Source organism: Plecotus auritus (genome assembly GCF_963455305.1).
Source record: "Plecotus auritus genome assembly, chromosome: 6".
Taxonomy (NCBI): domain Eukaryota; kingdom Metazoa; phylum Chordata; class Mammalia; order Chiroptera; family Vespertilionidae; genus Plecotus; species Plecotus auritus.
Genome location: NC_137773.1, coordinates 62,469,401 through 62,541,489, shown reverse-complemented (window position 1 = coordinate 62,541,489; position 72,089 = coordinate 62,469,401). Strand labels below are relative to the sequence as shown.

At 39.3% G+C, this 72,089-nt stretch overlaps 1 protein-coding gene across 2 annotated transcripts; it reads right to left on the bottom strand.

The window, feature by feature from the left end:
* Window positions 1-44,390: 44,390 nt before the first annotated feature.
* Window positions 44,391-70,347, bottom strand: RBM46 (RNA binding motif protein 46; the record flags this gene model as incomplete). 2 transcript variants are annotated; one of them, XM_080674384.1, is made up of 4 exons in its annotated part: window positions 70,192-70,347; window positions 66,697-67,164; window positions 65,435-66,217; window positions 44,391-44,590 (listed from the first exon to the last, which is right to left on the bottom strand). In XM_080674384.1, exons 1-4 carry the CDS (start codon window positions 70,340-70,342, stop codon window positions 44,391-44,393), a joined length of 1,602 nt encoding a protein of 533 aa, XP_080530510.1. In that variant the 5' UTR covers window positions 70,343-70,347. The 2 variants fall into 2 exon arrangements, with proteins under 2 accessions (XP_080530510.1, XP_080530511.1); XM_080674385.1 differs by lacking the exon at window positions 44,391-44,590 and adding an exon at window positions 50,345-50,400.
* Between the last annotated feature and the right edge of the window lie 1,742 nt (window positions 70,348-72,089).

Sequence of the window (72,089 nt, the reverse complement as noted above, 5' to 3'; positions counted from 1 at the left end):
GAGCATGCACCATATTCAGAGCATGACAGACACGGTCTAATGTTCACTTGACCTTTTTTGTCGTTGATTTTACTACTCATACCTCCTTTCCAGAAAGCAGTCCAATTTGATGAATTGCCTCTGCAGTCCACAGTCTCAGTGGTATGGTCCATCACCTCTGGCAATCTTTCCCTAGACAGAAAAGGACCAAAGGTAAAGATACAAGTACAAGAAAAATAGGTGGCAGCCTTGTTCATAGGGAAAAACCTGAAAACAAATGGAATATTCATCAGTGAGAGGATAAATAGATTGTGGTTTACCCATGACATGAAATAGCATGCAACCTTTTAAAAGAGCAAGTTCAATACCAGTTAACTTAAAGGAATTTCTACAACTTATTGTTGACTGACAAGAGCAATGTGGAGAGATGCATACATAATGAATTCCACTTTTGTACAACACTGACTTAAAAGGGGACCCTGGCCCTAACCGGTTTGGCTCAGTGGATAGAGGACTGAAGGGTCCCAGGTTTGATTCCAGTCAAGGGCAAGTACCTTGGTTGCGGGCACATCCCCAGTGGGGGGTGTGCAGGAGGCAGCTGATTGATATTCCTCTGTCATCGATGTTTCTAACTCTCTATTCCTCTCCCTTCTCTGTAAAAAATCAATAAAATATTTTTTTAAAAAGGGGGGGCCCTGTAATGTGTGTTTATATATCACTAGAGGCCCAGTGCATGAAATTCGTGCATGGGGGAGGGGGGTGTCCCTCAGCCCAGCCTGCACCCTCTCCAATCTGGGACCCCTTGAGGGATGTCCGACTGCCCGTTTAAGCCTGATCCTGGTGGGATTGGGCCTAAACGGGCAGTCGGATATCCCTCTCACAATACAGGACTGCTGGCTCCCAACTGCTCACCTGCCTGCCTTCCTGATTGCCCCTAACTGCTTCTGCCTGCCAGCATGATCACCCCATAACCACTCCCCTGCCAGCCTGATTGATGCCTAACTGCTCCCCTGCCAGCCTGTTTTCCCCTAACTGCCCTCCCCTGTAGGCCTGGTCACCACTAACTGCCCTCCCTTGCAGGCCTGGTCACCCATAATTGCCCTCCCCTGCAGGCCTGGGTCCCCCCCTACTGCCCTCCCCTACAGGCCTGGTCCACCCCTAACTGCCCTCCCTTGCAGGGCTGGTCACCACCAACTGCCCTCCCCTGCAGGCCTGGGTCCCTCCCAACTGCTCTTCCCTGCAGGCCTGGTTGCCCCCAACTTCCCTCCTCTGCCGTCTTGGTCACCCCTAACTGCCCTCTCCTGCAGGCTTGATTGCCCCCAACTGCCCTCCCCTGCTGGCCATCTTGTGGTGGCCATCTTGTGTCCACATGGGGGCAGGATCTTTGACCACATGGGGGCAGCCATCTTGTGTGTTGGAGTGATGGTCAATTTGTATATTACTCTTTTATTAGATAGGATAGAGGCCTGGTACATGGGTGGGGACTAGCTGGTTTGCCCTAAAGGGTGTCCAGGATCAGGGTGGGGGGTCCCTTGGGGCATGGGGCGGCCTGGGCAAGGGGCCTGTGGTGGTTTCCAGTCTGGCCACACCCCCTGGAGACCCAAGCAGAGGCCCTGGTATCTGGGGTTTATTTATCTTCTACAATTGAAACTTTGTAGCCTGGAGTGGAGCCAAGCCTTCTGCTTGCTCCATGGCAGCAGCCATTTCTTTTGGGATTTATGTATCTTCTATAATTGAAACTTTGTAGCCTTAAGCGGAGGCCTGAGCAAGCAAGGGTGTGCGGAAAGCTTGGCTTCCTCCATCACCGTGGGCAACCCTAGCCTCCTGCTCTTTCCAGCTCCGTGGCTGCCGCCATTTCTGTTTGGGTTTATGTATCTTCTATCATTGAAACTTTGTAGCCTTGAGTGGAGGCCTAGGCCGGCAAGGGCAGGCGGAAAGCTTGGCTTCCTCCTTTGCTGGGAAAACCCAAGTCTCCCTCCTGCTCTCTGTGGCCATAGCCATCTTGGTTGGGTTTATTTGCATATTCGCTCCTGATTGGCTGGTGGGCATGGCTGGTGGGCGTGGCTTGTGGGTGTAGTGGAGTGATGGTTAATTTGCATATTACTCTTTTATTAGATGGGATTACATGCATTGAGAAAGATATGAGGAGAAGTATACCTGGCATTTAAAAATGACAAGGGGAAGGAGGACATAAAAACAAGGTTTAAGATGTCATATTTTTAAAAAACAGTATCTGTCATTTACCATTTAAGTAAAATTTAAGGTATGTGGTGTGTAGGCATAAACTGTTAACAGTAGTTATCACAGGGTGGTGGAGCTTTAGATGGCTGTCATTTTCTTCCTTATACTTTTAAGTATTCTTAAAACTTTCCAGTCTTTTAAAAACTTTTAATATTATAAATTTTAAAACACTTTTACAATAAGTCACAAGGTCACAGAGTCCTCATTCTAGAGTCCTTAAAAAAGTCCTGAACACTGAGTGCTTTCCATATATCCCTCCCACAGGAAGATGTGGGCTGATGCCACTGATGTTGATGCAGATTTTGGTACTGGACATGTGGCTGCAATATTATGCTCTCCAAGCTTCATTTTATTCATTGTTTGGACTTAATTTCACTATGGAAACCAATGTCTTAATTAGATCTTATGTGAATCTCTCTCTCTCTGGCTCTCTGGCTCTCTCTCTCTTCCTCCCAACCTCCCTCCCTTCCACTCTTTCTTAAAAAAAAGCAGTGGACAGGCAGAGAAAGATAAATATCACATGATCTCACTCATTTGTGGAATATAATGAACAACATAAACTGATGAACAAAAATAGATCCAGAGACAGAGAAACATCATTCAGAACGTCAAACCTCAGGGAAGGTAGGGGAATGTGGGGGTAAGGGGGAGAGATCAACCAAAGGACTTATATGCATGCATGTAAGCCTAATCAATGGACACAGACACCAGGGGGTTGGGGGCATGAATGGGAGGTGGGGGGAAATGGGGGAATAAGGACACATATGTAATACCTTAATCAATAAAGAAATTTTTTTTAAAAAAAAGCAATGGAAAAAATATCCTCAGGTAAGGATTAACAACAACAACAAAAATAGGCCCAATATCTATCTTCCTCAACCCCTACCCAGAACCTCATAGGACAATGTGATGATGATCTCCCTGTTATCATCCTGATCTCAATGACCTCAGATAAGCATGCACATTCCAATGGTCATAAATTAACCAGGACTTGATTAGCTTTGCACAGCAAACTGGTAGAAAGTTCCATTTATTTTGTTCTAACAGAAAGATCCTATCTAATAAAAGAGTAATATGCAAATTAACCATCACTCCACTACACCCACAAGCCACGCCCACCAGCCATGCCCACCAGCCAATCAGGAGCGAATATGCAAATAAACCCAACCAAGATGGCTACAGCCACAGAGAGCAGAAGGGAGGCTTGGGTTTCCCTGGCAATGCAGGAAGCCAAGCTTTCTGCCTGCCCTTGCCGGCCTAGGCCTCCACTCAAGGCTACAAAGTTTCAATGATAGAAGATACATAAACCCAAACAGAAATGGCGGCAGCCACGGAGCTGGAAAGAGCAGGAGGCTAGGGTTGCCCGCGGCGATGGAGGAAGCCAAGCTTTCCGCACACCCTGGCCGGCCCAGGCCTCCGCTTAAGGCTACAAAGTTTCAATTATAGAAGATACATAAATCCCAATAGAAATGGCTGCTGCCAAGGAGCAAGCAGAAGGCTTGGCTCCACTCCAGGCTACAAAGTTTCAATTGTAGAAGATAAATAAACCCCAGATACCAGGGCCTCCGCTTGGGTCTCCAGGGGGCGTGGCCAGACTGGAAACCACCACAGGCCCCTTGCCCAGGATGCCCCATGCCCCAAGGGAACCCCCACCCTGATCCGGGACACCCTTCAGGGCAAACCAGCTGGCCCCCACCCTTGCACCAGGCCTCTATCCTATCTAATAAAAGAGTAATATGCAGATTGACCACCACTCCAACACACAAGATGGCTGCCCCCATGTGGCCAAAGATCCTGCCCCCATGTGGACACAAGATGGCCATCACAAGATGGCCAGCAGGGGAGGGCAGTTGGGAGGGACCAGGTTTCCAAGGGAGGGCAGTTGTGGGCGATTAGGCCAGCAGGGGAGGGCAGTTAGGGGTGACCAAGCTGGCAGAGGAGGGAAGTTGGGGCGACCAGGCCTGCAGTGAAAGGCAGTTGGGAGGGACCCAGGCCTGTAGGGGAGAACAGTTGGGGGGGACCAGGCCTGCAGGCGAGGGCAGTTAGGGGCAAACATGCTGGCAGGGGAGCAGTTAGGCATCAATCAGGCTGGCAGGGGAGTGGTTAAGGGGTGATCAGGCTGGCAGGCAGAAGCAGTTAGGGGCAATCAGCAAGGCAGACAGGCTAGCAGTTGGGAGCCAGCAGTCCCAGATTGTGAGAGGGATGTCCAACTGCCCGTTTAGGTCAGATCCCAGATTGGGCTTAAACGGGCAGTCCGACATCCCTCGAGGGGTCCCAGATTGGAGAGGGTTCAGGCTGGGCTGAGGGACACCCACCCCCGTGCACGAATTTCATGCACCAGGCCTCTAGTTGAAACATAATAACAAAAGCTTTTTGTAAAATTAAAAGGGAATTTTAGCTTTTTATAAATATGATATAGGACAGAGTGAAGAATTTAAAAGTTTACTCAGACTTATAAATCCCCACTGGGTAAGGTGATACAAATAAATTCCCACTGGGTAAGGCCCCAGGAGGGGGTTTCTGATGCCCATGGATACCCACCAGTGCACCAGAAATAGGATGATGTTTAGCAGTCAGACATGAATGTCCCTCTTCAAAGAGAAAACAGCATAAAAGCACAGGCCAAATGGCCTCCAAAGTGGTCCAACCCATGAAAATTTACAAATTATCTATGTTGCTTTTTAGTTTTCATAGCATTTTTGCATACATCATTCCCTGACTTCAACACATGTGTTGAGTATTTAACTGCGTTCTAAGTATTTGATCTTTATAGCAGCCCTATTTAATAGATGAGGAAACCGAGGCAGACAGATTTAAAAACGTATCTAAGTGATACAGCTAATACGGTACATCAACATTTGTTGTCTGTGTGTCCTTGGCAAAATATCCAGAATGCAAGCACCCTGAGGGCAGGGACAATTTTTATTGGGTTCATTGCTTCAACACTCACCAGCACCTGTGGCTTTCAGTGCATATCTGCTTGATAGATGAATGGCTCACCACTGAATGACTCGATCCTCAGTATTGTTCTTTATATTCTATTCAAAAATTGAAGATAGACTATCAATATGGGCTGTCCAGAGCTTGCAGGAAGAAACACAGAATAGATTAAATCAGGTATTTTAAAAAATATGCTTTTTATTTATTTCAGAGAGGAAGAGAGAGAGACAGAATCATCAATGATAAGAGAGAACATTAATCAGCTGCCTCCTGCAAAGCCTTCACTAGGGATTGAGCCCAAAATCCAGGCATCTGCCCTGACCAGGAATTGAATTGTGACCTCTGGTTCAGTTCAGACCTGCCTACCGATTTATTAACTCTATGAATTCATCCTCCTGGAAAAACATCGGTAATTCACAGAGATAATGAGTTTCCTTGTCTTCTTCTGTTTTCTTTTTTACCTTTTGGACTAAATGTTTAATTCCAAATGCTTAAGATGCAAACATTTCCCACTGATTAAAAGACAGAATTGTAAACAAATTGTAAGTACACATTCATTTTGATGACACCTTTTATTTGACCTCCTTGTGCACATATTTTTATAATTCTCATCATGGAAAACTGCAGGAGTCTCATGGCTACAGGACGAAAGCTTTGTCAAGAAGAGATACAGGTTCCATTATTTGGTGATTCAATTTGCCCGTGAAGCAGAGAAAAGGAACTACAGGAGAAGACAAGGAAACTCACTATCTCTGTGAATTACCGATGTCTTCCAGGTGGATGCATTCATAGAGTTAATAAATTGGTAGGCAGGTCTGATGTATCACCTGCTCTCCCAGTGCCTCCGACAGTTTAATCACTGTCCTCCCTTTTCTCTCTGTAGAAACACTGAATCACTCCCCCCACCTCTGGCAACTCCCAGTGCTGCCCACAACAATGCCTCACTGAGCAATCACAGTGTTCTTTGACTTCTCTCTAAGCTTCCCAGTTCCCTTCTTGTTTTTTCTTGTGTTTCTTTTTTTTTTTTTTTAATTTATTATTGATTTTCAGAGAGAGGGGAGGGGAGAGAGAGACAGAGAGACAGAGAGAAAGAGAAATATGAATGTGAGTGTGAACTATTTATAGGCTGCCTCCTGCAGGACCCCCACCGGGGTGGAGCCCACAACCCAGGCATGTACCCTGACTGAGAACTGAACCAGCAACCTTTGGGTGCACAGGATGATGCTCCAAGCCACACTGGCCAGGACCCTTTCCTATCTTGTGATCATTGCTCCCCTGCCCAACTGTCTCCCTGTCATCTAAATGCCATCATCCTCCAAGAAGCCACCACACCTCTATGTATCTGCACCCTGGCACCCTGCCCAGAAATCTTACCCCTTGCCATAGCAGCAACACTTCTTTTCCAAATCTGGATCTCCAGCCCACCTCTCTTAAGGGCCCAAGGCCTGCATTTTCACCTTTGTGCATGGCATCTGCCAAGAGGGAAGGTAAATCACAGGCCAAATGCTGCAGAAAAGTGGACAAAGGAAGAACTCAGGTAACGCCACTGGTTTGGGGATCTAGGAAGTCACTGATGTGTAGAAAAGCATTTTTGTAATGTGGTAAGAGAAGCCATATTAGGAAGGTATGCACTGTCCACCCAGCCAAAAAGAAACCATTTGTCTAACTTCTTTATTTTTTCAATTTTATTAAATTTATTGGGATGACATCCTATATAATAAAAGCCTAATATGCTAAGTGTCTTGTTGTCCAGTCGGCCGTTCAACCAATCAAAGCATGATATGCTAATGACATGTTAAAGCCACTCAACTGCTCGCTATGACGTGCACTGACCACCAGGGGACAACCACTCTGACTGGTAGGTTAGCTTGTTGCTGGGGTCCAGCCAATCAGGACTGAGCAAGATGGGCCGGACATGCCCTGGAGTCCTCCTGTGGTCCCTCCCCAGCTGGCCAACTTCCTGCATCCCTGGCTTGCGCCCTCTCACAATCCAGGACCCCTCAGGGCATATTGGAGAGCCAGATTCAGCCCAATCCTCCAGGCCAGGCCAAGAGACCCCACTGGTGCATGAATTCGTGCACCAGGCCTCTAGTTGGTTCATAAGATTATATAGGTTTCAAGTGTACAATTCTATATCATCAGTATATTGTGCTGTGTGTTCACCACCCAAAGTTGTCTCCTTCCATCACCATATATTTGACCTTCTTTACCCTTTTCTATTTCCCCATCTCCCTTTCTCTCAGGTAACCTCTATACCAGGGGTGGGCAAACTTTTTGACTCGAGGGCCACAATGGGTTCTTAAACTGGACCAGAGGGCCGGAACAAAAGCATGGATGGAGTGTTTGTGTGAACTAATATAAATTCAAAGTAAAGGAGCGGAGGGGAGAGCAAGAGAACCCTCCACTCTTTCGGCTCCGCGGGCCGGATAGAACAGCCGAACGGGCCGGATCTGGCCCGCGGGTCATAGTTTGCCCACGGCTGCTCTATACTGTTGTCTGTGACTATGAGTTTTTGTTTGTTTTTCTTGTTTGCTCATTTGTTGCTTTCAGTTTTATATCCAACACATGAGTGAATTCATGTGGTTCTTGACTTTTTCCATCTGATTTTTTTCACTTAGTCTCAGACCAAATTCTGTTACATAAATATATGTATTACTCTAATATTCATTAGCAAGTAGGTGCACAAATGTTCATACATTCTGTTTGCAAGCTTCATGAATTCCAATTCTTTAGTGTTTAAATTATTGTTACAGAGAATCGGAATAAATCAAGCAATGCTCGGAGAGTTTGGAGTCACACTTTATTCACTGGTGGGCTTAGAGAAAATGAATTCAAATTCTAAGCAAAGCTACAAGCAGAACTTACCTTTTTATTAAAGAGCCAGCCCTATGTGTGCTTAGTGGTTATCTCACTGCTGGTCTTGAAAACAACACAGTTCTATCCAATTAAAAAATACACCTGGCATGGCATTGAGATTATGGGCATATCTAGTCTTTGTCCTACAAGGTCAGACAGCTAGGTTTATCTTCCTCATTATTCAAGCAGGCTAAAGTAGGCTAGAAAGCAAAGTTATTTTTTTAGAATAAGAGGCCATCTAAAAAAACAGCAGAGAATTCCAAACAGTAGTTTTACAAAATAGGGGTTAGCCTTCTCATTACCACCTTATTTTAAATGTTTAATCAAGACAAAATGATAATATTCCAGAGGCAGGCTTCTATTTCCCTTACAGTTTGCATCAGGAAACCAGAATCTTCTGACTCAATTGTTGGACCCAGGATAATAAAGTTTCAGATCTTGGCTGTCAACCATACTGGCCTTGTTAGACTCACATCCTGTTAATTCAAGGGTCAAAGGAGAGAGTGTCTCTAGGTTATGTTAACCAATCTGCACATTTGAATACCTTTTTAATTTCACCAGTGGGAATGCATTTCTGACATTAATATGTCATTCAGCAAAGCAACTTATTTCAATTGTTTATTTCTTTAACACAATTAGCACTTACTATGTGGCAGATACTACTCTAAACATTATTTCACACATTAACTCATTTAATCCTCTTAGCAGCCTATGAGGAGGTCACTAATATTATCCCCATTTTACAGTTGCAGAAACTGAAGTGCAGATAGGTTCAATTCCCAGACTGTTATAACTAGTATATAATAGAGCCAGGATTCAAACTGAGGCAGTCTGTTCCATAGTTCATGATCTTCACGAAGTCCTCTGCCTTTTGGGGTAATAGAAGTTGCCTCTAGAGTACAGGCTTCCTGATTAGAGTACTAGCTGAATCAATTAGAATACTTAATCAGTTATGACTACTTGGGTTGTAGCTTAACCTGACTAATAATGACAGTCATAATGTCCGACTCTGTACATGAAATATTTTTAAGTAAATGACCAACACAACATTAGTTATCTTTATGCTTTATTAGTACATCAGTGGAGATTGCTGGTTTTTACAAGAGATTATTCAGATTATTTAGGCTTGTAGATCATGCTTCTCCAACTCCACAGTGTATCCCTTGGGCTGGTAGCCATTTTGGAGTACTTCTTAGTATGCATAGTGCCGGAAACAGATCATTGTCCCACTAATAGAAAGATGTGGACAGGAAACCGGGAAGGCTGGTCAACAACCTTAATTATTTTAATCACTCACTGTTTAGTTGAAACATTGTTAGCTGAAGCAGCCTCCACCTCTGTTTCTCCTATGTAAATTTCTGTTACTGGAATTTCCTGCCTAAAGGTTATGGGCCTATCCCATAGTCTCAATAAAAGGGATAGCAAGGCCAGAGCAGGTGGTAGTCCTCCCAACTAGAGGTGGGCTCCCGCCTGGCCCCCAATATTCCCAAATTAATACTTTTCTAGTCTTTTTTTCATTTGTGTGCGGCCTTCTCCAGAACCCGAACCCTGGACCACGCGGGACGTGAAAGGGGTTCCCACACATAGAATTATAGGACCTATACATAAAGGGACTTGGAGCTCAACTAGTCTAACTGCCCTTCTGAACTTTTCGATTTTTTGTCCACATCATCACTGTCAGATAACTGTGTAGCTTTTGCTTGAACAAAAGCCACTTGGAGGATAATCACTCTCTTGGGGCAGCCATCTAGTTTCTACCTGTAGAGTCTTCTTTATGTTTAGCAGGAATTGTTCTGCCCAAAACTTCCATCAAATTTTTCATCATTCTATGTGGTCATTGAGAGGTAGAAATCCGAGAAACAAGACATGCCCCCACAATACTGTTATATAACAAAAATATAATGTTTCCCAGAGTTGCACACTACCCTCATGAGGGATGGGGGTCACTGGAGAAGAGTTCATTGTGATGGGGGTGACAGCTCAGCAAGCCCACAAATGCAAACTCGGAGAAGACAGATCAGTGAAGACTGGTGTAGTCAGGGAGGATTCTGACAGAGGTGCTACCAGAATGTCCACGTTCATAGTAAGCAAATGGTGAATTCTGTTGATGGATGAACTGAGCTGATATTAGGCAACTTGGTATCTGAGCAGGGTTTCTTTATCATTATTTCTGACTTCAGCTTTGATTGATTTTAACTCAAGACCCAACTGTGAAATGCCCTAAAGGTGGCTAATTACTAATTTCTTGCCCTTTGAGGCAGAAACAGAAATCAGCAAGCCTTGGGTGATTGTTTCATGCCTCTGGGTCTGTTCCCAGCCAGCTGCTGATTTGGAATTGTAAGTTGTTGATTGTTAAGTGGTTCACGTGAAGCCAGGCTGCTATACATTCCTGAGCAAGGTGTGAATAACAAATTACAGATTTGTCCACGTTAGAAAACCCCAGTCTTCATACTGATAATCAGAATAATGAAAAAAAAATATTACTAACAAGAATGCTGTTTTTGTAAACACTCCGTACTTTTAACTCAGATTCACACAGCATCCTGTATGAATAGAGAGAATCACAGATGTTGTAATGCTTCTAAAATCAAACATTTAGTAAATATCAGATCTGATACCAAAGTCAGATATTCAAAGATCCAATTCAAATAGTAAATCTAGAACCAACAATGAAAAAAGGCAGATCTGTTCACTTAAGGCTTATGCATTTTACAGAGTAGAAATTGCAACTCAATAAAAATATAAAAATATGAGAGCCAGAAAGAGGTGACTGAGCCTGGAATGAAGGCAAATAGTAAATGGAGAAAAAAATTAATCTATGGAGCATCTCCTCTGGGATCTACTCGTTGGTCATTGGGTTGTGAGCATCATGTTAGTATCCCCAGTTGGAAATCAGGGATCTGCCTTTTATAGATAAAGAACTAAGTCTCAGAGAGGCAATGTGCCCTTCTGGAAAATCTAACAATCCCAAACCAAATGTAGGGAACTGCAAAGCCATGTTCTTTTTATATTATTAGTTTTTCCCAAAGTGTGCCTGGGATGCCACTAGCAGACATAAGATGATGTTTGGTGTAGGTGTACATTTTCTATATGTTCATTTGATGTGAACTTGAGAGGATAAAACAGTTTTATATTTAAGGTCATGATTCAAAATGTCTTTAAAAGTAAATTTGTGAAAACAGATCCAGAGACAGAAAGGCATCGATCACACCGTCAAACCTCAGAGGGAAGGTAGGGGAGGGTGGGGGTGAGGGGGAGAGATCAACCAAAGGATTTGTATGCATGCATATAAGCCTAACCAGTGGTCACGGACAACAGGGGGGTGGGGGCATGCGTGGGGAGGGGTTTGGGATGGGAATGGGGGGATGAGGACAAATATGTGATACCTTAATCAATAAAGAAATTAATTTAAAAAAAATGTCTTTAAAAGTAAATTTGTGAAAACAGATCCAGAGACAGAAAAGCATCGATCACACCGTCAAACCTCAGAGGGAAGGTAGGGGAGGGTGAGGGTAAGGGGGAGAGATCAACCAAAGGACTTGTATCCATGCATATAAGCCTAACCAAAGGGCACAGACACCAGGGGCGTGAGGGCACGAGTCGGGGGAGGGGTGATGGGGGCATAAGGACACATATGTAATACCTTAATCAATAAAGAAAAAAAGTAAATTTGTGTTTTTAAAAGTTGCTTAATTTAAAGACAAATATTAAATATTATCACAAATAATCATACAATTGGTTTGCAGATGTGTTACCACATGGTGACATAGCAAAAATCACAGTGGTAGCATGGGATGTCCACCAGTAAAATGTGAAAAACCTAGAGCTGCATCAGCTGCCTCCCCACAGGCAGTAATTAACAACTTTGTCAGCAGCTTAAACTGAGCTCCGCACTGGTCACAATATATTCTACACATGCTAAAGGAAGTAATTCCAGAAAAGCTTGAATAAGATTTTTGGCACAAATAGAACTTTAAGTGATTTCCATTCATAAGTATAAGCCACATAAATTTTTATATATTCTCTCTACTTCCTGGCAGGTCCCGTTTGTCTGATTCTGGGTCATTTGATTTGCCCTAATAAGAATGGTGGCCTCTGAAGAACCAGAAAGGTTGGGAGATAAAAGAGAAGAATATTGTCCCATAGACTATCCATAAAAGTAACAATAATAAATATAAACATTAATATTTTTATTGCTGCAACCCACTCAAAAAATAGTAAAAGGGCCAATGCCCCCCCTTGTGAAATACCAATGAGAGTTCAATGATAAAGAACAAAAAGCCATACCAAGGGGGTTGGCGAGCCCAGGGCACTGAATTATTCACTCATTCAACAAATATTAATGGCTATTATGTGGCCACGAACTTTCCTATTTGGGAAATGTTCAGTGGTGGAGACAAAAACACCTAGTCCTCCAAGTAGTATGCTCGTAAATGTTTTAAATAACCAGCAATCCAGAAAGGGGGTGGGGAGGGATTAGCCAGTTACCATGGTGTAATACTCCCACCCTGGCTAACTCCAACAATCCATGTGCTGTCTCTAATTGTGAAGTTGGAAAAAGAGCCCACGATAATTTCTTACAGCTAACTCCAGCACACCATTGAGTCCTTCTCTGTTGACACTTGTAGAAAGAAAGAGACACTAGTCAAAAATCAGAAGAAAGTGCATTTTATCATTTATTCTTCATCCATGTACAAGGCATTGCGTTCAGTGCCCACCCACATCAGGGAGGGCAATCTGTTTTACGAAGTCTGCTGATTTAAATGTTAATCCCATCCAAAAATACCCTTACAGACACACCCGAAATAATATTTGATCAGATATGTGGGCAACCTGTGGCCTGGTCAAGCTGACACATAAAATTAACCATCACAGTATTCAATCAGGAGAGGTCATGATAAAGAAATTGTAGCTGGTGAAATGCGGTGTACAGAAGACCCACTCCCCGGCACTGCTCGTGTGGGGCCCAAGTCCTGATCAAGGCGGGAAATGTGGCCTATGGGAGAAATTGTAGCCGGCAATCAACATTTAAGTCATTCCTGGTTTAATGAACTAATTCATTTTTTTTCCTCAATCCCTTATCTTTTTTAAAATTTTTTAAAATATATTTTATTGATTTTTTCACAGAGAGGAAGGGAGAGGGACAGAGGGTTAGAAACATCGATGAGAGAGAAACATCAACCAGCCGCCTCCTGGTCGATGAGAGAGAAACATCGACCAGCTGCCTCCTGCACACCTCTCACTGGGGATGTGCCCACAACCAAGGCACACGCCCTCGACTGGAATCGAACCCGGGACCTTTCAGTCCGCAGGCCGACGCTCTATCCACTGAGCCAAACAGGCTAGGGCTCAATCCCTTATCTTATGGTGAACAACATGCTTGAGTCACTTTCACATATTAAGACTTATATTCATGTCCATCATAAAACACTTAATTTGTTTTAATACAGAAGAACTGAGTGCCATTGAAATGAATTTCAAAGAAATGAATGTCTCTTATAAGAAATAAAAGCGCATATGTCCCTTTTAGAAATAATGTATCTGCAACCAACTTTTAGTTACTTACAAACCCAATTACACTAAAGACGACCTAATACCATTAAAAAGCAATTCAATCCTAGGTGGAGAATTAAAAACACATGTCCACAAAAACTTGTACATGATATTTATAGCAACATTATTTTTAACAGCTGACAAATGGATAAGCCAAATGATCATATTTATGTATCCTATCCATAGAATGGAATATTATGCTGTTATAAAAAGAAAAGAAGTTCTTACACATGCTACATCGATAAACCTTGAAAACATATGCTAAGTGAAAGAAGCCACACACAGACGGTCACATATGCTATGGTTCCATTTATATAAAATGTCCAGAACAGGCAAAAATATAAAGACAGAAAGTAGATTAGCAGTTGCCAGGGGCTGGAGAGAGGAAGGAATGGGGAGTGACTGGTAATAGGTACAGGATTTCTTTTCAGTGGATGAGAATATGAGAATGTTCTTGAATTAGATGGTGATGATGGATGTGCAACTTTGTGAATATTCTAAAACCTCTGAATTGCACACTCAAAAAATGACTTTTATTTCAACAAAACTGTTACCTTAAAAATATATAATCTATGTGCTTGCCCTTCTTTAGAGACAGTGTGCATTTAAAATCTTTTAAATACAGAAATGATTTGGGGGGGGGGATGGGTTCAGAACATGAAACTCCCACCTAAATTCCAATAAAACATTTCTAAAGATATTAATAAATGCATCTAAGGTACAGTGTGAAGGTGTTAAAATTCCTGTTTTGTTGAATGCTCTCATTCTTTGAAAGGAGACTCAAAGTTTAATACAATTCAAAGATTTTAGGGTCAGAATGACATGAATTCAATTTTTAAAAATTCGATCTTTGGTCACTGGAAGAAAAATAGCCTGTTTGTCACAGAAAATGTGGCACATAGTGGTACAGAGCCCCATGGCTTCTGAGCCACTTCTGCAAAGCAGAAGTGAGAGGAACACTTACCTACCACCCCAGGGGCGAGGACTGTGCTACTTGGCAGAAGGAAACAGCTAGACACTTTGTTAACAAAGTTGTCCTTTCCAACACTTCAGTCCACTTACTGAGGTGGAACTATTGAATTGCTGAACAGCTCTCCATTTGAACTGAAATGCCTAATCTTTGGAGAATTGCCCATTATCCTCAGTCTGGGCAGAACAATGGAGGAGCCTGCAGAAACAGCCCTCATATCTGATCAAGGACATGTGGTACCAATCCATCCACAGAAGCAAAAGGAATTATACTTGTAAGGTTCTTTTTGCTGTTAGTGCTTTGAAAAAAATTGCATTTTCCTATGAAATAACCAAATCTATAGGTTTTCACTAAAAACATATAGCCTTTATTTCTTTTTTTTAAATAAATCTTTATTGTTCAGATTATTACAGGTGTTCCTCTTTTTTTCCCCCATAGCTCCCCTCCACCTGATTCCCCACCCCACCCCATTTCCTTACTCCCCGCCACTGTCTTCATCCATGGGTGTAAGATTTTTGTCCAGTCTCTTCCCACACCCCTCACACCCCCTTCCCCCTGAGAATTGTCAGTCCACTCCCTTTCTATGTTCCTGATTCTATTATATTCATCAGTCCATTCTGTTCATCAGATTTTCCATTCACTTGATTTTTAGATTCACTTGTTGGTAGGTATGTATTTGTTGTCATTTTGTTGTTCATAATTTTTATCTTTACCTTTTTCTTCTTCTTCCTCTTCTTAAAGAATACCTTTCAGCATTTCATATAATCCTGGTTTGGTGGTGATGAACTCTTTTAGCTTTTTCTTATCTGTGAAGCTCTTCATCTGCCCTTCAATTCTGAATGATAGCTTTGCTCGGTAGAGTAATCTTGGTTGTAGGTTCCTGCTGTTCATCACTTGGAATATTTCTTGCCACTCCCTCTGGCCTGCATAGTTTCTGTTGAGAAATCAGCTGACAGTTGTATGGGTACTCCCTTGTAGGTAACTGTTTTTCTCTTGCTGCTTTCAAGATTCTCTCTTTGTCTTTTGCTCTTGGCATTTTAATTATGATGTGTCTTGGTGTGGTCCTCTTTGGATTCCTCTTGTTTGGGGTTCTCTGTGCTTCCTGGACTTGTAAGTCTATTTCTTTCACCAGGTAGGGAAAGTTTTCTGTCATTATTTCTTCTAATAGGTTTTCAATATTTTGCTTTCTCTCTTCTTCTGGCACCCCAAAAATTCAGATGTTGGTACGCTTAAAGTTGTCCCAGAGGCTCCTTACACTATCTTCATATTTTTGGATTCTTTTTTTCTTTTTGTTTTTCTGTTTGGGTGTTTTTTGTTTCCTCATATTTCAGATCTTTGGTTTGATTCTTGGGATCCTTTGATCTACAGTTGAATTTCTGTATATTCTTTATTTCAGACAGTGTATGCTTAATTTCTGACTGGTCCTTTTCCCTTTTTTTAGCATTCTCATTAAGGTCCTTGAAGGTCTCACTAAGCTCCTCGGAGGTCTCATCAAGTTTCTCGGCGGTTTTTAGAAGATTCTTGAGTAACCTTATAAATGTGGTTTTGAACTCTATGTCCAGTAGTTTGCTTTCCTCCATTTCTTTCATTTGTGACATATTTCTTTGTTTCAGCATTTTGCTGCTTCCCTGTGTTGATGGAGGCGTTTTCTGTGGTAGGTGACCTATAGGGCCCAGTCGTTCAGCCTCCCCTATCACCTGAGGTGGACACTCTTGGTGCACCCCTTTGTGGGCTGAGTGCAAAGTCTTGGTGTAGTTAAGCCTTGATTGCTGTTGGTACACTGGGGAGGAATTGACCTCCAGGCCAATTGGCTGTGAGGACCCGCTGTGTGTATAATGGAAAAACTGCTGTGCTGGAGACACACTTATGGTGCAGGACTTGCTTCAGTGGGTCTTTGGTGCTCACTGAGCCTGCCTCTTGAATGTATCACTTATGGATGTGAGTAGTTGAAATCTGGTGTCGTCTCACACTGACCACTAGATACACTGGCTTCTGGATCTCCAATGGTGTGCAGGTCAGCTACTGTCTGAGGCCACCCAGCAGGAGCTACAGCGAGAACTACAGTTTTCTCCTCTTTGCTTGGGGTTTGGAGGTTTTGGAACTGTCTGACCAGAGCTGCAGTTTGTTAGGTTAAGCTGCGATCAGGCAGGCCATTTATATGCAAAAGCTGCTGCGTGGAGCTTGGGTGGGTTTGTAGATTGTGCAGGGCGGGGTCTCAAGGCTAGGGCATGGCAAACAGCGATGGCTGCCTGTCAGCCATCTCTGCATCTCCGCGTTTCTAAGTCCCCCCATCCCATACTCCAGTGCAGTAAACAATGATTGCTGTGCTCACCTCTGAAAAAAAGCCACCCTCACTTTCCGACCCGATGGCAGACAGTCCAGCTTCTCCCCGTAGGAGTTTGGGTCCCCAGCGTCTCCCCAGAAACTGGAGTTCAGAGTAATCAGGAGCTTGTCTCCCTTCAGGTTGAAAAAAGCAGCACATCCAGTCACCCACCGCCAGCCCAATTCACGCACCTCCGTACCTCAGCTTTTCAGCGCTTGTGCACATCTCAATGCTCTTTTCTCTTTCCTTCTAGTTGTAGAACTTCCACTCAGCCAGCTTTCCCATGGTTCTGGGTGATAGATGTTTTGTCTTTTAGTTGTAGTTTTGAAATTGTTGTGCGAGGCAGCAGTTTAGGTGTTTACCTATGCCGCCATCTTGGTTTTTTCCTAGCCTTTATTTCTTTCTCTGATTGGGAAGATTATGTGAAAGGCTTGTTCTACTGCCTGCCTCTACCATATTTGTACATTACTCTTCATTTTAATGATATAATTAATGCCTCAAAAATAAAAGTAAGCATATTACATGTGATTTCTTGCTTTGTGGACACATATTCTGTGTGTTTTTTTAATTACAAAATAACAAAAAGCCCAATATAAAATGGCCCACTGTTCTGGTATTGCAGTCCCACATGTTTCATGAACTAGCTCTGTGACCTCAAGCAAGTCACCTACCCTCTCTAGGTCTCAGTTTCTTTTAACATAAAATAATGAACATTAGCTAGATGCTCTCTATGTCCTGCAAGTAGTATGATTTTAATTTTGCATTTTGTCTCAGTGGATGCACACACTGGTTCAAGCCATGTGGCCTGTGGCTTGCAGGAGGGCAGGAGAGATGTGCTTTGGTTCTGCTTCTAGTCACTGGTGGCTTTGCTTTGTTGTGCTTCCTTCAGAGTCTGTAACAGCAATGAGACAATCACAAGAAGTAGCAGCTCAAAATGTGCACATTTTGCATGTCATTTCATGTGAAGGGCTTTCTATTTCATTGATTGCTTAGCAGCTTAGAGCCTTATGTGTTCTCCATCATGAAGACCTCAGAGTTGGCCTTTGCAAGAAGAGAGTATAAATCCCATCATTCAGGTAACGGGATGGGGTCCTTTCTATGGAAATGGGTGAAATTGTAATGGAGCAACAATGGAAGAATTGTTGTGAGTGAACCTGAAGCCACAAGAACCCAGATCTGACATCCTAATTACCTTTTATGGCAGGGGTCTGGGGGAGATCATTTATTTAGGCCTGCTACTTTACATTTTATGCAAAATTAAATTCTGAATATATTAAATAACTAAGCAGAAAAAGCTGTAAAAGTATTAGAAGATGGCCTGACCAGTTTGGCTCAGTGAATAGAGTGTCGGCCTGCAGACTGAAGGGTCCCAGGTTCGATTCCAGTCGAGGGCATGTACCTTGGTTGCGGGCACATCCCCAGCAGGGGGTGTGCAGGAGGCAACTGATCGATGTTTCTCTCTCATCGATGTTTCTAACTCTCTATCCCTCTCTCTTCCTCTCTGTAAAATATCAATAAAATATATTTTTTAAAAAAAGTATTAGAAGAAAATATGGGAGAACGTTTTGTGATTTTGGACTGAAGAAAGCTGTCCTTTGTATGACACACAAAAATTCACAAATTTTAAAACATGAAAATTTAACTAATTCTTTTATACATAGATGAACTGTGGTTGAGGTTGAAAGACAAATAATAAAGTAGGTAAAGGATTTCCCATACATATGATAGAAAAAAAAGGGTAATATTCACAAAATGTAAGTATGGAGCCCCTCAAAGTTGATTGACAGAAAGATAAACTACTTAATAGAAACATGCATCACAATTACTCTTGAATCACCCTCCTAAGAGTCTCTTTCCATCTCTGAATTTCCAAGAAAGTTTGAATTCTATAGTTCCATTTGTCCATTAAATGGCTTTGCTTAGGGATCCTTTGGAGGCCTCGAATTCAACATTCCTAAAACTGAACCTCTTTTCCATCTCCACGACAAATTAGTTTTCCAATCCTTGACGCCAACCTTTGCACATATCATATCACAGGTCTTTCCTTCCCTCTCCAGCCCTTCACTGCTCTGCTCTTTCTGCCTGCACTGCCCATCACCTGCTCTACAGCACAGTTTCCTAACAGGCCCAGCCCCAAGGTTGTTTTCTTCTTTCATCTGGCTGCAGGAACCATCTTCCCAAAACCTAACTTCGATCACGCCACTCACCTTCAACCATCCCTCACAAACTACCAAAATGCACACAGCCTCTCGGAGATGGTCAAGTCCCTCCTTGGCCTGGCCTCAGTCCACTTCTCCAAACAGCCCACTTTCGCTGCAAACACTTAGGGCAATAGGTCTTCTCACCTGGAATCTCCCTCCCCTCTGTCTCTAGGAAGGAATTACCTAACTTATTAGTCTCTTAGATTCTTACCCCTTTTCACAGCTAAAACCAAAATCTTTCTTCTCTGAAAGCCCATGGACCTTTTCCATGCTCGTCTTGGGGTATACCATTTGATCCCTTTGATTATCGTTACTTACTAAAATTGGGAAGAACTTTCCAATTTTTTAAATTGCTGATAGATATCTAACTACTGAATATTATTTTCTTTGATTGATGTTAAGTTGACCTCGTATTGGTAAATGCAACATTGGTCTATAGCAGTGGTCGGCAAACCGTGGCTCGCGAGCCACATGCAGCTCTTTGGCCCCTTGAGTGTTCTAACGCCACTTCTTCAAAATAGACTCGCCCAGGCCGAAAACTGACTTCTGTGCATGGGCCACAAAGTTTCAATTGCACTGTACGTGTGGGCCCACATGTGGTATTTTGTGGAAGAGCCACACTCAAGCAGCCAAAGAGCTGCATGTGGCTCACGAGCCACAGTTTGCCAACCACTGGTCTATGGAACCTGCAACACAGCCTGGCCAGTGGGCTCAGTTTGTTGAGTGTGGTCCCATGCACTAGGAGGTCACTGGTTCGATTGCTTGTCAGGGCATATGCCTGGGTTGGTGTGCCACGCCAGCACGGCCAAGAGTGAACCTGAGTGGGGGCAGTGAAGGATTGAAAAAAGACAGACAAGAGAATGAAAGCTGGGTCTCGGTGGGACGCTGTCCTCTATGATGGAAAGCCTCTCTGATGGAGAGCTAGCGACAGCGCCACGGACTACAAGTCGTGTCTTTATTTTATAGCCAGACTAGTGACCCAGTGCACGAAATTCGTGCACATTAAAAGGGGATTAATTAGAGGAAATAATTTAATATTGCTATTTGTCTTTTCTCTATAATAGAAGTGTCAGAGATGAAAGAAAATTAGTAAAATGTATATGAAAACCTTCCTCCTGTCAGAGTCTGGGGCACACCACGGGACCCAGAGTCAAGTCCCCGCCCACCCACATGCAACTCAAAATCGTGTGAGACCCAGACCCGGCCGCCCGCCCTCCCCGCATTGGGCTAGATCCAGACCTGGCCAGTCCCACCCTTGTCAAGCCCTGCTGGGCAGGGGGCATAGCCTCAGGTCCCCTGGCCCAGCGCCAGGACGGGGGGGCATGGCCTGAGGTCCCCCAGCCCGGACCAGGGCAGGGGGGCATGCCTTGAGGTCCTCCGACAAGCCTCCCCAGGTGAGGGACATGGCCTGAGATCCCCTGTCAAGCCCCACTGGGTGAGGGGTATGGCCTGAGGTCCCCCGTCAAGCCCCACCAGACGGGGGCGCACAGTCTCAGGTCCCCCGTCAAGCCCTGCTGGGCGGGGGCGCGGCCTGAGTTCCCCTAACCCAGCACTGGGGGTGCACCTTGAGGTCCCCTGTCAAGCCCCACTGGGTGGGAGGCACGGCCTGAGGTCCCCCAGCCTGGTGCTGGAGTGGGGGGAGCAGCCTGAAGTCCCCTAGCCCAGCACCAGGATGGGAAGCCCACCTTGAGGTTCCCCGTCAAGCCCCGCCGGGCGGGGGGTGTGGCCTCAAGACCCCTGGCCTGGCACTGGGGTGGGGGGTGCGGCCTGAGGTCCCCCGCCTGATGCCAGGGCAGGGGGCGCGGCCTGAGGTCTCCTGTCAAGCCCTGCCGGGTGGGGGACATGGCCTCAGGTCCCCTGTCAAGCCCCATGGGGGCAGGGGAGGGCGTAGCCTCAGGTCCCTGCTGATTGCATGTTAAGGCTCCTTATGGGAACTTGGTCTCAGCTGTGGGTGCAGCCATCTTTGTGACAGAGTGATGGTCAATTTGGATATTACTCTTTTATCAGACAGGATGCCATGAGACAAAGTAATGGCATGGTCAAGATGTTTACAACATTCTCGTGGGTTTCAAATCTACTCAATTACATGCACCTGAACTCTATCAAGCCCACATCACTCAGGCAGGTGGGGCCACATGTCTGGACCATAGGTTCAAGCTTACAACTATAGCTGTTAGCTATAATTGTGCTGGGTGGGCTCTGCTCTCCAAGCTGGGACTTGCACGTGGCAATGAGAGGACTGTGCCCTCTCATTAGTCCAAGGCTTGAACCTGTCCAAATACTGTAGCCGCTCTCCACAGGTTGGAGGCTCGATTCCCAGTGTGGGGCGTGCAGGAGGCAGCCGATCAATGATTCTCTCATCCTTGTTTCTATCTCTCTCTCCCTACCTCTCTCTGAAACCAATAAAAAATGTTTTTTTAAAAAAAATAACCTTCAATACAACTTTGATAAAATAAATCAATATTTATAGGATATTATTTACCTTCTTCTGTTCCATTAACTAGAATATTCTTAAAAGACTGTTTTAATCCTGTGCTTCCAACACCATCAGATTGGTGTGGAAGTTTTGACATGATGATTTATAGCCCTCTGAAGAAAAAGGAAAGGTAATTAATACTGGATCAGCAAATTACTTACTGCTTTGCCTAAAAATGTCTATGATGTTTTTCATATTAATCACCTAATTTATGCATGAATAATCCAGATTTGATCGCTTAAGTATTTAATTATTAAAAATATAGAAGATCCAGCTAACAGCAAGACACCCATGAAAAATACACATGGTGTCTAAATAAGACAAAGGAAAATCATTTGGGCAAAAATAAAAAGGATCCCAAATCAATTATATAGAAAAGATTCCTTTATTAACTTTTGGTCGAGAATATGTTTGTATATTTTCAGGAAACAACTCCAAGACCATGTGGATTCCTGCAACAGAGAGGAATTGACAGGTCTGCTCCAACCACGAAGACAAGAGGAGAAACAGTCCAGAGATGGAAGACGCTGACAACGCCTTGCCACGCTAGCAGTCAGCAGCTGTGTGACGCAGCAGGTTGCCTAGGACCAAACCAGAGAGGGTCGGACCTGCATTGCCACCATGTGCCCACCATCCAGATATCATTGCTGACATGTGCACATAAGGAACTGTTTGACATTGAAACGGGGACTCAGAACTGTTGGACATTGAAATTGGGACTCAAACATTTTTTGTTATTATATGTTTATTTCTAGTCTGCAGAGGCAAGATTTTTAAAGGAAAGAAATGGGGAAAAAATAGATACAGAGGCAAAGAAGCATTGAACAGACTGTCAAACTACAGCAGGAAGGCAGGGGAGGTTGGGGCTGGGGCGGGGGTGTAAGAGATCAACCGAAGGACTTGTACGCATGCATATAAGCATAACCAATGGATACAAGACACTGCGGGGCACGGGGGGCGGGCAGGTAAAGGCATGTACTGAGGGCTAGGGGAGGCCAGGGGGAGGTCAATGGGGAAAAAAAAAAGGAGACATATGTACTACTATTTGTAATACTTTAAACAATAAAAAAATAAATAAAAAAATATAGAAGATCCAAGATGTGGCAGATTAGGTAGAAGCTATACTCACCTCCTCCCAGGACCAAACTGGAATTACAAATACATTATAGAAAAATCATCCTAAGACTAGCTGGAGAGAGAAGCCTTATAACCAAGGACTTACAGAGGAGGCCACATCAAGACTGGTAGGTGTGGAGGCACGAGAGGGCTGGCCCAGCACTCACAGGCAGCAGCTGAAGTTTCAAAAAGATATATCAGCTGCAGGGGGTCCCACATGAGAAGTGTGGGGCCTAAGCCCAAAGCAGGGCTCCCCTGCCCAGAGCACCAGAACCAGGAAAGGTGCGAACATAACATCTGGATGTGAAAAGCAGTGGGTTTCAGGGAGAGATGGTTAAAAATGCTCTCAGGCACCCTCTTAAAAGGCCAATGCACAAAATTTCCTTTGCAGCCACGGACCCTGGGCTCCAGCAGAGAAAGGGCAGAGCTGAATGTAGCCTCATAAGGAGTTTCTAGAGTTGGTGGCTCTGAGAAGAGAGCTGAGAAGTCAACCACTAGGAACCCTATGCAAGTCATTCCCCCATACTGCAGAAGCCATCTTTCTCCTCGTTCTCTCCATTCTCTCCAATTTCTCTGTTCTCTCCTCATTCTCTCTGTTTTCTGCAAACTCTCCATCCTCTTCTCACTGTCTGTTTTCTACATTCTCTCCATCCATTCCTTATTATCTCCATTTTCTATGTTCTCTCCATTCTCTCTCATTCTCTCAGTTTTCTGTGTTCGCTCCTCAGTCTCAGGGACAGCAGTCCCCTCAATGTAGCAGCAACTTGGGTGGGCGGGCGGGGGGGGGGGGGGGTTGAGGAGGCGGGGAGATGACAATATCCTTACCCATTGGAATCTCTTCCCCACCCACCCAGTACAGCTGGAATCTCTTTTAGTGACTGAGCCTAACGGACAGCCTGCAGGTAGAGGCGGATCTTTGGATTCTTTAAGACTTTTGATGACCTGCCCCTAGGCCCAGTGCTAGTAAAAGCAGACCTTCAGCCCTAGCCGGTTTGGTTCAGTGAATAGAGCATTGGCTTGCAGACGGAAGGGCCCCAGGTTCGATTCCAGTTAAGGGCACATGCCTGGTTTGCAGGCTCAATTCCCAGAGTGGGATATGCAGGAGACAGCCAACCAATGATTATCTCTCATCATTGATGATTCACTCTCTCTCTTCCTCTCCCTTTCTCTCTGAAGTCAATAATATATATATATATATATATATATATATATATATTTTTTTTTTTTTTTTTTTTATAAAAGCAGACCATCGGCAGTTCGGTCCTTTCCACATGCACCCAGGCCCAGCAGAGGGAGCTACAAGCTGTGGATTGCTGACAGCTCCAAACAGGTTGCCAAAGTACAAGCACAAACAGCATCTGACAGTGGCCTGTATCAGTCTCTCTCCAAAGAGACGAATACACCCAGTGGCTAGCCTCTAACAACAACAGAGCAGTATCTAATAATAACTCATTTCTGGTAGGTGGGGGTGCAGATAGCTCTTGTTGGTACTCTGGTGTTAAAACTTACACTAGTGGTGAAATGGAATGGTATGCTGGTGAAAAGGAATATACTTGTTGGTGGCAGTGTCTTAGATATTGGAAAAGTAGGGAGGAAATAATAACTTCAAGAACAATGGAAGTGACATCAGAGGAATGACCCTGTAAGAGGTCCTCTGGTTTCTGAACATGAAACACTGCTCTGTTTTTCAGATCTCTGCCAGGTGGAGGGAAATGGCCTGGTTCCTTGGGAAGGTGGGCATCTCCTTGGTAGGTGTCTCTGGTGTTCAGGTCACCTTGGTCTCAGGGGACCAACCCTGAGGGGAATGTGGTGGGTGATGGGGTTCCAAATCCTTGGAATCCCAGTGCTGTCCCCTGCATCTAGATACTGCTGGTAGTGTGGCTGCAATGTTTGGGAGTGGGGTGAGCTGGGGGAAGCTGGCCACTGCCTTTATTGCTTTGCTCTCTCAGAAATGGTGACTGGCAGATCTTTGCAGCCTCCCCTCTGGGTCTCCACCCGACCCTGGGATTAGTTACCGGGTGGGCATGTAGCTCAGGGAAAAACACTGTCTCTGTAGTACCAGTTCTTGGGTTTGCAGATAATGTGCTCAGCAACCCGACACTCACTGCGACAGCTTCTTCTGGGGCCTGCTGCTAGCTGGAAAGGATGAGGGGAAGCAAACTCTGGGAGGGGGAAGGGAGGCAGCCAGGCTCCATGGCTTTGTTTCTCTATTTAGAATGCTGATTGCCAGGTCACTGGGCTCAGCTGCAGCGCCCACTGGCCACTCCTTCAGGAATGCTCACTGTATCTCTTTGCTTCTCCCAGCTGAACAGAATGCCTGTGCAGCCTGATTCCTCCTCTTTGCAGGCTGAGACCTACAATGAGGTCCCTGAGCTCTGGGTTGTGTGTCTCTAGCACCATCTCAGCTCTTCTGTCCCACCTCCTCGGTTTGCTCCCACTTACCCATCCTCATATGTTTCAATGCGCAGATCTCTCAGATAGGTTTGTGTATTAAGCAGGGAATCCTTTGTTGAATTATAGCTGTTCAAATTGTTTAAATTTCAACAAAATGAAAAGACAGCCCATGTGAGGAACAGGTTAACAGTGAGGCTCAGCCCCCAACACAGATGCAAGGTGCTTGGCAGGTACTGATCACACGAAGTGGAATTCGCCTCAGCAGGGTTTGGTGCCTGCCCAGATCTCCCTGTGGATACCCTGCTGGTGAAGCTTATTAGATACCGCTCTGTTGTTGTTAGAAGCTGGCCACTGGGTACATTTGTCTTTTTGGAGAGACTCTGATACAGGCCACTGTCAGATGCTGTTTGTGACTGTACCCTGGCAACCTGTTTGGAGCTGTCAGCAATCCACAGCTTGCAGCTCCCTCTGCTGGGCCTGGGTGCCCTTGGGATGGATACCTATGGAAGAGAGGAAAAGGTAGCAGGGAGAAGTTGATCTGTGATGCAGACCTGCTAGCCTCAGCCAACCCCATGGCAAGCTCTGATGCTAAAATGGGCCCTCCGTATTATCCTTCATTGAGTTGAAATGGTTGTGCCTTTATATTTTTGCTAGAACAGGCACTGGATCTCAGTACAGCCTTATTCAATTATCTTCTCAAACATCCCCCTCTCCCCTATATAAAGTGACATTTCAGTTTCTTTCCCTTATCCCTTTTTCTTTAGATAATACGTAATAGTTTAAGGTCCTTTTTATTTTAGAACAATGAGGACAGGATTACCCTTCAGCCCTCAAAAAATAAAAATTAAAAAAAAAGGAATCAAGCAGACACATTTGAAACTTTTATTTTTAAAATAACATAATCTTTACTAAGCCAAATTGCTGATTATTGCAGGCTTCAATTTTTCCCCTCATAAGCTAGAGGATGTTTCCCCCTGCAGAATAAATCAGGTTATTACAGAAACTTTTATAGAAAGATACAGCTGAAACAGTCATTATTTTTGTTGGAGAGAGAACATTGATCCCACCTGAAAAGGGATTCTGAAAAAAAGCAGCTTGGAGCAAATGGCCACTGTGCACATTCCCCTGCACAAATTTTGACAAATCTAGGTGAAGAGGATGTGCTTCTTGTTTTCTCCTTCCCATATACCTCAAATCAAAAGAAGCACAAAGCATAAAATTTCCTCCTGGTCTGACCTTAGACTACCCATGGCGTCTCTGTTCATTACAGAGCAGGAAGATTTAAGGAGATGGCTGAGAAGATGAAGTAACTTGTGACTGATTCCTATAGCACTGTGGTGATTTGAGATTCATTTTATTATCATTACTAGTGGCCAGGTGCACGGATTCATGCACATTGAAAGGAAAGTAATTAGAAGAAATATTTTAATATTGCTATTTGTCCTTTCTCTATAATAGAAGTGTCAGAGATGAAAGAAATTTAGTAAAATGTAAATGAAAATAATATATAAATTGATTAATAAATAAACAATAACAACAAAGACATGATATAAAAACAACAAACATGATATAAAACAAAAATGTGATATAAAAACAACATTGATAAAAACAATGACTGAGAAGTTGATTAAACTTATTCTAATGTCTCCCTGTATACCACATTAAGAGTAAGAACACTTTCAGAGTGCTTGACTAATTTCCTTTGTGATGAAGTTTTTACAACTTTAACTTTAACATCACACGCTCTTTGAACTCAAGAGAAAGCAATATATAACTGACCATGTCCGAAAACATGTTCAGGTAGGAATATTACTACTCTGTCTAGAGTTTGTCCTTGTGGTTTATTAATAGTTATCGCAAATGCTGGCATCATGGGAAACTGTCTTCAAATTAATTTAAATGGGATGCCAGTGTCAGTCAGGGACAAGCAGTTCTTCAAATCAGAACAACCTCTCCTTGCACAGATCCTGTTAATACTTCAGCTTCGATTGTTAGGTCGCAATCTATTCTAATGAAAGAGTAATATGTTAATTAGACCAGAAGACCTTCCAGAGACCTTCCAGACAAAGCCATGGTGGTGGGGCCGAGGCAGAGGCGGTTAGGGGCGATCAGGCTAGCAGGGGAGAGCAGTTGGGGGCAATCAGGCCAGCAGGGGAGGGCAGTTGGGGGTGATCAGGCTGGTAGGGGAGGGCAGTTGGGGGTGACCAGGTCAGCGGGGCGGGGAGGGGGGGTTGGGGGCGATCAGGCCAGTAGGTGGGGCATTTGGGGGCAATCAGGCCTGCAGGGGTGGGCAGTTGGGGGTGATCAGGCTGGCAGGTGAAGGCGGTTAGGGGCGATCAAGCCAGCAGGCTGAGGCAGTTAGGGGCGATCAGGCAGGCAGGCGAGTGATTAGGAGCCAGTGGTCCTGGATTGTGAGAGGGATGTCTGACTGCAGGATTGGGCCTAACCTGGCAGCCGGACATCCCCCAAGGGGTTCCAGATTGGAGAGAGTGCAGGCCAGGCTGAGGGACACCCCCCCCCCACCATGCATGAATTTCGTGCACCAGGCCTCTAGTCTTTTGATAATAAATCTAGTACCATTACAAAGAACCCATTTACTATTAAGATTCCTCAGTAGCATGATGATTGCACCTACTTTCAATTTAATTTATGACACGGCATTCCTGAAGGAGTAATGCTATTAAGAAGTTCGATGGTAAAATTTTCCTTTTCTTCATCATACATTGAATCGATGGAATCATTACTCAAATAGGTGTGAAAATCTCCATCAAATATGTCAAAAATTTCTTCACTTAATTTATGAATGTGCTCATTTTTGGGGCAAAGAATCGCACATTTAAATATATTTTTATATTATCTATAGATATACTATTTCCGAAGGTAGCATCAATAATAGATCCATTACAAATCATTTCATGGCGAATTGCACTAATATCCATTCCTAAATGAAAACTGCTATCAAGTTTGCCACCTCCAAGTTTTACTAACCATTTTCTATAAGCAGAATCCTCTGATCTCATATTTGTTTTACTAGTAAGAGACAACTTTCTGAAACATCCCCAAACATCACAGTACTTTAAACTCATTTGTACTATGGCCGATTGCATAGCATGGGGCACAACACTGAGACATTGTCGAAAATCCCCTCTGAGAAGGAGAACTTTCCCACCAAATGCCACATTCAAATTCACAATTTCTCTTAGTAATCTATCTTTGGCATTTATAGCATTACTGGATGCCATGGTGCATTCATCAATAATGAGAAGTTGGGCCTTTTTAATGGTTTTAGCAACTTCACTCTTTATATCAAGTCTAGAAATTGCAATTTTATTTAATGGAATTGGTAATTTATATTGGAAATGAAAGGTTCTTCCACTGAAAAGTAAATTTGCAGCAATTCCTGTAGATGCTGTAGGTAAAACAGTATCACTACAACCTCTAATATAATGTATTAAAACTTTATAAAGATAGGTTTTTCCACTACCACCTGGACCATCCAAGAAAAAGCATTTGGGGTGTACAGTTTTATCTTCGATGGCTGAAGTTATTGTCTGAAAGGCTGCCAACTGTTTATCATTCAGAGAATTGATCAAAACCTCTGCCTGTTCAATGAAACTAAAGAGAAAATAAACAAATGGGACTACATCAAAATAAAAAGCTTTTTCACAGCAAAAGAAATCATCAACAAAACAACAAGAAAGCCCACTGCATGGGAGAACATATTTGCCAATGTTATCACCAATTAGGGCTTAATCTCCAACATTTACAGGGAACTCATACAACTTAACAAAAGGAAGATAAATAACCCAATCAAAAAATGAGCAACGGACCTAAATAGATACTTTTCACAAGAAGACAGAAGGAAGGCCAAGAGGCATATGAAAATATGCTCAAAGTCACTAATTATCCGAGAGAGATGCAAATCAAAACGACAATGAGGTACCATCTCACACCTGTCAGAATGGCTATTATCAACAAATCAACAAACTACAAGTGCTGGCGAGGATGCGGAGAAAAAGGAACCCTCGTGCACTGCTGGTGGGAATGTAGACTGGTGCAGCCACTGTGGAGAACAGTATGGAGTTTCCTCCGACAGCTAAAAATGGAACTCTCATTTGACCCAGTGATCCCACTTCTAGGAATATATCCCAAGAAACTAGAAATACCAATCAGAAAGGATATATGCACCCCTATGTTCATAGCAGCACAATTCACCATAGCTAAGATTTGGAAACAGTCTAAGTGCCCATCAGCAGATGAGTGGATTAAAAAACTGTGGCACATCTACACAATGGAATACTACGCTGAGGTAAAAAAGAAGGAGTTCTTACCATTTGCAACAGCATGGATGGAACTGGAGAGCATCATGCTAAGTGAAATAAGCCAGTCAGAGAAAGATAACTATCACATGATCTCACTCATTTATGGAATATAATGAACAACATAAACTGATGAACAAAAATAGATCCAGAGACAGAGAAACATTGATCAGACCATCAAACCTCAGAGGGAAGGTAGGGGAGGGTGGGGGTAAGGGGGAGAGATCAACCAAAAGACTTGTATAAAAGCGCCTAACCAATGGACATAGACAACAGGGGGGTGAGGGCATGCATGAGTGTGTGTGTCTGTGTGTGTGGGGGGGGAATGGGGGAATAAAGACACATATGTAACACCTTAATCAATAAAGAAATTTAAAAAATAAATAAATAAAAATAAATAAATAAAATAAAAAATAAAATAAACTGTAAGCTTAAAAAATATAAAATATGAAAAAAAACCTCTGCCTGTTGTCACTCATACAATTCATCACATGTATTTGTATTCATTAATAAAGGATAGTCTGGAAGTTTGAGGTATGCTGTGCCAACAGTTGTTCTTCAGACATATTCTGTCGATGCTGCCCCTTTCTTTCAGCTTCAGAATGTCAACAAAAACAACCAAATTCACAATTGACAATGACAGAGCAAAACACATGCATGCGATTGCCATTGGCACCAGCAAGAGCTTTTTATGTGTCACACATGCACAAGTCAACGTTTATTTTTAAATTGCCAGTGGGTGTCATATGTACTGGCCAGTCGGTCAGTCAGTCAGGTGGTCGGTGACTTAGCCTTTTCTATATATAGATAGATTCTCCCATCTCTGAGTGCACACATTTATGCATTCAACTTTTAACATTTTGTTTGTCATGCACTGAGTATTTTGTTTTGATGAGTCATATAGAGTAAGGGTCTAATGATATTTCTTTTCCAAAGTTTAAGTATATTTCCTAGATATATTTTGACATTTCATCTACACTGACCTACACAGGTTTCAATCTGGCAGCTAATTTCTTCAAAGATTAAATTTTCAGATATTCAGTGAGTAATGAATTTAACAGCTTAGTACAAGTGGCTGCCCCATACCAAAAAAAATGCTCTCCTACACTTGGTACAGGAAACAGAAATCATTCTGGGTATTTCAAGCAGAAAGAGATTTAAAACAAGAAAATCTCTACATGCTGTGTTGCCTCACAACATATATTATTTGCATATATTATTTTTCTGCCTGGAATACTATGTCCCCCTTCTCTGCTTAGAGAACAATTTTTCCTAGTTCACACAAAATATTATCCAGAATTATTCATGTGACACCCAAGATCATTAATCACTGTGTAGGACTTCATTGATTGTAAAGGGAAATTTAAAAGTACAAAGAGCAGCTACTCAAGTGGAATTGGCATAGGACAACTAGGCACCCAGTTCAAATCAAAGCTCCTTCGATGAATAACAATTTGTTTTGTATTCCTCTCTCTAATGTTCTCTGAATGTTGCCTCTCAAACAATAGCTATTGTTGAAGAACATTCTAAAGAGCTCTTTTATAATAGAGTACATACCCTGTAGTTACATAATCAGAGCTGAGGTGCCTTACCTTAACATTTATGCTATGTAGGATTTGTGCAGTCTTGATGTTCATCTTATATAGTGAGTACTGAATACTGGTGTGGACATTTAGGGTTCTTAGTAAGATCTGTTATTAAGCAATCTAGAAGCTTTGACCTAGAGCAGTGATTTTCAATCTTTTTCATCTCATGGCACACATAAACTAAATACCTAAAATTCTGCATCATACCAAATAATATATTTTTTGCCAATCTGACCCCAAAATAAGCATAATTTTGATTCATTCACAACAGACAGCTATTATTGTATTGGCTGTTGTCACTTTTTTAAAAATTTGACAATGAAAGGGAAAAGAGTCAGTGACTCTAAGTAATTAGGTATTGTATGTTTTTAAAATTCTTGCAGCACACCAGTTGAAAATCACTGACTTAGAGGAATCTTTTATATAGTGGTCTGTCAGTACAGACTACTTACATCAGCTCCAAGAAAAGAGAAACAATGTATACTCATCACTGTAAACCCAACATTAATTGTAAAAACAGAAATGAGTAGGAATCTACATTAATAAAAGAGAAACATGCAAATTGACCATCACTCTGCTACACCCACCAGCCAATCAGAGTGAGTATGCAAATTAACCCAACTAAGATGGTGGCTGCCACGGAGCTAGAGTGAGCAGAAGGCTTGGGTTGCCCCTGGCAATGGAGGAAGCCAAGCTTCCCGCCTGCCCTGGCCAGCCCTGGCCTCCACTCAACGCTACAAAGTTTCAATTGTAGAAGATAAATAAATCCCAGATACCAGGGCCTCTGCTTGGGTCACCAGGGGGCATGGCTGGCCTGCAAACCACCACAGGCCCATAACCCAGGCTGCCCCATGCCCCAAGGGAACCCCCACCCTGATCCGGGACACCCTTCAGGGGAAACCAACTGGCCCCCACCCATGCACCAGGCCTCTATCCTATCTAATAAAAGAGTAATATGCAAATTGACTGTCACTCCAATACACAAGATGGCTGCCCCCATGTGGACACAAGATGGCTGCCACAAGATGGCCAGCAGGGGAGGGCAGTTGGGAGGGACCAGGCCTGCAAGGAGAGCAGTTGTGGGCAATCAGGCCAGCAGGGGAGGGCACTTAGGGGGGACCAGGCCAGCAGAGGAGGGAAGTTGGGGGCCACCAGGCCTGCAGGGAAGGGCAGATGGGGAGGACCAGGCCTACAGGGAAGAGCAGTTTGGGGGGACCAGGCCTGCAGGGGAGGGCAGTTTGGGGGAACCCAGGCCTGCAGGGGAGGGCAGTTAAGGGTAATTGGGCTGGCAGGGGAGCAGCTAGGCATCAATGAGGCTGACAGGGGAGTGGTTAGGGGATGATCAGGCTGGCAGGCAGAAGCGGTTAGGGGCAATCAGGAAGGCAGGCAGGTGAGCAGTTGGGAGCCAGTAGTCCTGGATTGTGAGAGGGATGTCCAACTGCCCATTTAGGCCTGATCCCAGTAGGGGTCCCAGATTGGAGAGGGTGCAGGCTAGGCTGAGGGACACCACCCCCCCTCGTGAACAAATTTCATGCACTGGGCCTCTAGTAAAATAAATAAATATTTGCAGTATGAATGGATACATAGGGTCTACACATTTAATACATAAGATCCTCAAATTATGAGTGAAAGGTGACTTGTAGCCTATTGTTCCTATTTCTCCTGAGAATAGCTTCTATTGCTTATTGCTTATTTTAGAATGTTAGTCTCGTGGTATAAAAGGTGATTGGAAAGGTTTAAATATGCAGAGAGACACCAGACTAACCTGTTTTTACTACATGACCCTGGAATTCTAGTTTCAGTAACATCTATATGGATAGATGTTATATCTATCCATATGTTTTCCACCATATAGGTGGATATGTTATATCCATCTATATGTGTTCTAAAATTTTCTGGCTACACCATGTCATATTTTATTTTTTTATGTTATTTTCCTCAATAGTATTGTGATTTCCTTCAGGAACATATTTATAGGCATCTTTCAAGAACCCAGCACATAGGCTGTGTTCAATAAATACTTATTGATTTGAATGTAAATAATTCTCTCTTTGGGTTATCATCCCTGGTGATCCTCTTTTCAGCTAGCCATGAGTCCTCTACATCCCTGAGATCCCTGAGATAATGAAGCAACTGAGACTTTCACTGATGTTTTCTTTGTAAGAGTTTTTGGTTTTTTTTCTAAGAACTTGACAAAGCTATGAGATGACTTTGCAAGCTTGTCTCTTGGTATACTTCTTTCCAATTTTATGTAATACCATGTCTTGTCTAAGCAGGATCTGGGGCTGAGATCCTTACAAAAAGTGAATTCAGGTGTATAAATCACTGGGTCATAGAGGGGCTATTTCTTTTTTCATCTATAAAATGTAGCATATATCATACTCTTATAATTTGGTTTTTCACTTACAACATATCCCGGACATTACTCTGTATCAGTTATTAGAGTTTTTTTCTAACTCTTTACAGTTACATAATACTCCATGATGTGGATGTGGCAATTTACTCAACTGCTTTTCTATGTATGAACATTTAGGTTGTTTCCCATATTTTACAATTACAAATTATGTTGCAACAAAGAGTTGCACATATGTGCTTTTATTTCCATTTGTCTGTTACACATTTGCCAGCCCCTTATATTTTGCCTTTATGAATCACTTTATTTTGGGTCTGTCTCTTATATAGATACTGTATTTTTCTGTATATAAGATGCTATTTTTTTTAATCGTTAGACTGAAAATCAAGGGGTCTTATATGCAGAAGTCAGCTGAGGTTGGAGCCCTGTGGGTGCATAGCTGCCCATACCTTGTCAAACAGGCTTCCTCCAATCATGACCCTTATTGTTACAGACATCAGCTGATGCCATAATTGGAGATGGAGGTGGAGAGTGCACAGATGCAACAGGGAATGGAGTGTTTGAACCCATAAACATGTCAAAAAATAAAAAGATAAATACCTGGAAAGCGATTGTCTTATTCTGAAAAATGCAAACTGAATGTAATCAGCTATGCAAAAGAGCATGGAAATAGAGCTGCAGAGAGACAATTTGGACCTCCTCCCACTGAGTGTATGATCAGACAGTGGAGAAAACAGGAAGAACAACTCCTTAAGATGCCAAAAAAGAAGAAGGCCTTAAGAGAAAAACCAGCAAAATGGGCAAACTTGGAGCAGAGGCTTAAGACTTAGATTATGGAGCAGCGCCAGAGTGGCTTATGTGTGTCAACCAAGCTTACTCAATGTCAGGCAAGAATGTATGCAATGAAATGAACATTGTTGATTTTACAGGAAAGGCAAAATGGTGCTTCAATTTCATGAGGAGAGAAGGGTTGACCATGAAAACATGAACAAAGTTAGCTCAGAAAATGCCACCAGTTTATGAGGATGATCTCACATATAAAGACAGTGTCTCAGCAGACAGCAGTGATACAACAGAAGTTGAAGAAATTGATATGTCTGGAACTAACAGTAATGAAGAAGAGAGCAGTGATGCAACAGAGGCTGAATAAAGTGATATCCTGCATAAATCATAGTACTGGTATGTAAACATTACCTGCAGTAATTATTTTAAAAAAATGTGTTCTGTTTTATGTTTAAAATATGATTTCTTAATTTTGGGTTGGAAAAATGGGGGGTGTCTTATACATGGGGGCGTCTTATACAAGAAAAATACGGTAATAGAGTTGGAATCGATTTTGTGAGCCAATTTGAGATAAGCCCATTCATAACAATCTTACTATTTTAGGATATACTATAATTCCTATGTGCATTATTATATTTATGGTTTTGCTTTTCTCTACAAAACTTGTTTTCTTTGTTCTTTTTGTTTTAATAAGTTTGTAAGTCTTCTCTGATGGTTATCTCTTTACTTACATATTTTATAAGCTTTTAGTCATTTTCTTGACACTGTACAATCTGGTTTGGCATCAGTTATTAATGGCATCCTCTGATTGCTACCTATCATTTACACACAAAGAGCTTATTCTTCCTTCCCCTTTCCCTTCTCCAAATTTTAGTGTCATTTTTTCTACTTCGTTAAAATATATAGTATCTATATATATAAAAGCCAAGCGACCAGAACGACCGGTCACTATGATGTGCACTGCAGCTGGCCAACCTCCTGCAGCCCCTCCCCTCATCCAGCCTGGCCCCTGTTCGGCACCCCCCATCCTGATCTGGGGTGGGGCCAGCTGGCGAAGCTCCCGCGGCCCCTCCCCCCAAGTGGCTGGCCCCCATAGCCCACGATCGGAGCAGGCTGGCCAGACCCCACCCATGCATGAATTCATACAATGGGCTTCTAATAATATATATTATACTAGAGGCCCGATGCATGAAGATTCGTGCAAGAATGGGCCTTCCTTACCCTGGCTGCTGGCACTGCCTTCACTCCAGCCGGAGCCACCTTTCCGCCTTCCCATGCTGCCCAGAGGCCTGGAGCAGCTGGGGCAGTGCAGAACACCTGCATCCCGCCCTGCCCCTGGCCACTCAGCACCTGCATATGCAAATTAACCCACCATCTTTGTTGGGTTAATGTGCATACTCACTCCTGATTGGCTGGTGGGCGTCACGAAGGTATGGTCAATTTGCATCTTACTCTTTTGTTAGTGTAGATTATATTATATATTTATTATACCATACTAGAGGCCCGGTGCACAAAATTTGTGCACTGGGAAAGGGAAGTCCCTCAGCCCAGCCTGCACCCTCTCCAATCTGGGACCCCTCGAGGGATGTCTGACTGCCGATTTAGGCCCGATCCCTATGAGACCGGGCCTAACCCGGCAGTCGGGCATCCCTCTCACAATCCGGGACTGCTGGCTCCCAACCGCTCACCTGCCTGCCTGCCTGATTGCCCCTAACCACTTCTGCCTGCCAGCCTGATCACCCCCTAACAACTCCCCTGCCAGCCTGATCAACGCCTAACTGCTCCCCTGCCGGCCTGATTGCCCCCAACTGCCCTCCCCTGCCAGCCCAATCACCCCCAACTGCCCTCCCCTGCAGGCCCAGTCACCCCCAACTGCCTTCCCCTGCAGGCCTGGTTGCCCTCAATTGCCCTCCCCTGCCAGCCTGGTCTCCCTAACTGCCCTCTCCTGCAGGCCTGGTCGCCCCCAACTGCCCTTCCTCCCCTGCAGGCCCAGTCGCCCCCAACTGCTCTCCCCTGCTGGCCTGATTGCCCACAACTGCCCTCCCCTGCCGGCCATCTTGGGGTGGCCATCTTGTGCGAGGGCGTAACAGTCAATTTTCATGTTACCTCCTTATTATAGAGGATTATATTACCACTCTTAGCCTCCCTTTTTAGCCTTAGATTTACAATTAAATAGATGAAATGCTTACCATCATTGTTTTTACTAAAGTTTCCTTGGTCATATAATGGGTAAAAGCTCATCATCCAGAAGATGCCTCAAGAAGCTTCAGGAGGACATTCCCTGAGTTGTTACAAGGTGGTTTTTGTTTTTCCTTGAAAATGCCAAATGCATGAGGATATTTCAGTTTAGTGTATTGTGTAACTGTTTTCTGCTATTTAGTCTTTGGCTTTTAAAGAAAATTTTCATCAGCTGAGATACTTTTTCATTTTTTTATAGTGGCTTTGTAAAGAAGTAGATTGCTTTTGTCTATTCATTTCACAGATAGGGTTGGCACTTGTGAGTGGTTCATAAGATTCCAACTTTAAGAATGGCCGCTGATCTCAGTGTAGTCAAGCACAATTTCTCTTAGTGGATTGTTGTCAGTGCTTGGGGTCAGATGCCTTTTCTTTTTCTGGTTCTCATTTGCCTCACAGGATCCTGAATTTCCACTTTTGCTCTTTTTTTCTCTCTACCACACAGAATCCTTTTGACCCTCCTATCCCAGAAGAGACTGGCTGTATATACCAAGTATTCCCCCCCCCCCCAACTATTTCACAGTTGAGATGGACTATTAGCTCACCCTTAAGCCCTCTACTATTTTTTTCCATGCAGTTTTCCAGATGCCTTAACACATCTCTTCCATTTCACCAAGGTATGCATCAAGAGCTCTTCATGAAGAACAAAACTGCAGGCATCATGCTTTCTGATTTCAAACTATATTACAAAGTTATAGTAATAAAAAATATGGAAATGTCATTAAAAACAGATACATAGGTCAATGAAAACTGAATAGATAGCCCGGAAGTAAATCTATGAATATATGGTGAATTAATTTACAACAAAGTAGCTAAGAATAAGCAATGGGGAAAGGGCAGTTTCTTCATAAATGGTTTTGCGAAAACCAGACAGCCACATGCAAAAAAATGAAACTGAACCAGTAACCTAATACAAAAAGTTATTATCAGCAATAATACAAGGATGCCCACTCTTACACCCTTATTAAACATAGTCTGAAAGTCCTAGCCAGAGAAATTAAATAAAAATAAGTCATTCAAATTGGAAAAAAGACTTTCTATTTGCGTATGACATGTTTTTTTTTTATATATATACTAGAGGCCTGGTGCATGAAAATTCATGCACTGGAGCGGGGTTCCCAGCCAGCCTGCCCCCTCTCACAGTCCGGGAGCCCTCAGGGGCAGGAGGTAACCAGCGATCAGGGGAAGGCGATGCTCCATCACACCTCCGCTGCTGCCACTGCCGGCAGCACAAGCCTTGGCTGGCCCTGGTTACCTGAGTCTCGGGCAGCCCTGGGTGGCTGGGCAGCCACCATCTGAGGCTTGTCTGCGCCTCAGGCTGGCCCTGAGCAGCTGTGGGGCTGAGGGGACTGGGTGCTGACATCTTGTTGCTGTGGATGCCACCATCTTTGAGGGCAGGGCAGTCAATTAGCATATTTCCTTCTTATTGGCTGTGGGCACCACCATCTTTGAGGGTGGGGCAGTCAATTAGCATAGTCCCTCCTTATTGGCTGTGGGTGCTGCCATCTTTGAGGGTGGGGCAGCAATTAGCATATTCCTTTCTTAATGGCTGTGGGCGCTGCCACCTTTGTGACAGCATGAGGGTCAATTAGCATATTCCCTCTTTATTAGCTAGGATGAGAGGCCGGTGCACGGGATTCATGCACTGGTGGGGGGCGTAGCCTGTGGGGATGGCCCGCTGTGGGAGCGCCACTCATCCCAGTCAGCAGAGTGGCACTCCCACTGTGGGAGCACACTGACCACCAGGGGGCAGCTCCTGCATTGAGTATCTGTCCCCTGGTGGTCAGTGCACGTCACAGTGACTGGTCGAGCAGTTGTTCTGGTTGTTCCGACATTCAGTTGCTGGGCTTTTATTATATAGGATAGGATAATTCTAAAGACTCCATCCCAGAACTGTCAAAATAAATGAATTCAGGAAAGCTGCAAGATATAAAATCAATATACAAAAATAATTGCATTTAAATACACTAAAACTGAACTATTAGAAAGAGTAATTAATAAAACAACACCAGTTACAATTGCATCAAAAAGAGTAAAATACTGAGGAATAAATTTAATAAAGCCAAAGACCTATACACTGAAAACTATACAAAGACATTTATTAAAGAAACTAAAGAAGACACAAATAAATGAAAAGATATTCTTTGTCATGGAAGAATTAATATTGTTAAAATGTCCATACTCCCCCAGAGCCATACACATATTCAATGCAATCCCTAATTAAAACAGTATGGTATTGGCATACAAACAGACACATAGATCAATGGAACAGAATAGAGAACCCAGAAATACACCTATGCATGTATGGCCTATTAATTTATGGCAAAGAAGCCAAAATTATACAATGAGTAAAGGATAATGTCTCTAATGAATGCGTTTGAAAAACTGGACAGCCACATGCATAAGAGTGACATTGGATCACTATCTTACAACATACACAAAAATCAATTAAAATAAAGACTTGAATGTAAGAACTGAAACCATAAAGCTCGTAAAAAAAAGAAAACCATTAAGTTCCTAGACTTCAATCTTCACAATATTTTGGATAGAAAGCCAAAAGCAATGGCAGCAAAAGCACAAATACACAAGTGGGACTATTTCAAACTAAAAAGTTATGTACAGCAAAGAAAACAATCAACAAAATAAAAAGACAACCTATGGAAAAGGAGAAAATATTTGCAAATCATTTATCTTGATAAGGAGTTAATACCCCAAATACATACTCATATATTTTTATATAGACTTATACAACTCAATAGAAAAAAAAACGAAGATGATTTTTAAAACGAGCACGGATCTGAATAGGTTTTTTACAAAGATATACAAATGACCAACAGATACCTGAAAAGTTGCTTAACATCACTAATGATCAGAGAAATGCAAATCAAAACCATTAAGATATCATCTCACACTTGTTAGAATGGCTATCATGAAAAAGACAACAGCTAACAAGTGTTGGTGAGGATGTAGAGAAAAGGAAAGGTGTACACTATTGGTGGAGATGTAAATTGGTGCACCCACTACAAAAACAGTATGGAGATTACCAAAAAATTAAAAACAGAACTACCATATCATGCAGAAATTCCACTTCTGGGTATTTATATGAAGGAAATGAAAACATTAACTTGAAAAGATATATGTACCCCCATTTCATTGCAGTAATATTGCAATAGCTAATACATGGAAGCAACCTAAGTGTCCACCAATGGATGAATGAATAAAGACAATGTTATTTATCTACACTAATAAAAGAGAAACATGCAAATTGACCATCACTTCACTATGCCCACCAGCCAATCAGGAGTGAGTATGCAAATTAACCCAACAAAGATGGCAGCACCCCGCCCCCCAGCTGCTCCAGGCCTCTGGGCAGCACACATGCAGTCATGGAGTGGCCGGGCGGGGTAGGACGCCTGCTATGAGGGGGAGGGCCGGGGGCGGAGGGAGCTACAGGAGCCGTGCTCTGGCCAGAGCAAATACTGAAGGCAGCGGCCAGAGGGAAGGCCTGGGTCCCAGGTGCCAGAGGAAAAAAGGTGCCGGCAGCCAGGGGAAAGCAGGCCTATTGCACGAATCTCTTTGTGCAATGGGCCTCTAGTATATTATATATATAGTAATATATATAAATTATTTATAACATATGTAATTAATAACATAAATTTATAACATATAATTTATAACAAATATAATTTATAACAAACTTAAAACATATGCATTTATAGAAATACATAACATAAATAACATAAATTTATAACATATATAAACCATATCAACCATAAAATATATATTTCAACCATAATAAAGGAAATCTTGCCATTTATGCCAATATGAATGGACCTTGAGGACATTATGCTAAGAGTATAAGTCAGACAGAGAAACACAAATATCATATGATCTCATTTAGATGTGGAATCTCAAAACAAAACAAAAACATGGGCTAATAGATCCAGATAATAAATTGGTGTTTGCCAGAGGTGGATGAAATGGGTCGTGGCTAAAAAAATACAAACTTATAGCTATAAAATAAGTTATGAAATGAAATGTACAGCATGATGACTGTAATTAATACTGCATTGTATATTTGACAGTTGATTATAGTGTTCTCTAGTTATGCTGAAGTTGTGGATCATGTGTTGCCTTATTTTTGTTATTATTATATATAGTTGCTAGAAAAATTTGTCGAGATTTAGTTTTTGGTGACTTCCATTCTCCTTAGAATAATAGGTTCCAACTTTTTCCCCTTAGCGAACCAATTTTAGGAACCCTTCATGTTGAGAGAGATTGAGTAAGGGATGGCAGTATGGCATAGAGTCTTCTAGATTGTCATACAGCATTTCCTCTTGAGAGGTGCTGATGGACATGCTCAACTTTATTTGAAATCAAGTAACACCCAATTCATGAGGGACAGTCTCCATTAAGCCTAATCCCTGGCTAAGAGCTATTTCTCATGAGGTGAATTATTTACCTAAGACAGTGGTCGGCAAATTCATTAGTCAACAGAGCCAAATATCAACAGTACAATGACTGAGATTTCTTTTGAGAGCCAAATTTTTTAAACTTAAACTTCTTCTAACGCCACTTCTTCAAAATAGACTCGCCCAGGCTGTGGTATTTTGTGGAAGAGCCACACTCAAAGGGGCCAAAGAGCCGCATGTGGCTCACGAGCCGCAGTTTGCCGACCACAGACCTAAGAGAACATGAATTTGTTCCAAATGAGAGATTATACATGCTTCACACACACACATCATAATTAGTGACACATTTCAAGTACATTAGGCCCATTGAGTCAAAAGTACCATAACTGCTTGCACTGCTATATTTACCACCTGGTTTATTTTATCCTGGATCCCTACTTGAAACCCATTAACTTCTGGTCACTGAGTAATAAATAGATCAGTGTCAGTTTTCCTAATGTGTTTCTGTTCAGATTATGGTTCACTAGAGATCATTTTGTTTCTGAGAAGTTATTTGTCTTTTTACCTTAGAAATTTTATATAGATGTCAGATTTATCATTGCACTGTGTCTCCAGTAAAGGAAACCTGTAAAGTGTTATCTCAGTAGCTTTCCTCATAATCACTTAGTTTTTATACATCCAGTTTTGTTTGCAAATATAGGAACATACACATTTTCTCCCTCTTCATCCAAAATACAGCATAGTATATTACACACTTATTTCTGAACCTTACTCTTTTTCACTTAACACTAACTCTGTATTAGGTATAAAGAACTGTCCCTATTCTCTTTTGTACTTCTTAATATGCACCAATAAATGTATTATTTTATTTAGTCCTCGAATGATGGGTATTGAGTTACAAATATGTTTCAATGAATGGCCTTTTACATACATCATTTCATATGCACACATGCAAATATATCCCAGAAGTAGGGTTTCGGGTCAAAAGATTTAAGTATTTGTAATTTTGGATGACAGCTGCCAAATTGCTCTATATACCATTTTATAATCCCACTGGCAATGTATGCGAATGCATTTCCTTAAAGGCTTACCAAAAGTTTGTCAAACTTTAAAATTTCTGCACAAACTTTTAATTTGCATTTCTCTTATTAGGAGATAAATCACATTTTTTTAAAAAATATATTTAAGGGCCATCTGTCACCTGCCAATTCATGCATTTTATCCATTTTTCTCTTGGGTGGTCTTTTCTTATTGGTATTTGGAAATATTTGAGATTAGCCTTTTGTGAAATGATTTCCAATTATTTTCCATGTTTATCACTTGCTTTTTGATATAACCTTTGGTACTTTCTAGCCACTCAGGCTTTTCTTTTTAAACTGGACCTACCTACCATTTTTATTATGGCTTCTAGAACTTGAATCAGAGAAATCTTTTCTACTCCAACATTGTGAAAGCAAACCGGACAAGAGATAAAATCAAACTTTCTGTACAAAATTGCACAAAGATTTTGGTAAAGGGCTATCTTCAGAAGAGACATCAATAATAGCTTGTGATCAACTGACTAGGGAAACCCTCATTTGAATCAAAGACCTTTTATAAGAATTAAAGCAGCAGATAACTAGTAACTATGTTCACAAGCCAAATGGAAGTTCATATGCAGGATGACAAAAATTAACTGCTCAACCACAATATAGAAAGGGACCATGTTTGACACAAATGTCGGAATTTCTGGATTTCTGGTTGAAGGGAACAGAAGAGATGAAAAACTAGTACAATTAAATGAATACTACATTCTTTACACAGTGTAGGTCTGTAGTTGTGAGTACCTAAACTGTTTATTCTTATATTATTTACTACAGTGTTTCCATAGGCACAACTGTAAACCCACTTTTGCCCCACCTTGTGTAATTATACCAAAATAATATCAGCTACCACTTGAGTACCTTCTATCTGGCAGGTATTTTACCTTTAACATTATAAAGTGATTATCACCATTTTACAGATGTAAAATTTTGTCCAAGTTCAAAGAGCTGTTACTTGGCAGAAGTGCTCATCAAATCTGATATTAAAGTTTCCTATCACATTACCAAGGAACTCTAAATACACAGTGTGGTTGGTAAGCTCTCTCAATTGTTTATTTTTCAAGGTGAAAAAGCAATGTGGGAACTTGTAATTATTATGATTTGGGCCATTCCAAACATTCCTATGAAAAATTAATGTCTTTTTCTTTCAATTTGGAATCTGAGTCACCTCTGTATCCTAAGGATATTACCACAGTAACTGACATTCATTGTATGTTTGCTGAAGGGTGATATGAACCTGAGTCATGATAATGGTAAAATTCATGCAATTCACACAGGAAAAAAATTAATGTTAAGTACAGTATATATGCTTATTTAAATTAGAAAACCTAAGGTAGTAACCTGGAAAGTTAATTACTGCATTTGGTTATATGAAATGGACCTTCTTTAGAGGATGAGACTAATTTATTCTCCATAAAACTTCTGCTAGAAACTATTAAATTTCTCCTATTAGGGAGAAATATTTGTAACCATTTAATATTCTATGTATGCAAATCCTATGTCAGACAGCTACACAATGAGCTGATCAACAAAGTCATTGTCAGTATCAAAGAATGTATTTTTGTCTCTATTGATGATGCAAACCATCATTAGAAATTCATTATGAATGTACACTACTAAAATATTAAACAATCAAATGACTTGATTCATTATTTAAGAAACTTCACTGGGTTCATCAACAAAATATTTCCATTGGCCTCTGAAAAGGAATTTTATCACTGTATTTCATAAGACCAACAACTTTCTGCAATATCCTTTGTTTTGGTCCCAGGAAGTCATAGAGCCTATGACTGTACACCCAGTAAAAACTCTTCTCGAGAAAAAGTCAAGCTGATTGTGAGAGCTAATTTTTTGTGCATACTAATGAAAAAATAAAACACATGCATATTCAAACATCACATATTTAATGTCAAAAATTTGAATTCAAGTACAAAAATTAAACAACACATGATTTCAACATTAAATAACCATAACACTTATTACTCAAACAACTATACAGTGAATATCAAAAACACAAGTATAACCATAAAAACCTTAACTATATTAACAGCAAAATTATAATTTATTTCTATAACAAATAATTAACTAAAATATTAATAGTTCAAGGACCACAATGGTTAATTACTTTTTGCTTTAGTACTGAGTAAAATTTGTATCTCTTTATCTCCTTCATTTCTTTCTACATAATAGTTAGATGCTTCTGGTTATATAACTGTTCTCATCTCTAAGACAGATAGTGATCCTTGGTAATCAAATCCAGTGTAACCATTGTCTGCAAGTGCTTTAATATTGCGAAATGCTATGTAGCAAAGTTATTATGCAAAAATTTAGCATAAACTAATGGGTTCTATTGCTTGCTCATGAATTAGAAGTATTTAAAGTGGCAAAAGTTTACATTTTTATAAGTTCTATACAACGGTGGATTATTATGAATTATGGCTCATGTTTGTTGAAATAAATATATATCTATCATTTTAAAACCAAAAGTGCAAACCCAATTCTAAAATAGAACAGTATTTTAATTAGCATGCTTTACAAAGAAACTTTCATACTCATGTTTACAGTATTTCTTCAGAAGAATGAGGCCTGATTGGAGATATACAGTCGCTGTCCAACATGGCTGCCATTAGCAAGTGATATTGTTGGTGATAAGGGATAGCTTGGATAAGAATAAGGCCTTGAAGTATAAGGAAGCACGCTGGGAGTCCCAGAAGAGAGGGTAGCACTAACAGGGGAAAGACTATTTATTGAGCTGCAACGGAAATTGTAGTCTGTAAATAAATACATGAACAATTATGCTGCACATCTTTATGGATACAAATTTAATTCAAAGAGACAAAGCATTAAAACTATAATCACCATTTAACATAATGTTCTAACACTCAAATTCCTGGCAATACTATATTGCTGGTTAAGATTGTGTCAGTATTCACAGCATGGCAAATCCTGACTGTTTTATCAATCAGTATTATGTTTCTTTCACTGACAGTGCTTCAGAGATCTTACTAAAATACATTCTCGGATATCTATTAATTGTTTTGTGTCTTTTTTATCACAAAAAAAGCTCTGATTTCTAAAGATAAAAATAGCAAATTCATATTTGCTTCTCTTTTGGAAACTGTATTAGGTAGCAAACCAGCAAAAACATTCACCCCTGGACTATAAAACTAACTGTCCAATATTTCATTATTTAAATACTAATATAAACATTTATATAACTCAACACATCAATTTAATATTAGCATCCTACTGGTACCATAAAACAGTAAAATGAATCATCTTTATAAAATAAACTTCAAAAAAACATTATCAACTTATAGTATAGAAAAATCCAAAAATTTAACCAAATTTTTAAAAAAACAATTACATTTGAAATATTACTGCTTCACAATAAACATTCATCTTATGCAGCAATAATTTCCTGCTTCATTAATTGTAACGTTTATAGATGTGTGTGAATATTAAAGACCAAATTTGTAAATCCCGTATTTTCCAAAAACTCAACTATGTTCTTTAGTACAGAATAAGCCATAGGTGTGACAATAACTATAAAATGATTATTTATAGAAGTTATGGTGTTTTTAAGAATGAATGAAAAGGAATTAGGTCATCTAATATACAGATAAAAGTTTGTTTCTATATTTCCTAGAACTATATATGAGGCCTAAAACAAATGAGCATTAACTTAATGTTGTCATGGGACTTAATATTTAGCCAACAGGAATGAGATCAACTGCAGAAGAATAAGCTCAAGCAACATCAGAAAGGACCTAGTTAAGAAAAAAAATGGAAAAATAAAAATCAATTAAACATTGGTTTGATTTCCTGCATTGTAAAACACTAATTAGAATAACTTTATAACCTTTGTATTTTTATTAATGGTACCACAAGATTAATAAAAGCAGTTTGTTCCAAGAAGACATAAAAGACATTAAAAGCATCCAGTTCAAAATATTCCTAGTATTTGTAAATTGGATAAGGAATTACTTTGATACCAAAGTAGGATAACTGCAGGTATCACAGAATTCTTCTCTTAAAGGATCCACTTTGCCTGAAGGGTTATGGTATTAAGTACAAACAGAAAGTTAGTGCTCCTATAATTCAAATAATTGCTTTAGAAAAAGTTCTGGTTCTCTCCTCCTAAAGATAATTACACCAATACAGTCAATTTCTTTTAAGCCACGTGGCTACGATACAACTAAAAGCTCTTTCAATTTCAATAGACAAGACTGGGAAGAGTAGATCTTTAGTAGGAGGGGAAATGTTTCACAGAGAAACCACTTTCACTTTGGGTTTATATCCATTCAAGAGCTAGTGCAGCCTATTCATGAAATGTGGACAGAAGAGATACCTTCAGAGGAAGATTTCACAAACATAGCCAGAAAACTGACTAATGGCATATAGTGCTTAGGTCTGGAAATGTGCATTTCTGACAGTACCATACTGTAAGCCTTTAATTTAAAAAATACTCAACTGTTGTATTCTCACATTTTTAAGGAGACTTAATCAAAATACAAAATTAGAAATTGACACTGATGACTTCATTCATACAGGATAAATCAAGAGAAGAAAATCGTCCTCAAATACTACAAAGATTAGAAAACAAAAAGCTTAAGATGTTTATAAGATTTGTAAGTATTTCATGAAGTTGTACAACCCACACCAATATAGAGAATATTTTCATCACTCTGAAGAGAAACCCAGTACCTATTAGCAATCACTCCCCATTCCTTCTCCCCCAGCCCCAGCAACCACTAATTTTTCTGTTTCTATGGATTTGCCTATTCTGGATTTTTCATATAAATTAAACCATACAATTTATGTCATCCTTTCTAACTGGCTTCTTAGCATAAAATGTTTTCAAGGTTCAACCATGTTGTAGTATGTACCAGAACTTCTTTCCATTTTATATTCATTGTATGTATACTATACAACATCTTATTTATCTATTAACTAGTCAATGGTCATTAAGCTTGTTTCTACCTTTTGGCTACTATAAATAATGCTGCTAAGAAATAATTTTTACAAGATTTTGCATGGACATATGTTTTCAATTCTCTTGAGTGAATACCTAGGAATGGAATTGCTGATACATATGGTAACACTATATTTAAATTTTTGAGGTACTATCAAACACAGCTTATATCATTTTACACTCCCAACACCAATCTATAAGAGTAAAGCACATGATATTTTGATCTATGCAATACATTTCCCGTACCTCATATTTTAAGCATTTATTTCCATTTTGATGGGACATTAAAATTTTTTAATGTTATTTCACCATTTTATTATTTCAATTGCTAATATTCAAATAACCATGATTGAAATAATTCAATAGTTTTTCTTCACTGGGCCACTGAATTTCATCTGAAAAACAAAGTGTTTTTTAAATAACACTGTACATACCCAGAAGGTGAAGTACAGCTGGATTCAAACATTGAGTTAAAAAAAATTCATCTATATTATAAAATATAAATAACATTTATCATTTATTTATCCATCCTAGTACAGAAAATCAAAAGCTAAGTGTAAAGTAGAAGGGAGATTTTTTAGAAGTGCTACTTATTAAGCAACTTAAACCTATGAAATATTTAAAAAGCATTAACTAGAAAATTTTTAGTGATACTTTTAGCTGAAATACATTAGTATGATCAAATTCACTGATTTTTTATCTCATTTACTTTCCCTAATAAAATTATATTTTGACAAAATTTAAAAAGATAATTTTTATCCTCTACTTGATTTTTCCTATCAGGCAACTGACAGCAAAGGGCAAGAAGTAGATATTAAATGGCCAATGTTTTTTGTTTGTTTTCTAAGACTAAGCCCAGAGTAGTTTAGGTTAGTCTGTTTTAAGATGATTTAGAGGAGGCTTTGAGTATGCTAATCTTAGCAATGGATGGATGGGTAAGAAAGGAAGTTGTTTCTGGTTCCTTATAAAGTTCTAGTTGGTTAATTCTCTATTTTTACTAGAGTAATGATATTTTTCAGATTCAAATTCAGAAAAAAATTTCATCTGCATTTGATTTTAACTAAATGGTTTTTTAAGTTTACAATATACCATTCCATATAAGTTTGAAACAGTGATATCTATATGTTTATTTTTTAAGAAACTGTTTGATTTTAAATTATTTGAAGATTATAATTTAAATCTTCAAAAACAAGGGTTTGAAATTCTAAAAAATGCAAACCAATCTATAGTGACAGCAAGCAGATCAGTAGTTGCCTGTGAAAGAGAGGAGGAATGAATTACATTAGGGGTGTTGGAAATGTTTGTTTTGTAGATTGTGGTGTCTTTTAACAGATGAATATATGTCAAAACTGATCAAAGTATAGTTTTTATTTTTATTTTTTACTATTTTTTAAATTGATTTTTAGAAAGAAAAGGGAGAGGGAGAGAGAGAAACATCTGTGTGAGAGCAAAACACTGATCAGCTGCCTCCTGCAGGCTCCCTACCAGGGATCAAGCCCACTCTCACTGGGAATTGAACTGGCCACCCTTCAGTGCATAGGATAACACCCAACCAACTGAGTCACACCAGCCAGGGAAAGTGTGAATATTAAATATGTGCATTTTATATTTCAATTATATCTCCATAAAGTTATACCCAAGTGTTTCTCTGAGTTAATTCCAGTGTTTCCCAAACTACATCCCATACCATTGAAGTACCTCAAAAGAAGAATCCCTTAGCAAAAAAAAAAAAAAAAAAAAAAAAAAACTTGGAAAACTTTAGGAAAGATAAGTTTGACAGTTAAACAGATTGCCACCACAATTATTCAATATGCTAATATGCATTATGATTTTCCCAGGGGAGTACACAGTACAGTTTTTCCCAAATTTGTTTGGCCTTGGAAATAGTTATTTCAATGAAGAACTTTGTAAATCAGTTTGGCAAGAACAGGAATAACATATTATATAAAAACTTTAAAAGCAAAACAAAAATTCTTGAAATATATTAAACAGAGTGATTACAAACTCAAATACCTTCAGAGGCCAAGATGTAACAAACAAAACTCAAAAAGAACCAAATGGAAATAGTACGCATCTAGCTGTTTGTACTGAAATTAAGCCTAGTTGCTTTCCTTTCAAAAAGCTGAAGAGACCAAACAAATCATATCTAGATCTTCCAGTTTGCTACTTTGTATTAAGAGATTAATTATGTCAAATTTCTTTTAATGCTAGTTTCTAAACCACTTGGAAAGACAGTAATAGAATGGCAGCTTATAAGAGAAAAAAATATGATCTGAACTGAAACAATCTAGGCTTCAGTAATAGCTCGAAAACTGTAGCTCACTAGAAATAATATCTGGGCAAAAGTGAATAGAAGATAAAATCCTTTAAAAAAGGTAACTCTTTTAAAGTTTCGTTTCTATCAGTAAAATTAGTCCTCATAATTCAAAATTTCAAATATAAAAACCTATAGGAAAAGGTAGTTCTGAGAATACCATATATTGGAATTTTTATGCTAATACCTATAAAAACAGTTATGTCTAAAGCATAACAAATATATTTCTTTGAATCTGCAGCATATTAATAAAAGCTATTATATGCTGAGCACTTACTATGTGCTAAAAATAACTATACATTATCAACACTATTTAATCCTGACAAGGTAAGTACTATTATTTTACTCTTTAACATGATTAATTGAGGCACAGAAGGGTAAAGTAACCTATTCAAGAACACAGAACTAGTTAGTATATGGTTTGCTACCCACACAACCACAACATTTTTTGTTGTTGTTGTTAATCCTCCCCCGAGGAAATTTTCCCATTGATTTTTAGAAAGAGTGGAAGGGAGGGAAAGAGCCAAGTGTGAGAGAGGCACATCGAATGGTTGCTCCCGTATGGGCCCCAACCAGGGCCAGGAATCAAGCCTGCAACCAAGGTATGTGCACTTGACTGGAATCAAACCCAGGACCCTTCAGTCTGCAGGATGATGCTCTATCCACTGAGCCAAACCAGCTAGGGCCACAACATTCTTTTTGCCTCTAAATGTAAAAAGGAGTTTAGATAGTAATAATCTTTACTCAAACTATAGACTACCTTTAATTCCCTATTAAAGCTTATCCTTCTCAGTTCCATGTTAAAAAAAAAAACTATACAGTGAATCCTCATAAATACAACTTTTATTCTAAATCCTATCAACAATAATTTTAGATTACTAAATTTAAAAAGAATTAAAGTTCTATTTTCGGGTAAGTTTGAGAAATGCTAGATAATCTATATACATAACATACCCATTCCAACTACTTCGACCTTAACATACAATTTACCATTTTGGTGATTTACAATGTACACTAGACATGTTAAACGTGTTGAGAAGACCTGAAATATTGAAATCAGTTTAACTTTTTAACACTTTGCTTAATGGGTTTATAATTAATAAAACTATAATAATAAAAATATTTCACAAGGTTTTATTGGAAAATTTTTATTTCTCCTATAAGAGTAACTTAAAAATGGCTTTCTGAAAACTAAATATATCATTTAATATTCCTAAGAGATTTTCTCTTACCTTTTTATTTTCTCCAAATTCTTCTACATAGGTCCAGGCTGAAGAGATTGTGTTCCCTGTCTGTAAGCAGTGAAGACAGAAGAGAATTGAGTCTTTAGATTGATGTTATCCCTATCTTGGGAGTGCATGGAATCCTTGATAATTTTAGTTAAAACTTTTTATCAGTAAATAGGAAAATAAATTTAGAGAAAAGGAAACAAGTAACAAATAGTTATCATATCTGAAGTTCTGTGAAGATGGACAAAGACAAAAGTATATTGCTATTTGAATGAAAATTATGAGTTAATACATTATCGGAAAAAGAACATATCTTTCTGTACAAATCAAGTCCTTCTTATTTTGTTTTTCTAAGGACTACTATACTAATAAAATAAAGGATTTAAAAAACAAATGAAATTACCTAGTTTCTGTAAGCATATAGCCAAAGAATCTAAATGAATTTGATAAAGATCAGTACCTTTTCCTTCAGCCTTAAAAAGAGATGAATGGATGGCCAAAGTAACACTAAACTTAAAAAACATTTTCTTTTTAACAGCTAAACTTTATTTACTTGAAGCCTAATTTAACAATATATAGTACAACTCTGGACAGTTATCCATTTTAGGCATTCATCTCTTTATGTGCCTTAAAGCTTTCTAGTAGAAATGTATATCCAAGTCTATACTGAGAAACTGCACATAAAAGTATGAACAAATGAAAAACATTTGATAATCCACAGAAAAGTGTAGATTTTTAAAATAGTCATCTTAAAATTATAACTCAGTAGAAAAAAGTCACAATATTTTTTTTAGTTTTACATGATCAAATAGGCAACTAACTAATCAATCCTCCCAGTGAGAACTTGAAAATGTAGACAATTATTATAAAAGCAAAAATATCTACCTGAAAGCATTGAGAATGACCAAAGCAGTAAAGAATTATGGGACTGAGGTACTAAACAAAGAAGAAAACTCAGAGAAGTATACACATCTTTTTGAAGGAGTGTTTCCCCTAGAACAGGGGTGGGCAAACTTTTTGACTCGAGGGCCACAATGGGTTCTTAAACTGGACCGGAGGGCCGGGACAAAAGCATGGATGGAGTGTTTGTGTGAACTAATATAAATTGAAAGTAAAGGAGCGGAGGGGAGAGCAAGAGAACCGGATAGAACAGCCGGATCCGGCCCGCGGGCCGTAGTTTGCCCAAGGCTGCCCTAGAAGGACTGGCAAATTCTGAAGAGGGATCTTCGAGGCAAGAAAAGATGACAGTAAAAAGATTTAACATATGTGTAATTGGAGTACCATATAAAGGAGAATGGGACAAAAGTAACTTGAATAGAATAACTTAGAACTTTCTAAAACAGGTGAACAGAATAACTTAGAACTTTCTAAAACAGGTGAAAAACATTGATCTATAGATTTTAGAAGTAGTGAAAAGTCCCAATTAAGATAAAAACTAAGAAAATACATATAAGTCCATCATAGTAACATTTCTGAAAATCACAGATAAAAAGAAAATATTAAAAGTAGCAGAGAGCAAAAAAAAAAAAAAGTTTATGTTCAAAAGAATAATAAGTATCAGCTGACTACTCAACAGAAATAAAGGAAGCCAGAAGACAATTGGTGGTAGTATAACCTAGAAGGGCTAAAGGAAAATAACTGCTTATCAAGTAAAAATACCATTTCAGAAAGCAGGTAAATTAAAGAAATATCCAGGCAAATTATACTGAGGTTATCTGTCATAAGCATATCCAAAGGAAAATAAAAATGAATGTCCTTTGGCCAGAATAAAGAAACAATCATAGTAGAAGCTTGGAAGTGTAGGAGGAATAGAGAGCAAAGGAAATTATAAATATGTAAATGGTAAATTAGTATAAATGTGTATTAACTAAAAACTATTATCATTCTGCATAGTATCTGATGGAGAAAACCACATATCACCTGCCATGTTGACACATATGCCTTCCAGTGGCAATGCTTAGCCAAACGCAAACCTAAAATCCCAAAGCTACCTTGTTAACAAGATTATGTTCATAAGATCTTTGTAACTTATAATGATTCACTTAGGATTCAATCAGATGTCCTACATTCACATTATAGTAGAGTGGTCTGGTTTACAAGTTTGATGGGGATAAAACTGTTTCTGAAAAGGAGGTAAAACATGGGGGGGAAAAAATCCCATCTTAGTGTATTTTAATTGTTAGAAAAAACTTGCCAATAATGTCCCACATATTCACCGTGTGTTATCAAATGTTTAACATAAGACAAAGGTCAGTTTTTCATTAGAATCATGTGAAGGTAGAGAGAATAGTAGTTAAGAGCACACCTCTTAGCTAACTGGAGTTCCTAGGTGAATTAATCTACTGAAGCCTCAGTTTCTTTATTTGTTAAAAAGAAAAGTATAGACATTAAAATAATATTCATCTCTGGTATCATCAGGATAAAGTATTAGATAAAGGCATTTAGCACATGCCTAACATATTAGTGCTCAAAGAATCTTAATTATTATAGTAGTAATAATATTTATTACTAATTATAGGAAACTCCAATGTTTTGGCTTTGTTTTCTGAATACTATTCTTCAGTACTTATATGGCACATTTTAAAATAAAAAAGGCAGTGTTGTGGGCCTTTTACACAATTTTAAATAAATACATGTAATTACCCTATGAAATAGTTAATATTCCCATTTTACAGATGAAGAAACTGAAGTTCAAGAAGGTTAAAGTAACTTTTCTAAGTAAGTAATAAAGCTGGGATGTGAATCCAGGAATTTTGAGTCTATGTGCTATACTAAATTTAAAGTACTAAATCTCCTTTTGCTGAAATTCTTTCTAAAATACAGTATTCTAGTTCCTGACCCTCTCATCTCAAATTAGGTCAGATCATCTCATAACACCCTGTACACTTCAGTGTTTATCAGAACTGTAACTGTAAATAACAGTCTCCCTCAATAGAATGTATACTCTATGAAAGTAGCAACTGTGTCTGATTCACTACAGTGATCCTCTGGACTGTATACAAAGCAATGTTCAGTATTTGTTAATTAACTTATTTAGAACGTGGGGCAAAAGTAGGATTATCATTGTTCATATAGAAAATAATAAAAAAGTAATCCTATCTAATAAAAGAGTAATATGCAAATTAACCATCACTCCACTATACCCAAAAGCCATGCCCATCAGCCACGCCCACCAGCCAATCAGGAGTGAGTATGCAAATTAACCCAGCCAAAGATGGCTGCGGCCACAGAGAGAGCAGGAGGGAGGCTTGGGTTTCCCCGGCAATGGAGGAAGCCAAGCTTTCCGAACACCCTGGCCAGCCCGGGCCTGCACTCCAGGCTACAAAGTTTCAATTACAGAAGATAAATAAATCCCAACAGAAATGGCTGCCACCACGGAGCGAGCAGAAGGCTTGGCTCTGCTCCAGGCTACAGAGTTTCAATTGTAAAAGATAAATAAATCCCAACAAAAATGGCGGCAGCCACGGAGCTGGAGAGAGCAGGAGACTAGGGTTGCCCCCAGCGATGGAGGAAGCCAAGCTTCTAAAGCCCTGGCCTGCCTTGGCCTCTGCTTAAGGCTACAAAGTTTCAATTATAGAAAATAAAAAATCCCAACAGAAATGGCTGCCACCACGGAGCGAGCAGAAAGCTTGGCTCTGCTCCAGGCTACAGAGTTTCAATTGTAGAAGATAAATAAATCCCAGATACCAGGGCCTACTCTTGGGTTGCCAGGGGGCATGGTCGGGCCTCAAACTACCACAGGCCCCACACCCCAAGGGAACCCCCACCCTGATCCGGGACACCCTTCAGGGCAAACCAGCTGGTCCCCACCCATGCACCAGGCCTCTATCCTATCTAATAAAAAAGTAATATGCAAATTGACTGTCACTCCAACACACAAGAGCTCCCATGTGGTCAAAGATGGCTGTCCCCATGTGGACACAAGATGGCCACCACAAGATAGCCAGCAGGGGAGGGCAGTTAGGGGTGACCAGTCCTGCAGGGGAGGGCAGTTAGGAGCAAACAGGCTGGCAGGGGAGCAGTTAGGCATCAATCAGGCTGGCAGGGGAGTGGTTAGGGGGTGATGAGGCTGGCAGGCAGAAGCGGTTAGGGGCAATCAGGAAGGCAGGCAGGCGAGCAGTTGGGAGCCAGTAGTCCTGGATTGTGAGAGGGATGTCCGACTGCCCCTTTAGGCCCAATCCTGGTGGGATCGGGCCCAAACAGGCAGTTGGACATCCCTCGCAAGGTCCCAGATTGGAGAGGGTGCAGGCTGGGCTGAGGGATACACCCCCCGTGCGTGAATTTCGTGCACTGGGCCTCTAGTCCTATTAATAAAAGGCTAATTGTCCCCTCGACCAGGAGTTCAACCAGAGGGTGGGGCCAGCCTGCCAACTGCCCAAGGCCCCTCCCCCTGGCCGGCCCAAACCCCAATCAGCCCTCCCATCCTGATCAGGGCTGTCCAGCTGCACCCTACCCTTGCACGAATTCGTGCACCAGGCCTCTAGTAAATAATAATACAGGAATAAGCTCTATGTTTCATGTACTGGAAACCTACTTTCACTACACTCTGCATTAACAGGAATTAACAATCAGCCAGCTGCCAGTTAATAACTGACAATGAGAACAGAAAGACTAAAGGAGTAAATAATAAACAAAAGAGTCATGAGAATAATGCCAAAAACAAACTTCCTTAAATAACATTTTCAAAAAGCATTTTTTCAGAGGACTTCAAAATAGCAAGGCTAATATAATATACTCCAAGAGGTATAAGGAAGATAATTCTGAATTTTAAGTCTAATACAAAACCTTTTCTTCTCCCATGCATTTATTTAACCAACATAAACATATTTAAAATAAATCATAAAAAGACAAAGTTTTTTTTTAGTAGTAGTTGAAAAGCTTACATGATCTGGGTTATATAAAAGCATAATCTACCTCCCTGAAACTTTCCTCAATAGACTAAATTCCAAACCCTGGAGCTTCATATTAGTCTTTTTTTCCATGTGCCAACTCTTCAAACATCTGAAGATAGCAATCATATTCCCCCTGTAAATATCAGTATGTACAGGTTAAACATCCCCAAATACTTCAGTTGTTCACTGTCCTACTTCATAAAACAGTTTCCAAGTCCTCCATAGCTGATAAGGTTTAATTAAACTCTGATGCCCAAAGTAAACATAATACTAGACAACCTTGGCCAGGTAGTTCATCTGGTTGGAGCATCGTCCCTTATACCAAAAAAGGTTGCACCTTCAATTCCCAGTCAGGGCACATACCTGATGCCCTGGTCAAAGCTCGTAGAGGCAACCAATCAATGTTTCTCTCTCACATCAATGTCTGTCTGTCCCTCTCTCCCTTCTTCTCTCTCTCAAAATAAAATAAACATTCCAGATATACTCTAAGCAGAATAAAATTTAGTCCGAATATTACATAACTTTTCTATTTTGTATTTAATTATAATATGAGAATCTCTAGAGTAGAATGACTCAATCTGGCTTTGATATCCTAGATTCATTTCCATGGAAGAACTTAAAAATCTTGAGTCTATTAAATAAACCATAAGAAATGAAGAAAAAATCATGGCTACCTCATCATATTTGTAAATACGCCTCAGAAGCTAAGAGAATGCTTTCACAGGGTAAGTAATTCTACTCTTGCTTAGTTTCTCCTCTTTCCCTCTAGCTCATAAGACAAAAGAAATAACTTTCCAATGCTCTGTCATTACTATTTCTATGTATGATATACCTATAGTTCATACCAAGGAATCCCTCAAGGGACTCTTGATCACTCAAGGAAACAATCTGTGATCTCTCAAGGAAACAAATGTAGACACATAATATACACAGGTGAGACTCATTTAAATTAACACTTCCCTGCTTGAATTATTTAACTCTTGCTTTTGGTAAAAATTATATAGTTCAGAATACTATTTTAAACCTTTTTTTCAAAGATTCATAATGACTCACTTGGAGCCTTATAATTCTGTGCCCAAAATAATCCAATAATTCCATAAATCCTCAACTACAGATTTGATCATCCTTGGACCAAAAATTAATATAGCAGAAGAAAAAAAAGCCAAACATATATATGACACATATACTGCAAATTGATTTGTTTACCCATAATATAACCAGCAAACAAGCAGATTAGTACAGACAGTCCTCGGGTTACGTCGGACTCGACGTAGTTTCGTGGTTACATCGCCATCTCCCATTTATTTATAAAAAAAAAAGTTCCGTCATTTCAACGTATGTACATATGTGCTTTATGTTTTTTATTATTTATTTACCACAAGTAAAGGTCAGGAATTGTTATCTTTCTTTTAAATATTTTTAACTGTTTCACTTCATTACTGCTGTGTATGTGCTCCATGTGAGTGACACGTAGTTGCTTATGTAGGTGGGTTCCGACTTACGGCGAAAATCGTGTTATGTCGCGCCGTAGGAACGGATCTCCGACGTAACCCGAGGACCTACTGTATATTGCTGAAACAAAGGTAACAAGAAAAAAGTTAATGACCTTGCAGTCATAATTATAACAATCTATCTAGAAAATAGAATTATGAAGGTTTTAAAAAGGTGAAGTATCTCTAGTAATAATATCCTTAGAAAAACAGAAAAAGAAAATCAAAAGCTAAAGAAAAAATGAAGGTCACCCTGGCTAGGTGGCTCAAACAATTGGGGGATTGTCCTGTACATCAGAAAGTTGTGGGCTCAATTCCAGTCAGGGCAAATACCTAGGTTGCGGGTTTAATCCCAGTCAGGGCATATAGGGAGGCAACTGATTGGTGTTTTTCTCACTCTCCTTCCCCCTCTAAAGTTAATAAAAATATATCCTCGGAAGAGGATAAAAAAAAAAAGAGAGAAGGAAAAGTGAAGGCCAACATAGATATCTATTAAAGAAGCTGGATTTGAACATACCAGTTTACATTTTTTATTTATTCAAGAGTCAGAGTGCCAATAGAATTAATTTTGTATCAAAATCAAGCTATACTGTTTAAACACACAACAAAAGAGGGATTTCAGAGTAAATTCACCAAAATATCAGGCATTACAGATTGATGTTTCTAATGATTGCATTCCTATATACTTTTTAACCAAAGTCATAGACACAATTATAATATAAACTAGAGGCCCAGTGCACAGGATTCATACACTGGTAGGGGCGTGGTCTGTGGGGATCAGCCTGCTGTGGGAACGCTGCTCATCCCGAGTAGCCGAGCGGCACTCCCACTACTGCGTTGAGCATCTGCCCACTGGTAGTCAGTGCGCGTCATAGCGACTGGTCAACCAGTTGTTTTGGTCGTTCCGCCATTCAGTCATTGGGCTTTTATTATATAGGATCATTATCACTGTTGTATACAGATTATATTTACTGAATCACAGCAATGCAGGAAGATATGTAGCTAGTCAAATAAATCATTTTCATAAAATATGTATTGTGCATATAAAGTCTACATATAGGCCATTTTTAGTAGCTCAAATATCACTTGCCATTGAGATAAATAATGGCACCCAAGTAACTAATATATGTTTAGCCAAATACTACAAATTTAAGGAATAAGAAAAACCAAGTAGTTATTAATATTCTGGTTATTTAAAGCTTCTAATTAGTTAGGGAAACTAAAGTTTATTTTGTTTGTTTTATTTAAATCCCCATGGGAAGTTCATCATTCTTGGAGGTATTGCACTACCAGGTCTTAGATAAAGGATGTATTACTCCAGGATAAATAATATAATTGAAATTAGCTAATAAAGAGTAGATTCTAAATTTAATCTTAACCGAAAGGCACAGAAGCAACTGACATGGAGTAATTTTAAAGTTGTTAAAAGTATAGATGGTCACTTGAATAAATTTCATCGCAGTAAAACCTATTTTCCAAAACAACTTCTGTCTCCATTTACTAGTTCATTCACTAAATTATACTGCTGTAGTATAAGCAATCACCATCTACTAAAGTAGGAAGCAGAGATAAAGGCGTAATAGGCTGAAGGCTATGTGCAGCTTCTCACACAGACTACTGATTCTAAATCCCCCAAAATAAGCAAACCAAAGGAGAGAAAAATCAATACAACACTGAAATTCTATTTATAGCCAGGCTAAAAAATATATTTAGGTGACACCATGTGGCAAAATTATGCATTGCTACTGATGTATAAGAATGGAACATACGAGGCAAATTTTATTGTGACATTAACTCAAGCGGGGAGATTTTACAAAGCAATATTTTCTAAAATATTAAATGAAAAAATCAGATGTTATATTTATAAATTAATAAAGCAGTAGCAACTGTTAAAACTATTTTATTAATCAGAACAAGTATTTTAGGAAAGTATTAGCTAAAGATGTTGAAAAAGTTATAGGATAGAGGATCAAGCATGATTAAACAAATGTATAAAAGTAAATGAAATCACATGATCACTTTAGCCAGTTAATAACAACTATGGAAAAATATTGGTCAGATGATATGTTTTAATATAGATCATTTTCCTAGATTCTCTGTTACAAAAAGAAAATTAATTTCAAAACTTTTAAGTAATTAAGTTGTTTTATAAAATCTTCGTTTGGCTGGGGGGTGGTCAATGGGGGAAAAAAAAGAGACATATGTACTACTATTTGTAATACTTCCGACAATTAAAAAAGTTAAAAAAAAAAAAAGAAAATAACCAAAAACCAATTACATGTTCATACAAATAAAATGGGTGACTGACTAAACCTTTTATTTTTTAATCCAGTTGTTCTGCTGTAAGGTAGACAGATACAAGCTTTGAATTGTATAAAGTAAGGAATATTAAACTGAGAGTTAATTCATGCAGAAGTAGCTCTTAATATTCAACTATTTGAACTTAAGTATGTATCTTGGTAGACAAAAAAATTCAAGTATTATTTTTGGTCCTTCGTAAGATTTTTAACCATATTTTAAACAAAACCATTAACTGGGAGGATAAGAGAGTACTTAAGTTCACCAAATAAAACCCTCATATGTGAAGGCACTGAGGTCCACAAAGAGTAAATGATTCATTTGCCATTCCAAGGTCATAGTTTGTTGGTGGCTGAGACTGTAGGTTACTGTACTTCTATTTGATTACTCATTACTATCCTATATAATAAAAGGCTAATAAGCAAATTGACCAAACGGCAGAATGACCGGTTGCTATGAAGCGCACTGATCACCAGGGGGAAGATGCTCAAAGCAGGAGCTGCCCACTAGTGGTCAGTGAGCTCCCACAGGGGGAGCACCACTCAGCCAGAAGTTGGGCTCATGGCTGGCGAGCGCAGTGGTGGTGGTGGGAGCCTCCCCTCACCTCCACAGCAGTGCTAAGGATGTCCAGCTGCCATGGGGAGTGGGCCTAAGCTGTCAGTCGGACATTGCCCAAGGGTTCCCGGACTGCGAGAATGTGCAGGCCGGGATGAGGGATCCCCCCATTTCCCGAGCACACAAATTTCATGCACCCGGCCTCTAGTATTAAATAAGCTGCTTCTCTCACAGTACTAATCTATAATAATAAAAGGGTAATATGCTAATTAGATCAGACACCATTATGGACATCCTGCTGGATGAAGCCAGGGCCAGAGGGAAGCCCAGGGAAGGAAGGCCTACTCTTGCACGAATTTTGTGCATTGGGCCTCTAGTTCCATAATAACTATGGTCTGTTAATACAAGTGTTAGTAGGATAAAAATTATAAGGAATACCACATGATGGCCTGTTAGAAAAAATATATAAATTTCAAGAGGAATAGAAGTTTATTTTCATGAATATTGGGCCCTCATGGAGGGTCAAAGACACATAGTTGAGTTAATGGAAATTTCATCTCACCACTTGATCATATGGAAACAAATTAAAGTATAAAATGTTGATGCTGATGCTACTTATTTATCTAAGTGAATTTTAAAGCAGACTTAGCAAATTTTGTTCTTTAATATATCAGTCTGAAATACTATCATAATAGTCAAATCTGTAATTAAAACTGGAAAGGAAAGAATAACTTTCTGAAACTATCATTTTTCTTCTAATAATTTGTAATTAATTTTTTCACTATAATACAGTACCATTATATGGTACCTAGCTTAAGAGGCCTCTAAAATTATTTCTTAAATTAAAAAAAAAAAAACAACACTGAAAGTTTCTCTTTGTTTCAAAGCTATTTATTGGCAAATTTCTAAAATCAAATTTGTTTTTTTGTATTTCTGCCCATCAATCTGGAAATAATGACAGCTCATAAGAAAAAAGCACCTTATTTTTCACAATAAAACTTCTCAGAATCCTATCCCTTCATCCTGCTGTCTTCTATTTTGTAACTTTCAACCAAGTTATAAGTGATAACAGAAATCAAAATCTAATTTAAATATTTAAAAATAGAACAAATAGTGATTATCATAGTTGGAATATATATACTAATATTTTACCACTCACTGTCCAGAAAAAAGTAAAAATTCTAATAATGTATGTAATTACAAAGTCAAATATGAGAAGCAATATGCACATCAGCCATAAAGTGAATATTGAAAAAAGAAAACACAGGAAATATTAAAAAGATGAATATTCACACATAAAATGGTCCACACAAACCAGAATAGATTAATCTAGAAAAAAAAAGTACTTGCTCAGAGGAAAAGCAAATAATATCAACATAGTTGTAATAAAAAAAAAAATAGAGTACTTGTAAAGTTTTAAAAAGCAGAACTGCTGAAATTTCAATTAACTGAAGTCCACTTACTTTCAATTTCCAATTATTAAAATCTAACTAAAATTACCAAAACAAACATTATATACAACTCTGCCATTAACCCACCACCATGCTGTTTTTCTAAATGTTCGCTTATGTGGTGTCCCTCTCTGACCATAAACTCTTCTTACCATTTACAGATCAGGTGTGAGGTGTACCCTTCCCTTTGTACTCCCAAAGTACCCTATGCTTGCCTTCTTCAGAAGACTGTGACTCTTTAGAGCAAAAACAATGTTTTATTTATCTTTAGCTCCAGATTGCTTAGGAAGTACACTTAGCACAGGAAAGGCATTAAAGACAGATTTGTTCTTTAATTAAACTTCATCAGTCATGGCCAAAACAACAGAATACTCAGATTAAATTAAATCAATGGCATAAGCTGGTTTGTAACAAGAGGCTCTTCATCCCTATCTTAAAACTTTAGGTGGTCATACAAAAAAAAAAAAAAAAAAACAAATAAAAAAACAAAACATAAAAACCTACTTCATCAGTATTCCAAACATAGAAACAAGAAAATAAATGCCTTGCCTGAATGAGTTGTTAATAAATATCTCTCAAGGTGAATTATCAATACACACTGAGGAGACCTCCCTCCTTCCAGTAAGTATTCTCCAAGACTTTCTTCTTCAAAATTATAACTCTCCAGAGCTTTTCTTTACCTCCTTGATTTTGCTTATTCCAGTCCTAGATGATGAATAATCCTCCAGGAGAAAGTAGTGGCAATAATGGAAGGCCCCAATTCAAAACAGAGGCAAAATTTTAAGAATAGCAGAATTATTCACACTCATAGTCTGATCTATTATTAAAGATACAGTATTTTGAAACAGAAAAGTCTTATTTAAAAAGATGATATTAAATGACCCAAGAAGTCTCCATACATCAAATATTTGGTATAGAGCTATCTATCTCCTATGCCCCAACTCTGTATTCCACCCATTAAATTCAGTGAGTATCCCACTTATTACAAGTTCCTAAATATTAACACAATTTCTTATCCTATGGATTGAGGTTAGGGAGGTTATTCTCTGACATTATGAGGATGAAGGCAGTCTCTAACTTTGAAGTAAAAGAAAAATGAGGGTTCAATTTTGGCATTAATTCCAGTTTTCCTCCTATTTAAGGGCATTTTGCTTAAAATAGAGCTCACTTTAAATGGGAACAAAAAAAAAACGAAAATACTTTTAAAATTAATGTTAAGGGACTATATAACAAGTGCTTCTGGGATTCTGGTAAGAGCACTAAATGGTCACTAAAAGTAAACTCTCAAATTTCTAGTACTCACTTAGATGCCTAGTACCCCTTTAAAAAACTTCTGTTTTCCTCATAACACTAATGAGAGTCTTAATTTAACTAAATAAATTCTACTTTTTTTTCAAACTTGAAAAATGAACATGGTAATGCCAAAACAAAGTGGACATTAAAAGTATATTCTTAAAGAGCTCTGAAATAAAAAACTAAATTAACAAAGATCATCAAAGTAAGATTAAATAATAATGTTCAAAACAGCATCAAACTAAAAAAATATAGCATCAAATTGAAAGAATAGAAGTGTATTAAAGTAATTACTACACTCAAAGAGATCATCTTAAAATAAAAGTTAAATTCACTAACTAGAAAATTATATTCAAATTCTTTAATAAAATAAGAGCCAAAGGTTATTTAATACTTAATGAACTCCATTTGAGGGACTCCAGAACAAATCAATAACCTCTCAAAATCTTAGAAAAATCCAAGGCTTGAAACATGTAAATATTTAGCAGCATAGCAATAACAAACACAACACCCCTTCCCCTCTTAAGAACACAACACTACCACCATTATCTCAACTCTGAACATCCAATTGAACCCTGCAAACTTTATCTAAAGGAAACTTCATGTAAAAACATATTAACTTTTTCAAAGTCCAGACACTCAAATATTAATAGAAGGAAAAAGCACATCAGATCATCACCACAATGACATTAACTCTATCCTTTACCTGCCACGTGGCATCATATAATCTCCTGGCTGTCTACAGCACCTGAAGTGACTTAAATGATAACTGAAAGCCTGACATTTGTTTTTCAATCACAAATTCCTAGACCCCTGATCTCTGACTCTTCCACATCCTGAATTCTCTCTCTCCTTCTCCTCAGTTGCCTCTAACTCAACCTTCACTCATATTTCTAGACAATTACAATAAGGAATTTTCTGTTACTGTCTGTAGACAAGGCCTCAGGCCTTGTATACTGCATCCAAGTAAGCCCATAAAGTTTAATTGAAAATTTTGGCTTATATTTGGCTTAGGTCTTCTCTCTAATGGTGAATAGAAACTGAAAAAATATATAAAACCCAAATTCATTTATTGAAGTTTATTTTATTCCTAATTAACATAATCAAGCTGGGAATACTGTACCTGAACAAGGGTTTTCTTTGGGAACTAAAAGCTACAAGTTAACTATGGCCCTAGTACTCAAGTAAAAAAAAAAATCATTTTAATATTAAATTAAAAGCTGATGAAAAACCTCCGGTTTCATTTAACATCTGATCTTCTTTATGGGAGAACCAGATGGAGAAACCATGTCTAAATAAAAAATCTGACATAAAATAAACTAAGGAGACTATGTTTTAAGAATCATATTTAAGTTAAATTTGTAAGTAAGTGAGGATAGAAATAAAATATATTTCAGCATTACCATGTTGGATCAGATATAAGTATCCTGGGAAAATCTTGCTCAGCAACTAATTATCTGTATTTACTCCAAAAGAATAATTAGATCCATTTTTCTCTAAAAACCCTAATTTGAATTATTTGCTACCCACCTAATTTTATATTTAACTCTGTCTTTATTAAAAGAAAAATGGAAGGTTTCTATTATGTACATTGATGAAAACCATGCCTAATCATCTATTAACTTAAATGACTAAAATTACCAAATATTTCCAAAGTAATAACTAAGGACAGTACTGAAAAGTTTCTTTGAAGGGAATTCTACCTTTAGTCCTAAATTTATGACCAGATCTCCAAATCAGAATCTCCTAAAAATATTCATAATACCATGGGAGTGGCTATAATGGATAAGCAAATCTAAATAATATGTAAAGATTACTTTCCCTTTTGGCAATGTTTTTCTTTTACTATCTTAACAAATTTAAGGATATCAATTTTAAATGGATATAAGCTTCAATAGTACAGTTCTGCAATCATATAAATCAATTTTAAGCTTAGCAAGTGTGACAACTGCAATAAAAAAACACATAATTGTAATCCTTAGTAGGTAAACTTTCCTTTTTATAGTTAATTTTTAAGAAACTACTATTCTTCTAATAAATATTACTTGGGGCACAAAGTCATCACCAACTGAAATAAACAGCTGCAATTTGAAAAATGAAATAAACTGATGGGAAGGGGGTAGCTAACAAAACACTAAAAAACAGAAAATAGGGAAATATCAGAGCAATATTACATCTCTTCCTTCAACAATGCCAAATATTTAGTTAGCATATGGCCCAAAGTCTTTCTTTTTTATGTCAGAGGGAAAATGTGCTGAAGATGTAACAAGGTTTGTGGGAGGCACATCCCACAGAAGAGTGTGAACACCCAATCATCACACTTATGAACTACAAAAGGATCCAAAGCCTTTCTTAACTGTCCCTCAAATGTTTTAGAGAAAGTTACTTTTATCAAAGCCTGAAATTAATGGTCATAAAAATCTTTTAATTATGCTTTTTGTCTTTCATGAGTAATTTCCAGATTGGTGAGCATAAAGCTGTCTACAAATGACCCATCTGAAATGCCTCTGATTTTACCAGCTTCTTACCCCTACCCCCAAAAAAGGCTACTGGGTAGGCTTCACCAAAGAAATTGGTTTAAGTAACAAACCCTGTAACTTATATAGAAATTATTCCAAATTAGGATCAGTCATTGCAAAACAATAAATTAATGAAACAGAATCATAAACTCTAAAGTAAATAAGCAATCTTTTAAAAAACTAAATAGCCCTGGCTGGTGTGGCTCACTCAGTTGGTTGAGCATCCTCCCATGCACCAACGGGTCTCCAGTTCCATTCCCAGTCAGGGCACATGCCAGGGTTGCTGGCTTGAGTCTCGGTAAGGGGTGTGCAGGAGACAACCAATGGATGTTTCTCTCTCACACCAATGTTTCTCTCTCTCCCTCTCACTTCCTCTCTGTCTAAAATCAATAAAAACATATTTTAAAAAATAAATAAGCTAAACATAGGAAGTCTCTATAGGAGAAAAGTCTCAAAGAAATTTACCACATATTCATAAAACTGAGGTAAAATTTATGCTAAATACTCACCACTAAAGTTGAATTCAAAATAAATAAATTTATAAATAATCTATAATATTCCATATTCTACAATATTATTTAAAGTATTTTTAAACTTACCCAAATGAAGTAATGTAAACTGGGCTGCCAGTTCCTTTGCATCTTCTAACGTAGTACAGAGTTTGTCTGGCATGAAGTAACTCTGGGATCCATTTGCAATAGCAGGAATGACGATTTTATATACCAAGAGGACTTTGCCATCTTGACTTGTTGTTGAATATAAATAATATTCTGGTGGTGCCCAATTATTTTTGTTGCAGTAATAATCCAAATGCATTACTGCAGAATTGAAATGATTTGATTTTAAAGAATACATACTAATTGGAGTAAGCTTTGTTCCAGGAAAAAATGGGTAAGTGCATCTATCGATTTCAGAGGGGCCTGGGCTATGCTGACCATTGAGACGAGCTGGAAGAGCTGGTGGCTTGCCTAGAGTTTTTGGATGGCTCTCTTCTTTGTTAGCAAACACAATCAAGTTTTCAGAATTGGGGCTAATCTGACCATTAAGATGTTGTCTCCAAGTATTTTCTTTATTTACTGGTTTTGCCAGAGTTACCTCAATACTTGCTCCATCAATGCACTTCCCATTCATAACAGACATAGCAGCCACTGCATCTTCTCGGTTGAAAAAATGAACAAAAGCATAATCTCTAAGTTTCTTTACTCTTTCAACTGCACCAGGTTTGAATTTATTGAATTCTGCTTTAATTGTTTCCTCTGCAGTTGAGATCATTAAATTTCTAACATAGAGAACTTTAACTCTCTGCATGGTTTCCTCATCAACCTCTTTCTCTGGGTCAGCCCAATCTACTTGAATGGTATGGCCCCATAGTTGGAATGTTCCTACAAAAAAGAATAAATTAATCTGAAGACAATTAAAATACAAGTCAAATATCGTTAAGTAAAACTGTTTCTCCAAAGAAGCGGAAACTCAAATACATATCAATATATTTGGTTAAGTATTATAGTTTCCCACTCACATGAAAATTTACTAGGGCAAACCTAATCAGAACTTACGGTAAAATTAATTTTAAGACTAAACAAAACAAATATACTTCAAAGAAAGATCATTAGAAGAATTAGACATTGTCTTTTGGATTTTTATTAAGCAACAATTAACTTATAAATATATCATCCATTAATCAGTAAATTATAAATAATGATTAATTTCATATAAACAACTTCATTTACTTACTAACTTAAACCTTAGTCCTCTAAAGGCATTATGTATTTTCATAATATTTACCTATAAGGTACTGTGATTTTTTAATATTTACAATAGAGGGAAAATAGAAAAATAACCTTTGAAAGGATGGGCTTACCTGGAATTAGTTTTCTCCGGGCCATAGCAGCAGCTCTGTGAGATTCATATTCTACAAATGCAAAACCACGATTTTTAGTCTTATCAGTTGCACTTGGATAAACAATGACATCTACAACTCCTTCTGTAACTTTCTTCATTTCATCCAAAATTTCTTCTTTCTTCTTTTCCTTGGGAATAGCTCCAATAAATAATCTGCAATTATCCAAGCTCACACATACACCAATAAACTTCCCTGGTCGAATCTCATAATTATTAAGAATTCTGATGGCTAACTGGGCTTCTTCTTTGGTAGTGTACATCACAAAAGCGTAACCTCGATTTTCACCACTAAATTCCATCATAAGTCGAAATTCATATATCTTCCCAGCTCTTTCAAATACAGGGACTAACTCATCTTCATACATATCACGAGGTATTTTTCCTACAAAAACTTCACAGCCTCTAGGTGGAGGTGGACCTTCCCAACCTGAAAGACAAAAATAAGTACAGATAAATTTTAATAAGATATTTATATTCACTATTCATTCGTTCATTGCACAAAAGCACAGAGAGCCTTCTTTGTATCATGTACTATTCTAGGTGCTGGGGGATCCAAGAGTGAACAAAATAGAAACCTCTTCCCTCGCGAAGCATATATTCAATACAGAAAGAAGACTGAGTAGTAAGTGCTATAAAAATACAGCCACAGAAGGGTTAGTTTTTGCAGTCAGGTAAATCTTGTCTGATAACATGAAGTTTAAGCAGACACCTCAATGAAATGAGGGAATGAGCTCTGAGGATATATCAGGAAGAAGAAAAAGCAAGTGCTTTGTATATTAGAACTCAGAACACGCAGGCTATATGGCTAACATGTACTTGAGGGAGGAGTAAAGTGGTAGGTAATGTGGTCATCAATGTAACTAGAGGCCAAGATTTCATTTTAAGTCTGACAGAAAGTTAATTGGAGGGTTTTGAGCAAAGAAAATGCATTGGCTATTGGTAGAAAAACAAAACATTATATCTAACCAGAGGCTCGGTGCACGAAATTCATTCACTGGGGGAGGGGGGTTCCATCAGCCCAGCCTGCATCCTCTCGCAGTCTGGGAGCCCTCGAGGGATGTCCGACTGATGGCTTAGGCCCGCTCCCCGCAGTTGGACATTCTTAGCACTGTTGGGGAGGCAAGAGAGGTTCCCGCCACCGCCGCTGCACTCACCCATAATGGATAAACCCAGCTTCTGGCTGAGCGGCGCTCCCCCTGTGGGAGTGCACTGACCACCAGGGAAGCAGCTCCTGCGTTGAGCATCTGCCCCCTGGTGGTCGGTGCGCATCATAGCGACCAGTCATTCCGCTGTTCGGTCAATTTGCATATTAGCCTTTTATTATATAGGATTATCTGTTTGTATCTGATTTGCATCTAACATAGACACCACTCCTTCCTCTACTGACTGGTCTTTCAAATTCTCCCAAAGATCTCCCCTTTAATTTCTAGAGTACCCTTTTCCACACTGACTCAATCCTGACTTCTTTCTAAACCAACCTAATTTCTTTCTCAACTGCTTCCTTAATGCAAGAAAATTAAAAACTGTAATGGTAGGTGGGATCTCAATACCAGATTTCAAGCTGTATTACAAAGCCACTGTTCTCAAAACAGCCTGGTACTGGCACAAGAACAGATATATAGACCAATGGAATAGAATAGAGAACCCAGATATTGACCCAAACCACTATGCTCAATTAATATTTAACAAAGGAGGCATGAACATAAAATAGAGTCAAGACAGTCTCTTCAATAAATGGTGTTGGGAAAATTGGACAGATACATGCAAAAAAAAATGAAACTAGACCATCAACTTACACCATACACAAAAATAAACTCAAAATGGATAAAGGACCTAAACATAAGACGGGAAACCATAAGAATACTAGAGGAATCCACAGGCAGCAAAATTTCAGACATATGCCGAAGCAATTCTTTACTGATAGCGCTCCTAGGGCAATGGAAACTAAAGAGAAAATAAACAAATGGGACTACATCAAAATAAAAAGCTTTTGCACAACAAAAGAAATCATCAATAAAACAACAAGAAAGCCCACTGTATGGGAGAACATATCTGCAAATGTTATCACTGATAAAGGTTTAATCTCCAACATCTACAGGGAACTTATACAACTTAATAAAAGGAAGATAAATGATCCAATAAAAAAATGGGCAACGGACCTAAATAGAATCTTTTAGAAAGAAGACAGAAGGAAGGCCAAGAGACATATGAAAACATGCTCAAAGTCACTAATTATCCGAGAGATGCAAACCAAAACGACAATGTAGTACCATCTCACACCTGTCAGAATGGCAATCATCAACAAATCAACAAACGACAAGTGCTGGCGAGGATGCAGAGAAAAAGGAACCCTCATGCATTGCTGGTGGGAAGGCAGACTGGTGCAGCCACTGTGGAGAACAGTATGGAGTTTCCTCAAAAAACTAAAAATGGAACTGCCATTTGACCCAGTAATCCCACTTCTAGGAATATATCCCAAGAAACTAGAAATACCAATCAGAAAGGATATATGCACCCCTATGTTCATAGCAGCACAATTCACCATAGCTAAGATTTGGAAACAGCCTAAGTGCCCATCAGCAGATGAGTGGATTAGAAAACTATGGTATATCTACACAATGGAATACTAAGCTGCTATAAAAAGGAAGGAATTCTTACCATTTGCAACAGCATGGATGGACCTGGAGAGCATTATATTAAGTGAAATAAGCCAGGCAATGAAAGAAAAATACCACATGATCTCACCCATTTATGGAAAATAAAGAACATTATAACCTGATGAACAAAAAGATAGATACAGAGGCAGTAAAGCACAAAACAGACTGTCAAATTACAGCAGGAAGGCTGGGGAGTGTTGGGGAAGGAGGGAAAGAGATCAACCAAAGGACTTGTATGCATGCATATGAGCATAACCAATGGATACAAGACACTGGGGGGGTGAGATGAGGGCATGCGACAGGGGGTAGGGGAAGCTGGGGGAAGGTCAATGGGGAAAAAAAGAGATATATGTACTATTATATGTAAAAAAAGTTTAAAAAAACTGTAATGGTAAAACATGCCTAACATTATAAAATCTACCTTCTCCCTAACATTAAAAATTATTGCTGTCCTAGCCAGTTTGGCTCAGTGGATAGAGCAATGGCCCATGGACTGAAGGATGAAGGGTGCATATCTTGATTGCAGACTCTATCCCCAGCCCTGGTCAGGGCACATCCAAGAGGCAACCAATCATTGTTTCTTTCTCTGTCTCTCTTCCCCTCCCTTCCACTCTCTCTAAAAAATCATTGGAAAAATATCCACAGGTGAGGAGTAACAAAAAAAAACTTATTGCTAAGGTCTAAAAGCAGTTACAAAAAATACAGCTACTGTTTGGTATACTTGTAAAGATATATACATAATGAAAATGACTCCACTAAAGCTTCAATTTTTTTTTTTAATATAAACAAATGCACACCTGGAGGAGGACCACCAAATTTCCTTTGACCATTTTCTTGAACCATGTTGTAGCCAGTCTTTTCCATCAGAGCAAGTAATGCTGCTTCATTCTGTGTACCAGTTCGGACTTTACTGCATCCATTTGTTCCATCTATATTTTCTTCATTCATGGCTGCAGTTCCTAAAACAAGTATTAAAAAACAGTGATTATGACATGGAGCATCAGTAATCTATGAAGCATTACTTTGGGATGCAAGAAGTCAATGATAGTTATGGCTGCTACATTTGGTGACCACTGCAGTCCTGCCCCCCAAAGTTCTCTACAATGGTAGCTGCAAACTTCTTTTAATGTCAATTAAGCAGCACCTTTACAAGGCCTAAGCTACAAGAAAGGTAGGTGAAAGTGAAAAAGAGAACAATAAAAAGAGCAACAAAAACAAGAATGGGGAAACAGAAATAAGTGAGATTTGGAAAAGGAAAAAGAAAGCAGTAGGAGTAACAAAATAAAAATACTGCTGTCAATGAATATATGATCTATCCATACAGCGCAAAGTTTAAATCTTGTCCCATTATCTCAAGCTTCTACTACAAATCAAAACTAATGGGGGAAATCAGTAAATTTATTTTTTAAATCTTAGAATCAAGAAGACTCTTCTAAAAAATAAACAGAAAAACTTCAAAGCAACATATCTGAAAAGCAAACACACACACACACAAATCTAAGAAAATTACAAACAGAGCAAAATGATCTGCAATACATGTAATAGAAGGCTTATTTTCTAAAATTAAAAAAAAGCAGGATATAGTATAATTAAGAGCAAACTCAGGTTACTAAATGACTGCTTAAATGTGAATCCTAGTTCTTCTCCTTACTAGCTGTGACTCTGGGCAAGTTTGGCCTCAGTCTACCTGCCTCTAAAAAATGGATTATAATGGTTTCTACCTCGCGGGGTTGTTGTCAGGATTGTGCATAAAGGGCTTAAAATAGTATTTTGCACCTGGCCAGTATTGCTCAGTGGCTGAGCATCAACTCATGAACCAAGAGGACACCAGTGCGATTCCCAGTCAGGGCACATGCCTGGGTTGCAGGCTCAATCCCCAGTAGGGAACATGCAGGAGACAGCTGATTGATGTTTCTCTCTCATGGATGTTTCTATCTCTCTATCCCTCCCCCCCTTCTCTCAAAAATCAATAAAAACATATTTTAAAACATATAGTATTTTGCATATAAGCACTATAAATGTACTAATTAATATAATAAAACAATATGATATTAATTTCTGATAAAATAATATTGTACAATCCATAATAATAAAAGGGTAATATGTTAATTAGACCGGATGTCTTCTGGATGTCATTTCGGACGTCCTTCCTGACGAAGCCTGGGCTGGAGGGAAGCCAGGGTCCCGCCCAGGTCCCAGGTGCCGAAGGGAAGCCTGTGCCAACAGCCGGGGGAAGAAAGGCCTACTCTTGTGCATCGGGCCTCGGTAAATTAATAAAGCAATAAGAAAAGTACAAACTGTATAACAGGGACTTCAAACTCAAATTCATTCACTTGTTCAACAAATGTTTATTAAGCATCTACTGTGCCAGGAACTATTCTTTTATCTAGGCTATGTCAGTAAATAAAAGACCAAAATTCCTCTCTTATATAACTTCTACTCCAGTGGAAAAAACAAATGATAATAAAAGCAATAAATAATATATTTTAAAAGCAGTTAAATAGTAGGGGGGAAAAGAACAGGGATAGCACACAGAGGGTGAGGGGGGAGGTTGGTAGGAAAAGAAAGGGTGCAATTTTAAAAAGCATAACCAGTACAGGCCTCACTAAGAAAGTAACATTTGAGTAAAGAATTAGGGAACCTAGCCATGCCATTACTTGGGAAAAGAATTCCACACAAATGGAAAAATGATAAT